The sequence below is a fragment of the Dermacentor silvarum genome, chromosome 4 (genome assembly GCF_013339745.2).
Source record: "Dermacentor silvarum isolate Dsil-2018 chromosome 4, BIME_Dsil_1.4, whole genome shotgun sequence".
Classification (NCBI taxonomy): Eukaryota; Metazoa; Arthropoda; class Arachnida; order Ixodida; family Ixodidae; genus Dermacentor; species Dermacentor silvarum.
In genome coordinates, this window is record NC_051157.2 from 111,917,775 (window position 1) to 111,989,863 (window position 72,089).

The window sequence follows — 72,089 nt, forward strand, 5'->3', positions numbered from 1 at the left end:
CACCGCCAACATAGACACCTAAGGTTGTTTTCGCCTTAATAGTTAGTCGTAGAGCAGGTACAGTATAATGGTACGGGCGTAATTAGCGCTAATATAGTCGTAAACGAACCACGTTTGCACTAGAGCCTTGTAAAGGGAGCACTGCCATAGATATAGGCATGTTGATGCAAAGCAGCCGTACGGTGCACTTTTGGGAAATGGAGCGAGTTAGCTAGGGCTAGCGCGAGAGAATGGTGTCTGGAAGGCGGCTTCGGTGGGGCCCACAAGAAGTGAGCATTAGTCGTAGAGTAAGTATAATTAACGGTGAGGGCGTAATTATTGCCAATATTGTCGAAAATTATCCTCATTGCGTCATAGACGGCACTATATCCGGGATCTGCCCAACTGGCATCTTGGTCAAAAAAAGGAAATGGACGACTACTAAGTTTGGACGCTAAAGAAGACAAGTTCGGCGTTCTTGCGCATGAAATGCAATGTGAATAAGATGCGATATTAGTAAATAATGAACATGAAAAAGAAAGAAAAGCAGAGATGTAATTAGCATTTAATCAACAAATAAATTGAACCACCATGTACGCCATCCTTGCCTTCTTTAGCCTTGACACTTCGTTGAGTTCTTTTTTTTTTTTTTCAGTAACGAAGGACAACATTTCAGTGCAAGGAAACGAAAAACTCAACCTAGAAAGTTTCGAGAGCTTCGTATGTTACCATTTACGCTGTCATAACTTTGAAACCTTATTCAGTTTCAGTTTCAGTTTATTATTCATTCAGGCTACATAGTTGGTTGTTAGTAGTATACAGGCGAGGGTCCCAAAGTCAAACGACTGCAGCGGGACTGTCACAGACCCCGGTGAACGAGGCGCAGACGCCGGACTAAATTCCAAAGCCGACTTATCAGCTTCCGAAAATAATCCCACGAAAGCAAGGACAATTAAGAGTGGGCCCTCTGGTGCGCCAGCGAACGCCGGTTGCTGTCCAAAGACCGAGTCAGAGCCCAGAGTTGTCAAAACACAACAAAATATATTCTTCACACAAGGCAGTTACACACACACTTGCACACTTAGGCTAGACACAACACAATACAAATCAGATGGGTATTAACAAACACAAGAAAATAACGACAAGCACTGAGAGTCCAACACGTAAAACACAAAATAAAAAGGAACACTAAGTGTCCAATCGTATTCACCGTACTGGTTGGTCTTGGAGTCAGACGATCTCGGCGTAACTTGGGGGCAAATCTCGAAGAAGGAACTTCTTCCGGAAATGCAGACGCTCGATGAACTCGTCGACTAGCTTGCCGGGGAATCCCCTTTTTCCGCAGACGCTTGGTCTTCACGTTACATCACTTCACGGTGCGGACTCAACTCCTGAATTCCTGAATTCCTGGATTCCTCCCTCTGATTCTCGCACGGCGGTTATATAGCTTCCACAGGCGTTCTCGAACTTTCCTATCGGTGTCGTGATCTCGTAGCATGGCCAAAGCTTGGGAAGCTTCTACTCTTTTCTCGTACCTTCGACCGCGGCTGTCGGAGCCTTCTCGAGGGGGGGTGATGACTCATCCTGTTGGTGTATGCTCACGCGGTAGTAATGTCTGTCGACTCGCCGGGTGAGAAGGTGTCTCGGCGCGCGCGTGTGCTCTCTCTCTCTCTCTCTGGTTAACGTCGCTCCGGTCGAGTCTCGTCCAGACGTTTCGGCGCCGTTGTTAGCGTTGTTGCTTGAGGCGTATGCGCTCTCCCCCTCTGTTGAAGTTGCCGCGGGAGCGGCGTGTTCTTTCGCTGGCTTGCGCGACACTCGGCGCGCGCTTTGATTACGCGCTCTTTTGTGACAGGGGTACCTTCGGTTAACAAGAAGATTGGTACAAAATGATTAATTGATAGATCAGTATAAAAATTATGCAATCTACAAGTAAATTAATAGTGGACATAGTAGTGGAAAGGAATACGCACGATTCTATAAAAAGAGTCATACATGTAACTAAGGAAATTACGCACATTATCAGTCTAAATTATACAAACCTCTATATATATTTAACAAATGAAGTACACTCTTTATATGCAAAGTAAATTAAACAGGGCAACTAGTTATACAAAATGAAAATTTTCAGTTCATACTTGTATGCGTGCAAGGTTGATGATGATTTAAGTGCATAGGGTAAGTTATTCCAAAATTTAATCACCGAGAAGTAGGATGTCATTTTGCCATTGTTCGTGTTACATTTAGGTAATAGAAAGTTGTGATTATGGGCAAACCTAGTGCTATTGGTATGTGTGAGCAACCTAGAGTCTATTAATTGAAACGCGAGCTGTTTGTTAAGTAACTTAAATAAAATAATAAGTAAATGAAATTCGAACAAACCAGATACAGGAAGAATGAAGTTAGCCTGAAGGAGTGGAGAAGCATTAGAGTAAAAATAACTCTTGGTAATAATGCGGATGGCCTGGTTCTGAATGTGCTGTATGGACCAAAGGTGACGGTTATATGTATTTCCCCACGAAGTAATGCCATATGTGATGTGACTATGTATGAAGGCAAAGTATAAAGACAACAAGGCGTGAACAGAAAAAAAAATGGACGAGATTTAATGAGAGCTCTTATACCAAAAGCAGTTTTTTTGTTTCACATAAGCAATATGATTATTGAACTTTAAGTGGGGGTCTAATTTTATGCCAAGGAAAGATACATATTCAGCCGCTGGGATTGAATGATGGTCTATCAATACTTGGGGTAGATAAGCGAGAACTTCTTGAGATGTTTTAAAAATCATGAACTGAGTTTTAAGTGGGTTTAAAATTAGGTGGTTTAAACGACACCATTGAACAACTTCGGTTAATTATATTGTTTAGCTTAGTGATTACCGTGGTTAACGATTTATGTGACAAGGAAATGGTGGTATCATCAGCGTAAAGGACACCTTTAGAAAGATTAATGCAATTAGGTAAATCATTAATGTAGATACAAAACAATAAAGGCACATGTATTGAGCCCTGCGGCACCCCTTGATTAATCACCTTAACGTTTGAATAAACGCCATCTATGCAGACCGATTGTTCGCGATCAAGCAAGTAATTTTTTATAAAAGTTAAAGGTGGATCAGTTATACCCAATGATTCTAGTTTAGTAAATAAAATGTCATGATTAACGGTGCCAAAGGCTTTAGTGAAATTAAGAAATACAGAACCAACAAAATTGCCGTTGTCAATGGAAGACTTTAAGAAAACGGTTAATGATAGTAAAGCTAAATTGGTTGAACTACCTGCACGGAAACCGAATTGGCAAGGCTTTAGTAACTTAAATTTGTTCGGAAAGGTACCACATTTAAAAATGAGATTAATTATATTGGTTAATGTTTCCGCAATATATGTAGCAGCGAGCTTCAAGTGATATGCACAAACATTATCTAGCCCGGTGCTAGAGGTTTTTTTTTTTTTTAGATTGTATATCTACAATCCTAAATTGTGTTGCCCCCCTATTGTCATGGGATAGCCAAGAATTCTCGTAAGGGGTTTTCATGACTGAGAGGGCTGTTGAAAACCTCTTTCTGCAGTCAAGTAATAAAAGTCTACTTAGAAAAAAAAGTATTCATTGTAGTTCAAACACACGCCGGCACAGGTGACTTTCACGCATTCGCAAAATTAGCATACGGCAATGTAAAAATACGCGCACGAGCCTACGACGTGTCGAGCACATTAAGCAATTCAGACTCGATACGCATTGTGCTCTACACACAGTCGAGTTTCGAGAACTTTGCAGCAGCCGAACCTATCCAAATGCAAGCAAGTACCTTGAAATCCGTGACGACAGAGGGACAAATCCGCACGGAGGCTTAGGCGTCAAAAATAAGAAAGGTTGGTCTTGATTTTGTGCAGAAATAATCCGACTTATTCTGCCACATAAACGCAAATGATATTTCCAAAGAATACTTCACCAGTTTAAGTTCATTAAAGTGTTGCTCTTGTGTCCCTTTAATGGGAACTGTCCATGAAACAAAGTAATACTCGTTCTTGTTGTCGATCACAATCAGTTCGATTCTTTTTTTTTACATTAAACGCACTATCAAAGACAACGAATAGCCTGTTCAACGTCCACTCTTAAAGATATATATTCCGGAAGTCGAACTATTGGTTAACATGGAACGGGCGGGTGTTTACTACTGAGAACTAATATAAATAAACGCAGAGACGTCGCCAACCAATCTAGCACATAAATTTAAGGTCTCGAATTAAAAGCAAACTTCCCAAGATGTTGGCTAAACCCCTAGTTTCCTATAACACATGCCTTTTCGTTAAGCAGTCACGCGCTCAGTAGCCGCTGGTGCAGATGGTTGTAGCATATGTCCGGTATACTTCGCGGTCATCTCGCAAGGTATGATCAAGAGTCTCGGCGTTGCTTCGAATTTTTTTCGAATTGTTCGAACGCACTATACTCATTCTCTGTCTTGTGCCACAAACCCGGGTAGCAGCCGCATCCGACCGCTTGGCCTCACACCGACCATGACGAACACACAGGCGTACAGTTATACCTGGGGGAGGGGGTCTTTTGTAAGAGTCCATCTAGTGGACTGTCCATTTCGGCTGTCACCGATTGACTCCAGCTGCGCGAGTGAGAAGGAGCCAGCTAGTCTCCTACTCGCTCTTGCAGCTGGAGTCCATCAGCGACAGCTGAAATGGACAGCCCACGAGATGGACTCTTACAGAATACCCCCCCCCCCCCCCCCCACTGTGCTGTACTGTGCCTGTACCTACCTGTACTGTACCTGTCAGTAGCGCACCCAGGATCTCGGCCAGGGGGGGGGTTGACAGTTTATCAATACCATCTAAACAGCACTAATTTCGATTTCTTCACGGGAAATTGTCAAAAAATGCGCTTTTTGCGAGTGTGCAGACGATTGCGCGTCTTACATCTTAGTTGCAGTACTCGAATGCGCAAGGAAAGAAAAGGGGTTAAACAAAAGGGGGGGGGGGGGGTTAGGTCGGCCTCAGGGGGGGGTTACAACCCCCGAATCCCCCCCCCCCCCCCCGTCGGTGCGCCACTGGTACCTGTACTGTACAGGTTATACCACGTGTGCTGAGACGCGCGTTAAGGGTGGAGAACCACTGCGATATGCGCATTATCGAAATCAGTTCAATATACCTTACATGACTGTCATTTACCTCAGAACGTGCGTATATAGCCTGAGCGCCATTGCATCACTCTCACTTTTGCCCTAAAGACGTTATACGGCTGTCCTCTGACTCGGGAAACGCGCGACAGCTCGGCGCGAAAGTGCGAGTTGTTCGCTTTGACTTTTTTTTTTTTTTTGCTTTCTGACGTCATCGTTACGCACGCGGCCGACGTCGGAAACGAGCCGACAAAAGGAGCACTCGCACAACTAATTCCCGCTCGCAGACGCCTAGCGTGTCGCTCCATTGTTCTCCAGGAAACAAAGATCCGGGGAGTGGAAGGGCCGGGTGACCCAAGCCCCCAACATGGCGTGGCTGTCTACAGAACCGCCCGCCACTGTGCACCTTGTATACACAGCAGCGCTTCCGTATAGCCTAATTCACAGCCACTATCCTTTGACCACCTAAACCAACCCGTTAACTACGTCTAAATGGCCGTAATAGTCAGTGATATACGCTTCTTCTTTCCAGCACTTGTCACTCCCCCCCCATTCTTTTTTTCTCGCTTTCTTTTTTGCTTTTAAACAACCGCGCGGTGCATTGTCAAAGGCGCTAAAAAAAAAGGGACAGGTAAGCGACATTGTCTTCCGCCAGACTCGGGCATCTGTGCTTGCACGTCTGCCGTGCCAGCCCTTGGTCGTGTACGTATACGTTGGACGTACGCCGCGTCCTCCACATTCCGTGCACAGCTGCGTGCACGACTTCTGTGCGCTGCTCTTCTCCGAGAGAGAGGGAGATATCCGCGCTAAGACACGGGAGAGTTGCGGCGTCGTTGCGGTTGGCGGCTGTGTGCGGGAGTCTGTCTTCCACCAAACTGGAGCAGAAAGGTCGGTATGCTTTACAGAGCGAGATGTGTCTTCTCTCCTTTGGTTTATGCTTTTTGCGATGTGCGATAGCGCGCCGAAGGAGCGGCTGCGTTGCATCGTATACATTGGGGGGAGGCCAGATTTGTTATTTTTTTTTCGCCATAATTGCTGTTGATGCATGTACGCGTTGGATAAGAGCGACTAAACGGCTCTACTGATCTGGGAGGTGTGATAGGAACCAGAGATGACGCGATAACGTGTTAATCTGTTTCTTTCCTTTGGCCCTCTCTCTAATTCTTTCACTCATCTAAAATTAAATTAAATTATTTAAATGTTGGGCTATGTTTTTCGCGCGAAAACAACCATCTGGTTATGAGGCATGCCCTATAGTGGGGGTCTCCGAATTAATGTTTATCCCTGGAGTTCTATGACAACGCGCATCTAAATACAAGTACACGAACGTCGTTGCATTTCGCTCACATCGATATGCAGCCTCCACTGCAGGGATTGAACCCGCGACCTCGAGCTAAGCAGCGTAACTCTCTCTTTTGAAAACGAAGCAGATCGATGGTGGGAATAACGAGCGCGCTATGGAATAAGTAAAGGGGGTGCTGTCACAAGATGTATAAATGGCAAAAAGAGATATCTTTCGATATCCGTCCGATGCCGCCGTTATCGTTACCTCATGAAAGAAAAATGTTGTGTGGTGTTGCTTTCGGCTTCCAGTCAAGTTGTATTATAGCACGGCTCGTCCGTAGAGTGCCTTCAGGCTTCGATGGTATCAGTAAGAGTCCCGTGTTTGTCGACCTTCTATTCTTTTGCCCTGATATCGTTCCGCGTTGTTACAGCTGGCCTACACGGAACGTAAAGCTCGTACGTCGCAATAAGAGCGAATAAAACCGCAGGCACACAGGAAATGCTGGTCACACCTCCTTTCTCACGCTGAGACAAAGAGTAACGATAATTGTGCGGGGAAGCGCGAATGTACGTTGCAATAATATCTCCTAGATGGGATTTGAGATACGAAATATAGCAGAGGACACATACCGCACTAATGCTGGCCTCATGTAGTTTTTGTTCTATCTTTTTTTTAACGCGCACCCGGTTCTACGTAGATTGACGTGTCCCCTTTCAGTAGCTCTCCGAATGTGCTGCAAATCAAGCCAAGGAAATCAAGGAGTTTTAAGTGCCAAAACTAGTTCTGATAATGAGGCACGCCATAGTGGAGGGCTCCGGATTAATTTTAACCACCTGGGGTTCTTTAACGTGCACTACTACGCAAGCACACGGGCGTTTTTGCATTCCGCCTCCATCGAAATGCGGCCGTCGCGGCCGGGATTCGATCCCGCGATCTCGTGCTCAGCAGCGCAACGCCTTAGCTGACTGAGCCACCCCGGCGGGTCGCAAATCAAGCCTTCCACCTCCTGCGTACCATATATCCACTGATGGTTGGATCTCTTACATATATATATATATATATATATATATATATATATATATATAAAGAAAGGAAGGACTCTCCTACGGCTCTCCTATAATCACTTATTGCTCTTTTCGTCTTACACCTTGTGCGGCGGACTGGAACTCGAACACACGACCTCGGGATCAGCAGTGAAGGTATCAGCCACTAGCCAATCTGGCGGGTCTTGACAGCACAGACACACTCGAGAAGCGAACAGCCCTTACGAAGGAAGAGTTTTCAGAAATACCCCTATACTGTTATCAACGGTCACGACCAAACGCGTAATTTGCGAGCATGTCTTGCCGCCTAAACGGGTGGCATCGGGGCAAACAATACCCGACGTTCTTATTTGTTAAAACACGCAGAACATTTATAATACCTACGAAAGCCAGGAGATTCTCGACGGGTATCCACAATGCGATAAATTGCGGGATTTCCATCGCAGTGAGTAGTGACGGAGGCGAACATAATCGCCTTCTTTTCCGTCTATCTCACTCTCATCATTTTCTTTTGCTTTACACATAGAAGTGGCTGTAACGTAGTTCACATGTTAAAAAAAATCGCATATCGATTTCGCAAGTATACATGTTCGATGTCTGTCACGCTAACGACCTCAATAACTCACGCACGTTCATGAACGGCGGTTGAAGCGTCATCGCGATGGCGACTCCGTATTGCATCAGTGAAAATTGTGTGTGTGTGTGTGTGGGGGGGGGGGGGGGGGGGGCGGGAATGATGCATCTGTGACAGATGCTGCGATGGCATGCTTCATTGTCGACAATGGTCGATCACGGCTGCTATCTGAAATACTGAAGACGTCCACGATAAGGCGGTTATCAAAAGCTGCTGACCTTGCGAGGTCACGTGCAGCGCGATGCCATCCGTAGGCGTGTGATCGTTCGGGTCTTTCTTACAGCTACATAGATAAAGCCGCTACAGAGACTTTCGAATCATTACGGGAGTGACGAAACTTTGTCAGAGACGCTGTTTTATTTTAAGTTTTCCCGGCTAGCTAAGTACAAATAAATTGCTTCGCGCGTCAGGATGGTTAGCTTGCACGTGGTCGTATTTCCCTGATTGAGGTATTTCCCCTTGTAATTAAGTCACAGATGATGTGTCATTTCCCAGGCTACGTAAGTACCGAGAAATACAGTAGCGGCCTTTAGAACGAAAATGATACGAGGATTGCTTTCGGCACTTGCTAATTGCTACTAAGAGATGGAAATATGGTCGCGCGCACTGGTTATAATATCGCATTCATTTTACTGCAGTGCTCACATTCTTTTCAATTTTTCAATCAGCTACTACCATGATTACAGTAGGTAATTGGACACGCTTGAAATCTATCAATTTTCTCCCTATGTTTTCGGTGTTTAGTATTACTCGTTTGGGCTAATAAGGGGGAACTGATAACCTTCCATTAATACGAGTGACCGGGAAGAAGTTATCAGAAGCCGCAAAACTGCGTTGTCATTGAAATAGTATCAATTCACACCTTCCGTATCGATAACTCCATGTATAGTTCAGCGGAAGCCGAGAAGACGTCGCAAGGATGTCGTCGCGGAACCTGGTACGTTGTTGTCGGCACACAGGAACTAAAATGGTGTCTCACACTGTTTCCCGTTGATTCTGTGGAGCGTAGCGCAAGTCCGCCAGGAACTATCAGGAAAGCGAAACAGGCGCTCCCCAAAAACTGTACCAGTCTTAAAAAGAGTGGGAGCAGTTCATGGCGGCGGCAATTATTATTATTAAATTTGTAAACATATACACAGGAAATATACAACTACCACAGGAAGGGGCACAACAACGCCTGCCTATATACTCTTCAGAAAATGCCTACTCTTTTTTTTCCCGTGCTCACGTTGGTTTCGACGGGAATTCAGGGCGCAGGCTATTTTCCCAAGCGTATCACCCCTGAAGGAAGCCGAACGCCAGGCCGGGGCACGCTTGTACCCATTTGAACCAGTGGGTGCCCGGCGGAGGTGGGAATCGAGTCCACAGCCTCCCGCAGCCGAGGCGGGCGTTCTACCACTAGGCCACTGCCTACGCTTCAGGAGACAAGCATAGAAACACACACACACACACACACACACACACACACACACACACACACACACACACACACACGCACACACACACACGCACACGCACACGCACACGCACACACACACACACACACACACACACACACACACACACACACGCACACACACGCACATGCACACACGCACACACACACACACGCACGCACACACACACGCGTACACACACACTCTCTCTCTCTAATTGAGAATGTTGTGCCCAATAGCAAGCATTTATTTTCTGCTTAGCTATCACTACTGAATTATCAGATTCTGCACATTGCGATGAAAAAGCAGCTCTAAATAAGCTCATAAAATTCATCTGCAACTATTATCTCAGATGTGTCCCGGGCTACAGCGAAAGCACGAAATGGGAAGCTCTGAGTTACAGGGCCGCTTAAAGAGCGAATTACTAGAAACATTTAATGAATGTGCCACGCAGGAACTATACAAACGCCTTTTCTCCGTTAAAACGTTGTCACCTTATGCCGCGAACGACGAAGACAAATAAAACTTGAACATTTCTAAAACCTGGTTAGCCGTTACACCGAGTTCATTTTGGAAGCCCGTAATTAAACTAGGGGGTTTTACGTGCCCAAACCACATCTGATTATGAGGCACGCCATAGTGGGGGGCTAAGGATTAATTTAGAACACCTGGGGTTCTTTAACGTGCACCTAACTCTAAGTACACGGGTGTTTTCTGCATTTCGCCTCCATCGAAACGCGGCCGCCGTGGCCGGGTTTAGATCCCGCGACCTCGTGCTCAAGTCTACTATGCCGTGGTTGTCAATGGCGTCTTCCACGTATTGAAGTAGTTCCTTACGTGGTAAAGACAAATCCTTAATATCTACAGAGAAGGCAGAAGAGCTTGCACGAGCGTTGTCTTTCAAAAATGAAATCACTTCGTTAGAGCTTCTGATCATAAAAGGAGCGTCGAGATGCTAGAATCTTGAGCTTGGTCTGTGAGATGCAAGTAACTGATTTGTCCAGCACACTTATATAATCACACAGAACGGGCACTCTCCTTTGCGCGTTCTCGCAGAAAAAGTCATTTGCGAACAGACTTCCTTACTCTGTTACGCATAGGGAAAGTAATGGAAAAGATTGTCCTTGCATGTCTATAGAGTGGTATCTTGAACGCCACAATGTGTTCTCTGACTCCATGACAGGCTTTCGGCGAGTCAGGTCATCGATAGACAATATTACTGATCTCACAGTGTTCATCCAGCACAAAAATGAATCAAGCGCATATCAGTGGCACTCTTTCCTGATATGAAAGGCAGGCACGTACGATAATGTCACACACGAACCAATCCTCGAGTCATTGGAGGCTGTTGGAACGGGTGGCGAAATGTTTCATTGTATCCATGACCATTTGAAGAGAAGGTCCTTTTTTTAATAAATGTATTTAAGGAGAGGTTAGTGCCTATATGTGGCGCCGGCTACTCCTCTGCTCTTGCATGGTAGTTGTCCTCGGAATGTTGTCGAATATCACCAAACTGGACTAATAACCACATGTACGAACATTCACGTACAAAGTCTTAGCTGAAATATAAATCAATGTTCGTGCTACACAAGAGTTCACATAACATAAATAATCACAGAACTGGAGTGTTCACACACAACACATGAGTTCACAAACCATAAATGTTCTCAAAACCAAGTTCACAAAGATGTTGGGCACTTGCGAATTAGGTCCCTCTTGAATGCTGTGCTCTAAATACAACAGTCTTGTGCGCATACACAAATGCCACATGAACACGAAGACACAGTAAACATGTAATCAAGAGTGCCTGTTAATAATAACAATGCCTGCAATAACTAATATATAACTTAGTATTCTTCTGATATTTTTGATTCCTCCAAAAATTGGACCAAGGCGCGTGCAGCGATGTTTTGTAGTTTTTTTGTCGGCCATGAACCCAAAATTTTTCCTATGGATAGTGGTCGTCTATCCAAGCCATGTAGTTTTTCTGAAAGCTTCTTACGGGGAGCATCATGTTTTTTACAGTGTAGAAGAAGGTGTTCTATGTCTTCTTCAGCCTCTCCACATGAGCATGTAGCACTATTAGTTTTTCTTATCCTATACAGGAAGCTTTTAGTATAGGCAGTGCCTAGCCGAAGCCTACGTACTGTTGTTTCAACCGATCGGTTAACTTTAAACGGAATATTGAATTCTATTCCAGGATCAATATTATATAATTGAGAGTTCTGCGCATCATTTACGAACCAAGTTTCCTTGGACAATTTACCGCATAGTTTGTTCAATAAACAACGCGCATCACTCGTTGCTAAAGGAACTAGTGATAATTCATTCTTTTGATGAGCTGCACGTGCCATTTGATCAGCCGTTACATTTCCTATGATTTCACAGTGACTTGGAATCGACTGGAAAGTTACGTCGTGTTGCAGATCTTTCGCTATGGCGTATGTCTTCTGTATTTCGTATGTCAATGTGCTGTTTGTTTTTCTTAAGCTGATTTCATTTAGGCTCAGCAATGAGGCTTGCGAATCACTCAGAACTACCCAGCGAAGAGGTCCTGAATGCTGACATATGTAACGTAACGCAGAAAGTATTGCGTAAAGTTCTGCCGTTGTGGACGTTGTAAATTGGCAAAGCTTATAAGATCTTTTCTCTTGGTATGCAGGTATATAAAACGCTGATGCAGAGCTTTGTTTCCAGCATGATCCATCGGTATATACGTGAATGCGATCTACGTAGTTATTGTAAAGATCTGATAAAGTTAATTGCTTTATCGCAATCCCGGGCATATCACATTTACGACCTACTCCACGAATTGAAGTTGCTACTTCTGGAATAGTAAGTCGCCAATGGGGGATGAGTTGCGCATGCAGGCCAGTATTCGTAAGCAGGTAGTTAGGTTTTGCACCGCCGTATTTCATCATGTATGCGTGCAGCGGTTCTACCTTGAAGGTCTTGGCATAATGGATGATTAGCGTGTTGTGTTGCCAGACGAAAAAAGTGACGACAAGTTTCCGTAAATCTTAGTGCATGAAAAGTTGGTTGGTGGGACTCAGCAATTACCAAAGCACTGGCAGATGCACGGGGAACGCCAAGACATACGCGAAGGCTTCTGGCCATTAATATTTGAATTGTTTCCTCTAGATTACGGGATATTCCATGTAGTACAGGAGCAGAGTATGCTATTCTTTGTCTAATGATCGCCGAGTGAATGCGTAATAAAGAAGAGGTTGAACTACCCCTCTCACTCCAACAAATCGACGAAGAATATTGATTAGGGAGTTGACTTTCTCCTCTAATGCTTTTGTTTGGGGAGCCCATGATAATCGTCTGTCTATAATAATACCCAAGAACTTGTGTTGTCGCACAAGTTGCAAACGCTGAGAGTCTAGTACGAGCTGGAATCTCTTGAGGCATTTCCTTGTAAAATTAAGTACAGCAGTTTTCTCAATTGAAATAATCATACCTTTACTTTTCGAAAAATCATTAATCACTGTTAGGCCAGCTTGTACCTTTTGCTGAACGGCTTGAGTACTCGTGTCAGATGCCCATATGCACAAGTCGTCTGCATATAGTGAATAATTCAAGGTATCAGGCAAGATATGGGGTAATTCAGCCATTACACAGTTAAATAAAAATGTACTGAGTACACTACCCAGCAACAAAAATGAATCAAGCGCATATCAGTGGCGCTCTTTCCAGATATGAAAGGCACGTACGATAATGTCACACACGAACCAATCCTCGAGTCATTGGAGGCTGTTGGAACGGGTGGCGAAAGATTCATTGAATCCATGACCATTTGAAGAGAAGGTCCTTCTTTGTGCAGACCGAACATTGCCCCACTGCCAACTATTATACGCCCGGTTGCGGCCCACAGGGCGGGATATTGAGTCCTATTCTCTTTAACCTATAACTATGGTCAGCCTTGCTGAAATGTTACCCAAGACAGTTCACTTATCAATATACGCTGACGATATTTGCCTTTAGTCTTTTATCTTCAAGTGCGCGCAAGGATTCAGCGGCCAGCCTCTCTAACTTGTTCATATCGCCGCAAACAAGGCCTTAATGCGTCCACCGAAAAGTGCGTGTTAGTCGGGTTTACGCGCAAACCCATGACACCGTACCATGCTTCTTTGCATGACTGGGCTATCGCATACCAGTAGTCCCATCGATTACTATGTGTGATTATTGACAGGGACATTTATGGAGAGATAGAAATGAAGGGGTAAAGGTAGGGAGGTTAACCAAGGACGTGCCCGGTTTGGCTACCCTACACTTGGGGAGGGGGAAAGGGGAAGAATACATAAGGAGAGAAAAGAAAAATAATGGAGCCTCCACTGCATCTACCTGAAGCAGAGACTAATTTCGATTGTTCATATAATGAAGTTCATGTGCGGCAAAATGATGGGCACATCGGTACAGTACATGCCGCAGCTGTACAGAACACTGTTTTGGGGCTTTTTTTTACGATACAGCGTGCCATTTTTGGCGAACACATGCAAAACAAATAATCGCACCCTCGAAAGTTGGCCAGGCCAGGCTCTACGCACGTGTGTTAGACTACCGCGGTGCGCCTCGACCCAGGTAAAGTCATTATTGATAGAGGCTACTTGATTCCAACATACATCACAGTTGACAACCTCAGAGCACACATTCGACAACTCTTTCGCGTGCCCAGTCACTAAACTGCTGTTTTGCCGCCGGAAAGACGTCATCCCCAATTTTTCAAAACTTGTTGCGAAACGTCAAGGCTGCCTTCCGTCGGGCTTTACACCAGCAGCAAGACCACTGCTACAAGCACACCTCACAATTCTGGGAATGTCGAAGAGGCTACAAGCACACATCACAATTCTGGGAATGTCGAAGAAGACCCGTCATTACACAATGGTTCTACGACAGTTGACATTGCCATTACTGAATGAATCATAGGAACAAAGAACAAGCATTTACACGGATGGATCTCTTTCAGCCATCAGCTGCACAGGCGCTGTTGTCATCACGGTCTTACAAGTCACAATCAAGTTCGAAGTGTCCCGCATAACGACAATCTACGGCAACAGAACTTGCCGCCCTACGTGCTGCTGGTAATTAGTACATCGCACAAGCAAAACCTCGAAAGTAAGTTGTTTTTTGTGACTCCAAGGCAGCCCTTCAGAATCTGGAGTCAGTCTTACAACGCAAGACCCATGAACAACTGGTGTTTGAGACTAGAGAAGTTCTGTATCAAACCTTCCTGAATGGACACGACATCATTTTCCAAAGGCTTCCGGCGCACTGTGGCATCGTCGGTAATGGCCTTGTTGATGATGCCGCTCGGCCAGTCCTTAAAGAAGCCCAGACAGTTCCCATACCCTTGCCAAGGACAGACGCTACGAGGGGTCTTCGTTTACTTGCTCAAACGAAGACTCAAGCTTCGTGGAACACCCCGATTGTCTCGAACTGTCGTCTCCACCGGCTTGATCCTAAATTGAAGCTGCAGATTCCATCGCACTTCTCCCGCCGTGATGCAACTTTACTGTGCCGCCTCTGGTTAGGGGTGGCTTTTACGAAAGCCTACTCATTCCTGATTGGAATATCAGAAACGCCTATCTGGGATCGATGCAGCTCTGAAAAGACGATCGAACAAGTGTTGTGTTTTTGTGATCGTTATGACATCGAACGCGACGTTCTTCGGAGTGCGGTAAACCGATTAGACAGCAGACCATTTTCAGAAACAAAGATTCTTGGACCATGGCCACACGCGTCTGCATGCTACAAATCGGCGTGAGCGTATACCTACGGTTCACGAAATCGACTGGCCTCAGTGATCGATTGTAAGCGTGAAGTGATGGACAACCGCACGTGTTCACATGATAGTATCTTCCTCCCTCCCTCTCGTTTTTCCCCTTCCTTAACCCCCTTTTCTCCGCATAAAGTAGCAAACCGGACGCGTGTCTGGTTGACCTCCCTACCTTTCCTTCCTTCTATTCCTCATGCTCCGACTAAGGGCTTTTAGATTAAAGCTCTTGCACAGTCTAGGCGCCTCTTTCTTAACTCTTTCAAGGCACACGTCATCCCGCTTAACAAACGAGGAGTTTATGGCTTCCAATGCCTTTTATTGTACACGCCATTTTTCAAGCACAGTGAAACCACCCTCTCTATCGGCCGGAACTAAGAATAACAAGTTGTTCTTGTTACCGTTTAGATCGTACCGTTTGTTACCGTTTAGATCGAATTTAAACCTTACCGTTTAGATCGTACGTACTGACATGTGCAGCAGTTCTTTCAAGCATGTCCACACCATCCGAGGTGCATCAGTCAGCGTCGCTGTCAGGAGCACTGCTGCCAATCATCCTCACCGTGGTGAGGAGTCATGGTGAGGTCCTTGGTTGAGAACCTTGCTAACGTCATCCGGAAGGTGGACTTTACACACACACGCGCACACAGGCGCATAGGCGCATAGGCGCAAACGCACGCACACGAGAACAAGCAAAAATGTCACAGTTTCGCCTTAACGGCGAAGCAATGAATGCGATAGCAACACAGCAATGTCATACGAAGTAAGGTGAGCGGCTTTGGTACCAATATGAATTGTAGTAAACATGAGCTGATTAAGTAAGCAGGTGTGCTGCGGCGTAAGTAGACCGACTTGAGAGACTCGACGACCACGAGAAGGCGCGTGTGTAACGGTGGTGTTGATGAGAAGCGCTTCCCGTGGGCAGCGCGTGCGAAGGGACACACCTGTAGCGCTGCACTGCCGATCCGGACAGCATTGCATGTGCAGCGTGCGTTGGAAAATGTGGCCCGACTATTACTAACTGAATGAACAAGCATGGTGTGAGCGCGCACAAACAAACATGAATAGATAACATTGAATGACTGCAGACAACGACTGTCAAAACGCTGGCAGCAAGCGCATACGCCGCAGCGGGCGAAGGTACGTGCGGTCTAACGCTTCAACGGAAATTGAGCGGCGAATGCACAGCGCATACAAAGGTCAGAGTCGTGTGGAGATAAGATACGGTGCGGGCGAGCGAGCGACGAGCGCGGTTGTTGGCAGAGTAGAAGTGCGCCCCCCCCCCCCCGCTCCCTCCGGCGCTCGCTTCCCGATTCCTTGCTTGCGCATGGGAGATTGAGTGCGTTCGCTCTCCGTGATAGCGCGCGTCCCCGCTCGCTTCCGCTCGGGCATACGGCGCACGGCGAAGATTTTATCTATACGGAACCTCACGGCGACGGCGACGACGATGACGACGGCGGCGCCGACGGCAGAAATCCGGTTGAAGTGTCCATATAATTGAATAAAATAACGTCCCGGTAAAGCAGAATCGTGAATGGGAGCTTACCACTGTTACAGTGTACTAGAAGTACGGGGTAGTGGGCTCAGGAGAGGGCGCGCGCCCTACGATGGCGTGAAGCGGCGAGTGTTGACAGGTCCCGGATGTATGAGGTGGCGCTGCGGTAGCGTGGGCTGTAAGCTCGGCATTCCCGGCATGGCGGCAGCGTGTTGCTTTTACTTTGTTTGCGTCGCTGTGCTGTGCTGCTGTGCTCTCTGACCTCGCTTGCCGAAAGAAGCAACCCACGTTTTCTTCACTGTAAAAGAGGTACGACAGATGCAATGCCTGGCCGCAGGCGTCAACGTCATTGCTTCGCTCCCGGGTGCAAGACAGGATACCAATGGACGAAAGGCTGACATTGATAACTGACATTGATAAACTCATCGAGTCAGGTAACCTGTCATTGGCAGAACGCAAGCTACATCGTATTTCTTTTGAACAGAGTGGCTACATCATAGAAAAGAGTGATGACTGGCTCATCCACTACATGGCAGGTTATGTAGCGCGCAAATTTATTGCTCGCAATGACTGTGTAGAATGCAAAAACTTGCTTCTGCAAGGACCAAATGAGATATCCGAAGACGATATGTTCACTGCTATTTGTGACAAAGGAGGGTTGCTTTACCCGTCACGCGTGCTTTTCTTAACAGTAAGAAAGTTGGAGAATGTGTTCACTACTTTCTTCAGCCAGGAAAAGCTGTGTAGCAACAGCATAGTAGATGTCATGCTGTTGGGCAAGTCTCAGATTTCATATGGTGTAGGGTGCAGCGAGCACTCCGAAGTGCTTACTGCCAGCATAGTGAAATTTTATGTCCTGACAAAGCTTCACTTCTATGTAAAAGGATTTAATGAGTCACGGGAAGCGCATAGGAAAAAACTTTCATGCAAAGATGAGTAAGTGCCCATAGTTGTTTCTCTAGCCTATGTTCAGTGCATGAATACCAGGAAGTGCTGTATAAACAGAATAGAATGATGTACATTTGAGAATTGGCAACACCTGTATAGCTTCAAATAAAGAATTGTTGTGTTCTCGAAAGTTTTCTCTTTTTTTTTGCATTCAGCCATGTTTAGAAAGCATGCAGACGCCCATTTTTTTCCACGCCAGCACTTTGGCTTCTTCTGAGGGCAGAGAAATTTGTTAAAGCCGTTAACAGCTCAATGCATCAAGGGAGTTCAATATAGATCTATGACGGCATGTGAACCTGGAGGCAACTACAAGGTCGCATCGCCAGGCCTTTGAGAACCTTGAAGAATCGTTAGTTACAGGGAATGATAAAAATGGTTTATTCAGAAAGAGAAACATAACGATGTAGCTTAACCTAATACTTCTCTTCGGTGGTTTCTAACAAATCCTGACCGCACCTTTCGACAAAATTACAGAACATCGTTGAAGCTTTAAAATTGTCGCGTTTGCGATAACAAGTTATCACGCACGGAACGTTATAAAACAAAACTGAAATAGGATCGTCTTGGTTTGTTCGTGGAACGCCCCAGTAATAAATTACATGTACAGACGCCGCTAGTCCGTGCTGGGCTGCATTCGAAAATCGACTGTTCCATTTTGGCCGCTTGGCAGTCTCAGCGTTTCCTGCGTTAGGTGGTGTTCGTTCAAAAGCCAGTAAGCCCGGCAATTCCTGTGGGCGGCGGCAATTACTTACGTGACATGCACTGAGATAAGAGCGAGGATTCCAGGCCGCGATGCAATGTGTACCGCGAGTTTCATACAGCCCATGCTCTGCTGGTGCCACCTCGCGCCGTCAATGTGAGAAGCCTTGCTTGCGGGCGTTCCCTGAACCCACTACCCCATACTTCTAGTACACTCTACCACTGTCGTTGAAAAGAAAAGTGTATAATCATTGCATTCTACCGGTGCTAATATATGGGGCAGAAACTTGGAGGTTAACAGAGAAGCTCGAGACCAAGTTAAGGACCGCACAAAGAGCGATGGAACGAAAAATGTTAGGCCTAACATTTCGTTGCGAGTCAGCGCCTGTCTGTTACCTTTGCCTTATTGTCCTCGTTTCTTGTGTGCGCGCTGCAGTTTCAAGAATGGTTAGGCCTAACGTTAAGAGACAGGCAGAGAGCGGTGTGGATCAGAGAGCAAACGGGGATAGCCTATATTCTAGCTGGGCAGGTCATGTAACGCGTAGGATGGATAACCGGTGAACCATTGGAGTTACAAAATGGATACCAAGAGAAGGGAAGCGCAGTCGAGTACGGCATAAAACTAGGGGGGGTGATGAGCTTAGGTAATTTGCAGGCGCAAGTTGGAATCCGCTAGCGCAAGACAAGGATAATTGGAGATCGAAGGGAGAGGCATTCGTCCTGCAGTGGACATAAATATAGGCTAATGATGATGATGATGAGACGAGAAACGAGAAAAGAAAGCAAAGACGGCACTGACCGTACCTACAAAGTTAAACTGAGAAAGAAAAATAAAGGCGCATACATAGCTTCCTCTCCCGTAGGAAATCAACTCCTTCCTTTGGAGCTAGCTCACGTAACCAAGCAGAAGTGACTGGCTGACCCCCAGCATGCAAAGCCCGAATTCGATCTTGCCATCGTCGTTCACAGTCGAGCTATTGAGTGGACCAGCTTCGCGCAAAATGATTAGTCTAGCTCTCATGCCATTCCTCAACAAAGTGCAACCGACCTTATATCGGAGTACCCTAGTCCTATTTGAACAGGAAACAAGAAATGAACCACCGGACGGTGCCCAGTAATCATATTAAATCACAGTCTGTCTTTCACTCCTCGTTCCTTTGTACGCGCTCTGTACATAGCCGCCTCCCTCTACACGCCGACCACTTCACCGTGACCTGACTTGTCTTTGAGTTGCCCCCACGGCTATTCTCTATCAAAGATAATTACTGGCCGTGGTGCTTTTCCTTTCTCAGAATTTCCGAGTGTTCAATGTATCTTTATCTCTCTCTCTCTCTCTCTCTCTCTCTCTCTCTCAGGGCGTCTGTGTAAGCACGCCCTTTCTTTTCCGTTTTACCGTATCTGTGTTGACAAAAACCTGTTTTGGGGGGCTGACTCATTCCGCGAGCAGTCGTTTGACTAAACGCAGACAAAACTAAAAGAAATGAAAGAAGAGTAACGAGAAGCGTTGAAGATATTATATTTGCAAATGAAATTAAGGCAAGGAGATCACATCGCAAAAAATAGGGGTGAACATTTTTTTTCTTCTTTTTTTTCAGAAGTATTTTATAAGCTGATGACGCGAGAATAATAAAACGCTTCTCTATTTCGAACGCAAAGTGTTCTTGATTATGAAAAAAATAAAAAAAGAACAGGCGGAAGTGTGTGTAACTGAGCTCTGTTTTACTTTGACAACTTAATGTCGATCTGCGAAATCTTTCCGAAGAATTCCGCGCAGCTCTCCTCATACGATCAAGATTGCAGAATACCGTATAGACTCGTGTAAGGGCCGCGCCCGTGTAGGGGCCGCAGCCGCTACTCGGCAGCTCAAAATCATCGGCGCACGAAAATGCGCCGATGCTCAAATCTCACGTGGCGTTGGGGCACCGAACTCGATTGCTTCTCCGTTGGAAATCATTTTCTTAAATTTCGAGAAAATGATTTCCAACGGAGAAGCAATCGAGTTCGGTGCCCCAACACCACACGAAATTTCAGCATCGGCACATTTTCGCGCGCTGCGTACTTCCGCATGTCGCTACTAGGTGGTGAGAGCTGGGGTGTGCGCAAGATCCGGGGTGTGCACAAGTTACGGGGCCTATGACCAAAGGGTTCAGTCCCGTTTAAGAGCCGCGCCTCGTCCAAATTGCGAAATAAAAGTGCTGTCTTTACACGAATCTATACGGTATAAAATCTATGTATTTCCGTTTTGTCTGAAAATGTAGTCCGTTCTATTCCGTCAGCGGCTGCATATGGCGCGGCCGCACAGGCTCTACCTTGAAAGCGATCTGCGATGCGGACAGAGAGAGCCGAGTGCTGATAGCTTCGTGTGCGCTGTGTTCTCGCCGCTTAGTTCACGTTGAAGCGAGAGGCAGCACGAAGGTCAATTCGCTCGCTGCTGCAGCCGCGCTGCCTCACGCCAGCGTTTTGACAGCGAGTGCCCGCGGTGAGCGAGTGAGTTGTGTTGATGTTTGCTTGTGCGCGCTTGACACCATGCTTTTTATATTTGTTAGTAAGCAAATGTTTACTAGTTTATACGGCCAATAAAACTACTATCCTTGCTTCGTATAGCTGTCTAATAATTTGTTATCGCCATCGATGCTTCGCGTTTCGGGCGAAACTGTGACTGTTTTTGTTGAAGTCATGTTTATTTAAGATCTTAAAGGGACAGACAACCGCTCACAACATGAATCGAGATAACCCCGCTCATGGAAAGATTGTCTATCGTAGCGGTTAAAACGAGCCATGTCTTGCTCATTAAATATGAATTTATATGTTTAATTCCTCACTAAATGTTGCGAAAAATGACCTTTGGAGCCCCATGCGGCAAGAACATGAAGATGCATGTGAGGTCTGCCACGTGACCTTCTATTAGTGTACGCGGTTCCTGATCTTTTTATTAGTATTCAAACGCAGTACACCTTTCTCTGTTATAAGTTTTTTCTAACCTACAATGTGCAGATAGGCACATTGTAGGTGTAGTCTTGTCGGTGCAGCCGAACGTGTGTTACCTCATAATTGAGAAATACTTTAATGAACCCTCGAGATTAACCAAGTGATAAACACCGGGGCCACACGTTTCAGTTTCACTGGTTAACCATCTTCACGGAGTGGAAGGGCCGACGAATTTTTAAGTGCAAAGCACTTTAAACTGTCGGCCTGGACTGTCGGCGTGTAATGTGACCTCATATCGTCGTGGTCACGCGCAAAGATAGGGTCAAAAAAGTGCAGAATTGATCAAAGCCGGTTCAAAATAAACTAACGTGATTCAGAATAATGTAAATGATATGAATAATCAAGCATTAAGCGCATTAATTAGCAGAAACCCGTGAAAATTGGAAAATCTTGTAATGTGATCTGTCGTCGTGGTCACGCGCAGCAAAGGCTTTGGCTCCATGTGCGTGTTAGTTTGGCTACATGTGCGTGGTAGTTTCCCACCAGTTGTGCATTAGCACAGGTGTCACAACGAATGATGGATTGCTAAACCCAAGATAAACACACGATAAAACAAGATAAACACAATCAAAACACAAGGGAAACACCGGCGAATCACTGCTTCGCACTTCCCCAGCTTTCACGCTGAGTGGAACTGCATTACCGCCGAGTTTACCAAGGCCACTGCCCCAGACCGGTACCCAGTTTCGTTAACTTAAGTACCAAAATTGGCATAGTATGACAACAGTGTATCACGAACATAAATGATAGGTTATGACATGAATGACATGCCTGTCATGTAGGTCATGAAACAGCCGCCTACGTCTTGGTGCTCTCATGGTCGTTTCGTTAACTTGGTAGGTACCAAAATTGGTATAATATGGCAAGAGTGTATGACGAACATAGGTCATAATCATGATCATGGTCATAGATCATGACATGAATGTCGTGACATGCGTGTCATGTATGCCATGAAAGAGCCGCCTAAAATGATAATGACACAGCGATCGAAAGAAGAATAACACTAAAAACCACTGAAATGGGTTCGGACGTGGGTGCTAAGTGAAGGAAACACTAAATGATGGTGGTAGAAGTCATAGTCGTGACCATGACTCAGCAAAAATGACAATGACTCAGCGAAAAAAGATTAATACTCAAAACCCACTGAAATGGGTTTGGTCGTGGACACTAAGTGAAGGAAACACTATAGGATGGTGGTAGAAGTCATAGTCATGACCATGACGCAACAAAAATGACAATTACTCAGCGAAAAAGATTAACACTCAAAAGTCACTGAAATAGGTTCGGACATGGGTACTAAGTGAAGGAAACACTAAAGGATTGTGGTAGAAGTCATAGTCGGGACCATGACTCAGCAAATACGTCAATGACTCGGCAAAAAAGAATAACCACTGAAATGGGTTCGCCACTGAAATGCCACTGAAATGGGTTCGGACGTGGGTACTAAGTGAAGGAAACACTAAAGGATGACGGTAGAAGTAATAGTCATGAGCATGACTCAGCAAAAATGACAATGCCTCAGAGAAAAAAGATTAACACTCAAAAACCACGGAAATGGGTTCGGACGTGGGCACTAAGTGAAGGAAACACTAAAGGATAGTGGTAGAAGTCATAATCATGACCATGACGCAACAAAAATGACAATTACTCAGCGAAAAAGATTAACACTCAAAAACAATGGAATGATTTCGGATGTTACGCTAAGTGAAGGAAAAGGCTAAATGTTGATGGTCGAAGTCATAGCCATGAGCATGACTAAGGCTTTCGCCTTAGTCATGCATGTCATGTAGGTCATGAAACAGCCGCCTACTTCTTGGAGTTCTCATGGTCATTTCGTTAACTTGGCAGCCTCCCCACATACTGCTTCGCATAGCATCGATTCCCACAGGGCGTTGGATCTGCCAGCTTTTTTTTTTTTCATGTTGTTCTACAATTTTCTCATTGACACTTTTGATCTAACTATAATATTTGAGCAGTCGATTAATTGATTAAGACTAATTATGTATGCGTGACCGCTTGAACATCCTCGACAGACGTCCGATCAGTCAGCAAAGTGCTTGGACCGCGGTCATTCCCTGATAAGTAGAAGTTCGCCGTGAGCGTCTTTCGCGATATTTTTAGTGGACCGCATGTATTAAGGGATATTGCGGGTTTTTTTTATTCTCTAGATTGTGCTTCTCTTTTAGCGGGCTGAATGTCGTGGTCATATTCTTATGTAATGTATGTGTGAAGACACTTGTATGGACTCTTTCACTCTCAGGTGCCTCTGTGCGCTTGTGTTCGTATCGGTATACTTCTCGGTATACGCCTTTGCTACAAGCTACCACAAAATACAGAAAATTTGCATTCCAAGCTTTATGCGCAGCAAGAACAAATCTATCGCCGCAGAGCACACCCATGAGTGATTAGGCTGAAAATAAACAATCAGATAGTGGCCGCACGAGGAACTTTACTGAGTCAGAAACATGACAAGCCGCTGCTTCAAAATGTTTGACCAATGAGGTAGAGCACACTAATCCTGGTTTAATTCATCAGCGTAAAGTTTGGACAGCTTGGAATACATTTCTATCCCCGCTTTTAGTACAAGCACTGTATATGCTGCTCGCGCCGTTTGGACAGCGCCGTAATGAGCTCTGAAAGTACTTACATATGTCCTCTAAAGCTGTGGCCAAAGCTTCGTGTCGTCCACACAGTCACCGTCTACGATGTCCGTCGAAACGGATGTTCGCTGCGCCGCACCGGCGTCACGCGCTTGCATTGTAAACACGGAGGCAACGGAGGCGGCTGAGGCAAGCAATGGATGCGTAACCACGTGATAAAACATGGCAGCGCCCACGGGAGCGCCGGGCTAAAGGGTCAATATCTTCCTGGTGACGTCACGGCCAAGCTGCGCCTCCACACTTGCCGGTGCGTGGCTGGTCGAAACCTGCCAAGCCACCGCCAGAGGCGCCGGCAGCAGTCCCGGACTAAAACGCCTCTATATTGACCCTTTTCGCGGAGCAGTTTGTATTAGAGAAACGAGATGGCGCTCACGGCGGCGCGCCATACCTCTCCTCAGCGACCGCGCACGAATACGAAACCATTACCGCTTCTACCTTGCTTCTGTGCGATCAGATGTCGGAAATGCAACTGGTTTTCGTTAGCACACTGTGCTCCAGTCATGCTAGATTGAATCATGTGGACTGAAGACGTGTGCAGTATTGGCTGTAAAAATAGTGACTGGAATGAATCCGTGTGGCGAACCAAGTTCGCGAACCGCTGCTGAAACTGTCCGAACGTGTTACCGGCACTTCCAAGATGTACGGCTTTCCTCGAGGATACAGAAATTTGCTCATCCGCCAGCCTTGTATCGCTAACCTTCAAAGAAAGGGTTTCATCCCCAGAACGTCGGCAAGAGTGAGTACCACTCGTTAAACAATGACAAAGGGAGTAGCGCCTCTTCCTGTCACAGTAAGTTTCGCGCAAGTTTGTCCCAAATGGCAGGAAAACTTACGCCCACTCTATCGCCGACGTATCAAGAATAAGTGAATGGGCACAAACTTGAAACTTGAACGGACGAAGCTGAATGTTTCGTGACGGTCCACAAGAGTAAGTAAGTTTCTAGCTGTAATATATATTTGCTACAAGGTCTTACAATGTACAAAACAGCTACGTTTCAAGCCTTGTGCGCAGCAAGAGCAAATCTATAGGAACTGAGCACACCAGCAAGAGATTAGTCAGAAAATAATCAGATAGTGGACGCACCGAGAAGCTTCACTGAGCCAGAAACTGACAAGCCACCGCTTCAAAATATTTGCCGAATAAAGAACAAAGAGCAAAACACATTAATCTTGACTGAATTCATGATCGGAATGTTTGGATGTCTTGGAATACATACTTAGCCCCGCTTTTAGAACAAGTACCATATACGCTGCTTGCGCCGTTTGGACATAGCTTAATCAGCTCCGAAAGCGCTTTTGCAAGTTCTCTGAAGCTGTGATCAAAGCTTCGTGTCGTCCACCGGCTACGATATTTCCGAAAACAGAGATTTCCTAAGCCGCGCCGGCGTCATACACTTCCATTGTAAACAAGGAGGCAACGGAGGCAGTTGAGGCAAGCAATGGACGCGTCACCACGTGATCAAATATGGCAGCGCCCACGGGATCGCCGCGAAAAGGGTCAATATTTTATGTCCACTGCAGGACGAAGGCCTCTCCCTGCGACCTCCAATTACCCCTGTTTTTCGCTAGCGTATTCCGGCTTGCGCCTGCACATTTCCTAACTTCATCATCCCATCTGGTTTTCTGCCAACCTCGACTGCGCTTCCCTTCTCTTGGTATCCATTCTGTAACCCTATAATGGTCCACCGGTTATCCATCCTACGCATTACATGGCCTGTCCAGCTCCATTTCTTCCGTTTAATGTCAACTAGAATATCGGCTATCCCCGTTTGTTCTCTGATCCGCACCGCTCTCTTCCTGTCTCTTAACGTTAGTCCTAAGATTTTTCGTTCCATCGCTCTTTGTGCGGTCCTTAACTTGTTCTCGAGCTTCTTTGTTAACCTCCAGCTTTCTGCCCCATATGTTAGCACCGGTAGAATGCAATGATTGCACACTTTTCTTTTCAGCGACAGTGGTAAGCTCCCAGTCAGGATTTGGCAATGCCTGCCGTATGCACTCCAACCGAATTTTATTCTTCTGTAAATTTCTTTCTCGTGATCAGGGTCCCCTGTGAGTAATTGACCTAGATAAACGTACTCCTTTACAGACTCTAGAGGCTGACTGACGATCCTGAATTCTTGTTCCCTTGCCAGGCTATTGAACATTATCTTTGCCTTCTGCATATTCATCTTCAACCCAATTCTTACACTTTCTTGGTTAAGGTCCTGAATCATTTGCTGTAGTTCGTCTCCATTGTAGCTGAATAGCACAATGTCATCTGCAAAGCGAAGGTTGCTGAGATATTCGCCGTTGATCCTCACTCCTAAGCCTTCCCAGTCTAAAAGCTTGAATATGCTTCTTCTAATCATGCAGTGAATAGCATTGGAGAGATTGTGTCTCCTTGCCTGAGCCCTTTCTTGGTAGGTAACTTTCTACTTTTCTTGTGGAGAACCAAGGTAGCTGTGGAATCCTTGTAGATGTTTGCTAATATATTCACGTATGCCTCCTGTCCTCCTTGATTACGCAATGCCTCTATGACTGCCGGTATCTCTACTGAATCAAATGCCTTTTCATAATCTATGAAAGCCATAGAGAGAAGTTGATTGTACTCCTCAGATTGATGACATGGATATGATCCATCGTAGAATATCCCTTCTTGAAGCCACCCTGTTCTCTTGGTTGGCTGAAGTGAAGTGTTCCCCTGATTCTATTGGAAATTATCTTGGTGGAGGAGGAGGAGGAGGAGAGAAAGAGAAGGCAGGGATGTTAACCAGAAATGCGTCTGGTTGGCTACCCTACTCTCGGGGACGGGAAAGAGGGAATAGAAAGATGAGGTAGAGAGAGGAGGGGGGGAGGAAGGACACGGTGAGCTCGCGCACGCTCTTGGTGAATATTTTATACAATACTGAAAGCAAGCTAATGGGTCTCTAATTCTTCAATTCTTTAACGTCTCCCTTCTTATGGATTAGTATAATGTTGGCCTTCTTCCAGCTCTCTGGTACACTTGAAGTTGTGAGGCATTGCGTATAAAGGGCCGCAAGCTTTTCAAGCATGATATCTCCTCCATCTTTGATTAAATCTACTGTTATTCCATCTTCTCCAATAGCTTTTCTCCTGTTCATGTCTATCAAGGCCATTCTAACTTCATCGCTAGTTATAGAAGGAGCCTCTGTATCCAGTTCATCACTATTTTGAATGAAAGTAGCTTGGTTGTTTTGGGCACTGTACAGGTCAGTATAGAATTCTTCCGCTGCTTTTACTATGTCATCGAAATTGCTGATGATATTACCATGCTTATCTTTCAGTGCATACATCTTGGCTGGTCCTATGCCAAGCTTTCTTCTTACTGATTTAATGCTGCGTTCATATTTTACGGCTTCCTCAATCGTTTCCATGTTTTAATTTCGAATATCCCTTACTTTCTTCTTGTTGATCAGTTTTGAAAGTTCAGCGATTTCTATCTGATCTCTTCAGTTGGACATTTTCATGTTTTTGTCGTTTCTTTATTAGGTCATTTGTTTCTTGGGAGAGCTTACCTACTGGTTGCCTTGGTGCCTTACCTCCCACTTCTATTGCTGCTTCTGAGGTCAACCTAGTTACGGTTTCATTCATTACCTCTATTTTCCTGTAGGTTCCTATAAACAATGTAAATTAATGGCTTCGAAAAGAAAATTTGATACATTTGGGTCTGGGTGAGAATCGAACCCGGACCTCGGGGGTGGGACGAGCACGCTTCCCCGACACCAAGGAGGTTCCACGGTTCTGGCTGACCTTTAGGCAGCCAGAGCCGTGGAACTGACGTGACCTGCCTTTAATCAGTCCCGTCACGTCCCGTCGCATCTGGCTGCGACGTTAGAGTGGATTAAGGTGGATTAAGGTTGGCACAAATTAGAGAAAAAGGGATTAATGTGTATTAAGGTATGTACAAATTAGAACAATATGGATTAAGGTGGATTAAGATTGGTACAAATTAGAGCAGGGTAGATTAGAGTGGATTACGGTGGATTGACGGTGCTACAAATTATAGCAAGGTGGATTAAGGTAGAGTTGTGAAGGTCACGTGATAATGTATGATGTCACGTGTCATGAACGTGACCAATTAATGAGAGAAGTCATAATGATTTCGCATTCAAATCCCGTAAGGATACTTACGTGACTGTCATTTTTTTTATCGTGTTACTAAAAAAAGCTACAGCGAGTACCTAAATATCTGGTACACGAAATGAAAGGAACTGTAAAGTCCAATAAACACGGAACCATTCAGCACCCAAAGTTTGTAGATATGCGGCAGGTTTTAAACGGGTAAAACAATAGCGGTAAATCGGGCGTTTAACAGACTCGCCATACGACGTTCATCCTAAGCGCTCGAAGATATATATATCCGCAGGTGGCTTTCATACAATATTACAAAGCTACACGAAATGCTTTGAAAAGCTGTTGTCGCTACCATTTGTCACCGCGAGAATTCAAGGAGCCCGTTTTAGGGGCGAAGCTCCTTAAAGCGGCACCCGTTCGTCCCTCGTCGTAGTCGTAGTGCGTAACCAGTCTTACGCTTTGACCTGCAAGGTGGTGCCGGTGGGAGATTTCTCCTGTGCGTTGTTGAACAATAAAAAATTCGCAGCGTGCGCGTTAACTAAAAGCCGAATTCTTCTGTCTCTCATTCCCCATTAGCAGCCATTGGCATGTTCCAGTAGGAAACGTTAGTAGAAGTAGAAGTGTAAGTGTTAGCTAAAAGCCGACTTCTGCTGTCTCTCATTCCCAGTAGCAGCCATTGTTTACCTCCAAGGTAGTGCCTGGTGAGATTTTATGAATTGCTTAATAGATGGCGTTGTGTGTCCGTATATGTATGTATACCCATATATACATATATATGTATACGTATAGTATAACCGGAAGCCGACTTCCGCTTCCGTTTCCACTTCCGGTTCCGCTTCCGGTTCCGGAAGCCAGCTTCCGGCTTCCGGAGAACGCTTCCGGCGTTTTATGAAAAAAAAATGTGGTTGATCCCTCTTATATAGGAATCGGTATAGAACACGAAAGTGAAACGTGTCTTCACAGAAGTAGTGTAATGTTTATTGCACATTGATATATAATGTCTATTGGTGTTTTGTGGCTAAAGCGCCCTTAGGCGTTGATGCACCCACGCTGACGCCTGGTGGCACGTCTCCTCCATCACGACTACCAACGTCGATGACCATGAGCAACCGTCGTGCATATGGAAGCTGCACTACGCTGCACACGCTAGCACAACGCGAAAGACGAAGCACGTAACTGACACACTAATGCAACGCGCAAGACAAAGCACGTAACTGAATCGTCACCGAGTCAAATCAGCGCGTACAGCGCGTCGTAATTGCAGCCTCCGCGATCAACTTCAGAAACATTTTCAGAGCTAATTGCGGAGGCCACGCTCCGCTGTGCTGAGTACGGTGAACGCCACCTATAGGTGGCGTTGGTAGTGCTTCTTGATGCCAGCGTCCCTTCGAATGCTGGCATCGAGGCGTCGTAGTGCTGAGACCACCGAAGCGTTCACTGTCGGTGTGCGTTAGTGTCATAATGCAGTACTTCTCCTTTCTGCTCGTAGGCGGCGGCACCGCCCCGAGCAAGAGCGCGGGTACACGGAGGAGTGTTAGATATATAAGGCGCGTCTGTGTAGCTCTCTGCAAATGCGTTTGTGGCGCAATGGGTTAAACGCTCGGTGATCTATCGTCGCGGACCGAGAGGTCGTGGGTTCGATTTCCAAATTTTGCATGTTTGTGGAACTTTTTCTTCTGGTTTCTTCCTTTGTATTATGTTGTATGACGTATTTCCGTGACGGAAATACGTCAGTGAAGTCTTGGTGGACCCCGGCATAAAACACTTTCGTGTTAAAAAAAATTCCGAAAGTTGTGTCCGTAGCGCGGAATCAAACCAGGGACCCCTCGCTTCCGAACGCGCGGCGCTAACCACTACGCCACGAAGCGCACATAGACACACGCACCACGATGGCAATAAATACCCAACATTAACGAAAGGCCGCGTTTCTAGCGCGTTTCTAACTTGTTTGTGCTAGCGCGTTACGGCCCGTGTAAGAAGCTGGTGTAAGACGCTGTGGCCTCTCCGCCTTACCTTCAACGCGTTTCGAACGCGCTGCCCAAGGCGGTGGCAAGTCAAGTTCAAGTCGAGGAGCGTTTATGAATACGGGGGGTATACTCTCTCAGCAGTCATGTGATGGCGTCGGCAAACGCGGTGCACGTTCCGGCATGTGTAAATGGCTGCGTAAGACGCTGTGGCCGCTCCCCCTTACTAGAGAGTACTGCACGTTTCTAACGCGTTTGTGCTAGCGTCCCCTTAAGCGGGAGATCCGATGATTCCCTCCGGAGCTTCGCCCACTCATCATCATTCACCCCGTGGATACGCTGTGATTTTTCTGTACGCGTTCACTGCTGTCCATCTCGAGCGCAAGGCAAGTTTTACGTTATTTCTTTGTGAGCGTTATGCCCACGTCGACTCATTCCGTTTGTAAGAAGCATTAATAATTTTGGGGTACGACGGCGAGGTATTACCTTATCCAGGAGTTACATGGCATATATCATGGGGCGTAGCATGGCTAGGGCTGATGTCACATATAGTGTGCTGAAATTTAATGCGATCGCGCGTCTTCTGCTATACAGAGTGCTTCCTAACAGGATAGTACACGGGGTAGGGTTCACAATTTGCAAGGGCTTAAACTGTATACCGATTTAGGTTCCTAAAGGGTGCAAATTAGTTATACACAGAGAGCACTCTTAAGGATGTAAATGGGCTTACAGTGTAGCTTGGGGAACGTCAACGAATTCTGCAGGATTGAAGAAAGGGATAGAATTCGCTGTATTAAATTTTAAACAAGTTTCCGGATTTATAACGTCCCACAACTGCATGGTTGCTCACAAGGGATGCCGTAGGGGAGTGTTCTCGAATTAATTTCCACCACCTGGGTTTCTTTATTGTGTACATAAGTGGCACGAGCGCTTTTGCATTTCGGCCCTGTCGAAGTGTGGCCGCCGTGGCTGTGAATCGAATCAACGACCTAGTGTCCAACAGCGCAACGCCTTAGTCACTGAGCTACCGCGGCGTTGTATGTTTCTTTCTTTTTTTTTTTAATTGTTACGAAAGATGTTTATTTACAGAGTGAAACGAGGTACGGGACAAAGCGGTACGAGAATTGCGTGACAGTTTATATAACAGTGTGCACGATGGACAAATTACGTGGCGTAAAGCGTCAAAGCTTTCAGCGGGAACTGGAACTGGTAGATATATTTGTAGATGTTCTCGGTCAATTGAACATCAACAACCACATGGGCCCGTATTTACGAACATCTTACTGAATTATGTGCGGTCCAATTGGTCATCGCTGCGGCGTCCATGAAAGCGTATCAAAGATATTCGTATCAAAGTATTCGTCGCACATCTCCCGCCCCACTCTTTCCCATGTAGGACGAATCAGCTTATCTCTATAGCCACCTATACTATATACCGCTACAGATGTGCTGATTAACGGCTCTGTCTTCTACAGAACAGCACACACTGAAAGAACAAACGCTACCTAAACATCCGCACTGCAACAAATGCACACGTTCAAGAACGTCATCCCTTTTGTAAAGCGAATAGATATCTAAAAGCGTTCGGATATATTTGCTTACTTTGACAATCATAGTCGACGGTTCGTGCACAATCTTTTTAAACCTTTAGTGCTGTTGCTCATGTTCAAATTTACTTCATTCTGGCGAATATCCAGGTTGTATTTTGTGATTTTCATCCCATACTGTTGCTGACTTCTGCCACGTATACTGTAGCTGTCGGCGGGCTTGTCAATTTGTTCATGCAGCTTTTTTTTTTCCTAGCCCTCCCAAAGTGATGTTGGGAAATAAAGTCAATTCAATTCAAATCATTTCCGCACGCCGGCTGACTGTCATATCGTGAGTGAGTGGCCCTAACGGCGGCCATTTAGGAAACACTACATGTTAGAGGAGCTTCGCAAATTGGGCGCGGCTATATATACTATATTGGAATTATTATGACCACACTGAAGGAACGACTGGAGACATTTAGTTAGAAATATTGAAGATGTTTTAAGTAAACGGCACCCAGTGTAGTAATCCCCCACCTTTTTTTTTATTTTTCATTTCTTGGCATAAAGTGTAATAACAGAATCGAGTCAATAAGAAGCATAATTGCCCGTCAACCTATCCCAAGACCTCCTTTTCGAAAGAAAAAGGGAAAAAGGAAGCGCAAGAAAAAAGGAACTTTAGGAACAAAAACATCTTGGTAGTCACTTTGCGGAAACGTTTCTGAACACTTTGAAGCTCAAATTTCTAAGACGACGGCCATTTAACGTTTGCTTCTTTCTGAAGAAAACTGTCTTCCAATACCGCCGCAGCCGTCAACTTGCTTACCAAATTTTTGGAATAATCTGGCATCGGTTCTCAGAAGGACGTCATGGAGAAAACTTGTGTACCATTCGATAGGCAGCATGGCACGCAAGCTCCGAGTTCACAGCGTCTTATCGTTTCTTCTAACATTCGATATCGAGTCGTCTATCGGTATCGTTCGCTGCGGAAAGAAGCACGAACTGTCGTTGAACGCAGCACTGGACTCTATAGAGCTTCTTGTCTTGTTCATTTTTCTTTCTTTTGGAATTAGCTTTTTCTTTTTCAACTTACAGTGTGTAATAGGCGAATTAAGAGCAGTAACCTAATTAAAAAGTTCATCAGTTGTTTCAGGGTGCATGCTGTATTCGCAGAATTGCAGTCGCGGTTGCTGTTCCGAGCACTTCCTTTTGCGAGGAGCCCTGGAGTTGTCAACACCGGTACCCAAAATATGCACCAAGCAATAGACGGGCACGATATGTCGTATTATTTTTTCGAAATTACCTTCGATAAACATTCAAAGACAGAACTATACGTGAAACGTCAATGGGGAACGTACCATGGTTGCAAGGATCGAAAATGACGCCATCTTCAGAATGTCCTACGGGATTTCAGCACTGGCCAGCTTCAATTCCACATTTGAAAGACGTGGCCTAAAGTAATGAAGTTAAACCTTGACTTAATGTAGCCGGTGGGTCCGGATAATTACCTCGTTAAATCAAAAACTTGGCCAAATCGAAAACATTTAAGACACACAGACCAATAATGATATACTTATTTAAAAGCAAAGAGAAAAAAAAGAAAGTAATGTTTTTGCGTGTGTACGCACTTATCAATACAGCGAGCCCGTTGAGCTCGTATTTTGTTTGTCCATGGTAGCGACAAACAATCTTAACAGGTCAATGGCATCGGTCGATCGTTTGAACAGAATTTCGGCGTACCCATATTTTACGTTTTCCCCGATACTTCGTTCATTGGGACCTGGCATTGATTGCACGTCGTTGCTTCGACGTTTTTAACGCAATAGAGGCTATGGATATGTTTGGGGAAATCAAAATCACTTGGCTAAATCGAAAATTTCGTAATATTGGTCTTCGTCAAATCGAAATTTGGCTGCAATTCGAAATGTAATGCCTATAGTACCTAGCTAATTGTGTGATTGCACATTTGGAAAACTGACCTACGCCTAAGTTTCCCGTTCAATTAACAGACATGAGCGATCTGCAAAGGCAATTTTCTTTCAAAGATGTATTCGAACTTAAGAAAAAAACTGAAATCGTCTAACGTCGCGAATGAAAAAAACTGAAAAAAAAAAAAAAGGTTTATGCAGTAATAGCAACGTTAAATTTTGGCACACGCTATAATTTCACTAGTATGACTGCGAAAGCTAAAGTTGCAAATCGTCCAATCTGTAGTATCGATATGGTTTCAATACTCAGCTTATCATTTAGCTGTCTTTAGAATTAACTTATAAGGAGTTTGTTCCCTTCTTTTAGTTTGTAGCGCGGCATTACTGGATTGCTTGCATTATACTGTTTCTTTATTTTCCCCTCCGAGGCGCTGCTCGAGCGCGAAACAGCGTTACCTTTGTGTTCCTTTACCTTTGAGGCGCGGTCGAGGGTGGGATTCCGAAGACGCGGCTTTCGCAATCCGCTGGGATCTGAATGCAATAAGCTGTCGTTCACTGAGATCTCGATGCTGCTTAGACAACTCCAGAAAGTTGAATTAACCCGGAGTCTTTTATTACTGGAACACAATTCACACCTTAATATCCTCGGATTCCTTTATTATATTTTTTCTGGTATAGCACCTTCCCTACATCAAACCTAATCGAGCAACCATTTACGGAGGGGGGAGGACGCGCAACTAGAATCAACAGGCTTGGTACCATCGTACTCCGTTAAACTGCGAGGCTGCATCTGTGTACTGAGGCATGTGCAACGTTTCAACTCTCGTCATCTCGTGAAGCACATGACGAATATGAAAGAATCCCCATACCATTGTCAAGAACAGACGCAGCGCGGCACCTCAGCAGTCTTGCCCATACTATAACTCTAAGAAAATGGCATACACCAGAGTTTACCAACCGGCGCCTATATGCCATGGACCCACAGATGCAATTACGACTTTTACCCGGTTTTAAACGACGTGAAGAAACCTTACTGTGCCGCCTGCGATTAGGAGTTTCTTTTACGAACTCCTATTCATTCCTAATTGGAATGGCGGACAGTGCGAACTGCAGCACATGTGGTGTTCAGGAAACCACCAGACATCTCTTATGTGACTGCCCTAGATACGAAGAAGAGAGGATTGCCCTTCGGACTGCTTTGGGGCACTTAGACGACAGGCCTTTTACGGAGGAGAAGATCTTGGGCCCGTGGCCTCGTGCGTCTTCTATGTACAGGGCTACAAAGGCGCTGCTGCGCTTTTTGAAGTGCACAAGCCTACATGACCGCCTGTGATGAAACTTAGCCATGAACGCTTGACTGTAAATGTGTGAGGTGTGAACTGTGAACTTCTCTCTTCCTTCTCCTCTTTCAATCCCTTCTCCCCCTTACCCAGTGCAGGGCAGCCTACCGGGCTCAGCCTGGTTAACCTCCCTGCCTTTCCCTTATGACTTCTCTCTCTCTCTCTCTCAACTCTCGTCAAATCACGGATCAAGAAAAGAACTATCGCGCAGTTTCGCTCAAAGTGCAATTGAAGCAGCGAAAGAGATAGATATCACAGTATTGCGTGCTGTAAAAGCAGCGTCTCGCGCAGTACCAACACACTAACAACACACTAACACTAACAGTCCACTAACGACACAGTTTGCCGTATACTACTTGCTTTGATTTTTTAATTACTTTGGAGTCGAGCAGCCAAGCGAAATTTCCTCCGCTCAACCGCCCAGTATTTCTCTTGTCCTGCATTTGCTTGCGTTGGGTTGCAGTTCACTTCGCCAACAAGGATTCTCTAGAAAGTTGCACTGTTGTGTAAGCTAAAACCACTTGCACAAAAGTAGAACAACCGTAGCTCACATTACAGCTGCATACCTAAACAGTTGCTCACGACGCATGCACAGAAAGTGGTGCTACGGTGCTCTGGATGATGGGCTTGACGAGTTAGGAAGTGCTCCAGATCTGCAGCAGTTCTTTTCGCTTCGCTCTGCCAACCGTGCCACTATGCTTTCTAATTTTCATAATGCGGGATTTGATAGTCTTCCTGAGGCAAGGAAATTAAGCCCAGTTTTCTCGACCTACGACCACAGATACTTATTGGCTTCTTGAAAATGGACGCATGCTTATATCCTCACGTGCACATTTCTATTTCCCGTCTCCTATTCTCCTATGACCAGTATCAGGCACGAGAAGTTCCAACGTTGAAGATATCAAAATGCTGTCGTTTTATGTATTACTATATATATATATATATATATATATATATATATATATATATATATATATATATATATATATATATATATATATTACAACTGTGCATACTTCGTTTTGTGTGTGCAAAGGAACCTGAGAGCTGTGAAAAACTGCAGAATTTACTCTGGTTAGCAGTAAATTAAAAATAGAGATCCCAGAGGAAAGAAGTTCGTCGAGTTGTCATTGTTAAGAGCCACCAAAGGGGAACTGAGATTCTGGACTAATCGGAACCTGTTTTACGTAGCGGAAATAGGGTGTTACGGGAAGAAGATGTTCGGCTACCTTATAACAAGAGGCATAATCTTCACACAAGGGATAGTTTCTGCACCTTTTTCGTATTGTGAGGTAATAAACTTTGCTATCTTTCTTTTCTTTTTGTGCAGCCGTGCTATCAAACTAGCTACTTGTAGCATTCATGACGGTTGGGCAGTACTTTAGACAATATCAAGCTTGTGTGCACCTGGCGTATGCACTTAGCCATTCTTCGATATTTTCATGAATCACTGTTTTCCTTGTGCTCTTGCAATGGCAATAAAGTAGCAACAGGCAAAAATTAAGACATGTCATTAGCAAACGCATCAGACGCGCTTTGGCGCGCAAACACCGAAACCGAAATTTTCAGTCTAAGTGGCTACGGCTTGGCTTCTAGGTTGGGCTCTGGCTTGGCGGGCAACGGTTGTTTATGGTTGTTTGTGCGTTAGTTTACGCTTGTGCACAGGTAGCGCAGGGTAACTGGGAAAGGCGCTTTTGGTTAGTTGGTTGGTGTGCGGCAACTTTTTTTTTCCGCCGTGTTGATTATGATGGTTGCTCTTTTGAGCTAAAGCATAACACAAGTGTGACAGGTTAAATGTGCTTGTATTGTTGTACGCGCATCTGCGTGACAAGACTGCTGCGCAGGAGCGTCGTGGCGCCAGAAATTAAGCCGTCCGCGCAGTCTCCCGGTCGCTCGGCGCGGGCATACTCAATGCTATCTCTTTGACAGGCCATACTGCGCACGGGTGCGTCAGCAGCATCAACGCAAACAAACGCGATTTCTGGCTGTCTGGGGAGAGAGTGAAGGATTCCCGCCCCTTCGCCGATGGCTCCGATAAGTCAGCGACGTTCGAGCCGAGCATCCACAACCCGGCTTTCCAATCGAACATGCCGCTCGTGCTATCCAACCAGCAAGGGACCCTCGACCGGCGAGGAAAGCGTGAACGCCGATCAAGTTGGATGCTGCACCGAGAAAACATGGGCGTGAAACTTCAGACGGCGTACGTACTGGTGCTGATGAAGCCAACTGTTGCGTTTGTCCCGGGCAATGTGGGAGCAACCGCAAGTTGGTTACGGAATTCCCCGTGTGTTGGCAATTGTCTTTTTTTCTGCGCAGTGACCTGAAAGTGATTATTCTGGGAGACTCGAATGTCGGCAAAACGTCCCTTCTCGTTCGCTACATCGAGAGGCGGTTTGAAGATTATCCTAAAGTAAGTACGGCTATTGTACTTTTTTGCACAAGCAATTCATCTTGTTGAGCTTATACATTTTGTAACCACATGCCACTTTTTGGCTTTTCTTCCTGCTCAGCTGTGCTAACTATAAATTATTGTAGTACGTGCCTTCGCTGAGCGCTTGTAATTACGAAGATGATATATGCATGTCGTGGCCGATTAAATTGCTGTCTCATCTTCGGCTTTGCTGTCGTTAAACGTAAGCTCTAAAGCAAACTCTGGTTTAAGGATGCACAGCCTGGCAACGTCTGCTTGATACTAGCGCATGTGTCCTGGCGTTGATCAAGCTTTAATGGGGGGCGTACCCTTTTGGGCACGCCAGCGCCGCTCTTTTGTCAAAAATACACGTTCTTGGTGTTATATTTAGTCTTGTATATTTTAGCCGTTATATTAAATAGAAAATACTTATTGGACATGTCAACATCTAAAAATGCGTATATTATGAATATCTGCAACTGTAACTTTTATTCAGGTTATGTTTTGGAGCCAGGACAATACACTGCAATTTGTGGAAGCTAGATGTTGGCACCCGCCAGAATTTCATTTCGTTACCCGCGGGGTTTCTAGCATTACAGAAGGGAGGGGAGGGTATTGATGTAGCGCAAACATTAAAAAGCTAGAAACTATGTTTGTTTGGAATGAAGCTTTGCCGTAGACGAGAAATTCACCTTGGCTCGGGAGTTGAACCCTGGACCACTGCTAGACCTAAACAGTCACTGTATTATCTAAGCTAACTAGGAGGCCAGCAGCTGACAGTATGCGATTCATAATTGCCTTAAAATGCATAACATTCGGTTAATCGATGCAATTCATGCAGATTCAATTGCCGTGTGCGGGGTCCGACCTTGCCTGTCATGTTAATTGTTTGAATACTCGTGTATTTCACAGGCAACTCTCGGTGCATCATTCACATTGAAAATGAGAGGGAAACACAATATTGCAATATGGGTAAGCTTTGTCTTTTGCTCTTGTAGTTATATACTGTCTCTTCTGCATTATTTCATTGCATTTGTCTCTGCATTCCAAATCGTGGCCGGTATTGAAATCTGATAGAAAACACACCTGAAGCTCTGGCAAGTTATTGTGGAAATGTCAATTTTCTGGCAATCTAATAAGAATTTTTTTTTTCGCCTTTGACAGGAAATATAAGGCAGCGGAAATTATATTTGAACAATGTATAGCATGAGATAAGAACTGTGCTGGTTTATACGAAGTTAGGTGCACTTATGCACCATGCTTAGCCCAGTTAGCCCTCCAAATTTATGCATATTCTGTTCTCATATAATACTAACTTGCCTTCGTTTTCTTCTTACCCAGGACACAGCAGGACAAGAACGCTATGTTGGCTTGAGCATGTTCTACTGCAGAAATGCTGACGTTGCAATCATGGCCTTTGACGTTACGAGCCGAGAAAGCTTTAAGGCATTAATGTAAGTGCCATGCAGTGGAGCTTTTCCCTCACTTTGGGAATGTGGTTAACCTGAGATGGGTCAACTTAAAGTGTTTTGTTTTCTGAACTAGCAAATAGAGGAAACTACTTTTGTCTAAACAGATGTTATGCCACAAATGATGGGGCAGTTGAAAATGCAGTGTTCAAATTTCTGGAGCACCAAGCTTTGCAATAGAACAGCAGCTATTGGCCATTGCTGGTAACTGTTCAAGCCTCTGTTCAACCATATATCCAGGCATGTGAAAAAAAAAAAAAAAACTGGGCCAGCTTATTGAATGTTCAAATTAAAAACTATGTTCAGAATGCACACTATTTGCTGCGAGGACTGAAAAGCTGGATTAGAAAACAGGCCCAAATATTATATGTCAATATAATAGAAGTTCGCTGTTTTACAAAAAAGATTGCATTGAATTCTGATACTAGGAAAGATTAAACATTGGGACATTTGTACTTTCTTAAGCTTAAAGATGACAATCATAAAATACCAGGTCTCTTGTATCACAATGCCAAAGCTACCACTACATGGCAGGAGAGTTATTTAAAGAACGTTGCCATTCAATAAGTTTATCCGGCTAAAAAAAAATGCCATTATAGTTCCAGAGGACTAATCTAGTTTCAACAACTCTTCTGTAGAGAGGTTGATGTGCATTCTTGCAGTGACTCGGGAGCTCTAATTATCTAAGCGACACTAATGCCTAGCATTGAATTAATACAGATTATTGTATTACCCTTCCAAAATTTTATGCTAAGAGCTGGCTTAGTCGCTGAGAAATTTGTGACCTGCAGGCACTTATTGTTCTGTATTTCAAATTGCCCGTACCAAACAATGTCTCCTGCATAGTTTAGCAATTCAAGGTTATGCTATACTGTGGGCTATTGCTTACTTCGAGTCGGAAGCTTGCAGAGAAAGGGTGCCACATTCCTTTGAAAGGCGCTGGCAAGAGTGGCTTGAATAGACAGCACCAGTGAGTTCTCTGGAAAAAATACAATAAAATTGTCCAAATTACAATTTCTTTCATGTTGCCAATCGGCATGAGCAAAATTTTATCAGTTGATCGAATTACCAAAGCAAGCAGAGCATGAGATCTGGTACGCAATGGATCAGGTACTTTATTTTCACAATGGTGACGTCACTCCTGTCATTTTCTGGCTTGAAAAACCTCACTTCATAGTAAAAGTGGTGCATTCCATTGGGTACACTGAAAACACTGATCTTTATTAATTTACCTTTCATGGCCCTATGATAGTACTTTCCGCAATGTTTGCTCTGTGTACAGGCTGGTGTGGAAAAGTACTCTGCACCTGGTGCAGAGTACTTTTGAGAGTACAAGGGGGCTTTACCCTCCTTAACTTGCCTGAAGAGTGACTTCCTTACAGTCAGTAAATGTTACTCAAGTCATAAGTACACTGCTTTGCATGCCTTGAACCTGTCGGAACACATGCACAGTGCAAAAGACAGACAAGATGCGCACGCAGCTCCGTGTGTGTCTTATCCCAGTCTTTTGTGCTGTGCTTGTGTTTGAGCGGAAAAAATGGAGCTGGGCAGGCCATGTAATGCGTAGGATGGATAACCGGTGGACCATTAGGGTTACAGAATGGATACCAAGAGAAGGGAAGCACAGTCGAGGTCGGCAGAAAACCAGATGGGATAACGAAGTTAGGAAATTTGCAGGCGCAAGTTGGAATACGCTAGCGCAAGACAGGGGTAATTGGAGATCGCAGGGAGATGCCTTCGTCCTGCAGTGGACATAAAATATAGGCTGATGATGATGATGATGTGTTTGAATAAATTACCACCACACCCAAGCCTCTACCCGTGTCTAACCATGTGTGCGAAATGGCATACATGTATTTTTCTAAATATAGCACCAATTCGGTAGCCCCATAATTCGTTATGTTTCGTTGCACAAAGTACAACACGCAGTCAGAAGCAAGTATGGTCGTGGATAGCCTGGTAGTAACCGTTACTGCATTAGCACTGTGCGAGTCTCTTTCACATTTTGCGCATGGTACACTTCTGTTACGTTAATTTGACATGAATGCATAGTGCAGCACCAGTGTTGAATGTGATCACTAGTCGAGCATCTTTTTTAAGTGTGGGGCTTTGTTTTGGTGCACAAGGTTTTAAGATTTTAATGTGAGCATTTGAAATGCATGGGCCTTACAACTTGCTAAGACATGTGAAAGAATTACTTGATGAATATAGCCTTAAAAAGTCCTTAGGGTTGTGCTTCTTAATGTTATGCTTTCAAATTCTAGTTTTCAGCCAACATGGTCAATCAGCAGTTATATTTTACGGCTGAATATGAAGTAAATTAGATTCCCAGCCAAGGTGTCCATATTTTGAAAGGATCCAAACACAAACGCTGATCTGCTTAGATTTAGGGAACCGCTTACTAAATTCTTAGATCTCAATGTAAAAACTTTGCAGCTTGTGCTGGGGGACAGTAGTACATTAGTTTCATATACTGCAGCATTAAGAACTCTCCAATTATGCTATCTGCTGCTTACAGGCAAAGCTCTCAATGGTGCTGTTTTCATTTTTTTACCCTTTTCTGGGTAGGTTTTCTTGAGATATGCTGCGGTATGTGCACATGGTCTTATGTAGTGCATCTGGCTCTCAGCCAGCATGTAACATGTTATGTACTTCATGAATGCTGTATTATACTAGATGACATTCTGACCGTGATCATTCTACTTTTGCTTGGCATCAAGCCATGTACAGGTTTCTTTAACAAATTTGCAGAACACGCTGTTTACGATGACTGCCTGATTTGAGAACTTTTACAACACGCACAGCTTCAGACACCGCTTCTGAAACAGCTGTTAGTCTAAAGCGATGCTCTTCACACTGGCCCATGGCGACCAAGTGGTCTTTGGGTCATTGAAGTAAGTTGCCGTAAGGAATACTCACTACAATTTCTCAGACTGAGCAAATGCTCGATTCATAGTAGAGCACTCTAAGAACAGTGACAGCTGATAGTTAAAACAAGTTGGCACGTCTTCAATTGCTGAGGATTGCACCTCACTACAAATGCATTGTATTTGCGACAGAACGCTTGCCAAGCTGTTGAAAGTGTGAAAGCTCTATAGCTGTCACGTAAGTGCATCATTACGCATCAGTGCATCTTCAACCAAAGCTTTCTTTGCTTCTTCCTCGCTTTGCGGGTGCTGGCTGCTGCTGCCTTGGCGAGTAGACGACTTGATCCACTGGGCATGTGCCCGAATAGACGAGCAGAACAAGAGACAAAACAAAGTTGGTAACAGAAAAGTGGAAGTCAGCTTCAGAGAAATTAAGTCTGCAGCAGAAGCAGTCCAGTGTGGAGGAAAGAGGGAACAAAATGGGACCAAAGCGTGCATCGAATGTGGGAGAGATGGAGGCCCAATATAAGCATTGAGCGGAACAAGGTCATCTTCCTTTAAACTGCGAAGCGTGGTGCAGAATCTGAGAATTGGCTGGCTTGAAAATGCAAAGTGGAATGACGACGCTTTGCAGCCATGAGCAGCGGGGTGTGTGGCGAAAATTAAACCTGCAAGTGGGATGCAGAATGATTATGCCTGGCAACCTTCAGCAGTGAGGAACATGGTGATAGAATACGAAAGCTTGAGAGATCGAGACATTGAATGTTTTTTGTTGCATTTCGTGCTTATTGATGCATGCACCGCACCAGTTCGCGCCATTGGGTTAAGTACACAGCATCAACAAGAACTGCCTTGAGATGTGAGGCATGAGTTCGTTTGGTGCATCAACTACATTCATTGCACGACACCCAAATAACCGTGTGAAATCGCCCTAGTTGAAGTTGCATTGTTGATTGTGAACACTTGCATTAACTATGTGTAACATAAACTGTCTTATCAGTCACGGAAGTGACGTGCAGCGCAATATGACCCACACGTGTCATATCGAATGAATTTAATGTGCATTCGTGGCGCATCTATATGGACACCATCCCTGCATGGAACGTTTCCACGATTGCATTACATTTGCTTAAACATTAAACTTCATTTGTCTCATTAGCTTTACATTTGTGTAAAATTGTATTGAAAGTGCATCATTTTGCATAAACATTTGCATCTTTAATAATGTTTGCATAACATTTCCTTTTTAAACATCAAAAGGCTTCGCTTGTCACCAATTCCCACGTATGTGTAGAATGCATGGGAATTAGCACTAAGAGCTTACAAGTAATAGGAGAAATCAAAGTGTCTGAATGACTATGGTGGCTGTGCTAATCTGGGGCTGTATTTAATTCATGATCAATTTGTCAAGTTCCGAAGCCACTTAGCGAGTGATGATCGTGCCGGTCCTTCAGCTCTTGTAATATGCCTAGCACTCTAGGTCTCGCAATGAGGAACACTCTCCCTTTTAATCATTGACTTTGTAGTAATAGAAATTGCACAAAAAAACACCTCAGATTGATGGCAGGTCAGGTGACACATACAGTAACTCGGAAGCTTTTCTAAATGCTTTATTTGTTAAGTATCGCCATGGAGCATCAGTTCTCCATTCTACAAACTTTCTGTCAGTTTGAAATAGTATTGCTAATTTGATAATCAATCTATTTTTTGTGTATCCTGGTCATCTTGCCCTCATAAATGCTGTTTCTGTAGTTCGTGCTAGTGTGCCGTATCCTTTGCATCATATTTTTATTCAAGGCTTATTGCACAGTACTTTACCAAATTGTCTGAGCTATAATGTGTTACAAAATAGAGAAAAAAAAATGTGCCGACTAATTCTGCATGTGTTTCAACCTCTACTCTAAGTATTGTCATTGGCATTCTCATGAGAGGTGGGTGCACTAGAAAAGGCAATATTGTCATGTATGTTCGAATTGTTGACTTATTAACCATTTCCACAGAGAAAGTGAGCGCACCTCGTTCAAATTAGATTAGTGTGGCAAGTCCTAAATGAATGCCAAGCTTGCTGGTTACTCTGTGCTGTAGGGGTTATGCACTGTCATCAACACCACCATTGTAGTACAGCCAACACGATGAAAATATTGATCTGCTTATCTGGTGCACCAGTGTGCAAACTGTGCACCAAATAAGCACCAGAAATAAATGCTGTATGTGATGTCATGGGAGTATTCTCTATTGGAAACAATATTGCATAGCACAATAAATGTGCATGAGTGACAATTTTAGGTGATCTCGAAAGCTTTAGCTGACTGCTACACTTGAAAATGGTAGCCTGTGTGCAAGGAGTGGACACTTTGAAGAATGGCACTACAGTCGCACCCCAACTGTGGCGCAGCCTTGTGCATAATTTTGGGATTTTGTATGTGTGCAGTGAAGCACACCTTTGTATATTTCATGGAATTATTGTATTAGTTTTAGATTATGAGGTGTAATTGTGTTGCATATGTTGTTTTCAAGACCCTCCTGTGACACGAGCGCATTGCATTAACAAGTGGTACGCAAGCTGTTTCTGTTACCTAATCCAGAACTGTTATTAACTATGATCTGAACTACAAACTGCCACAGCTATCCCCCCCCTCCTTTTTCACCTTAAACATGTTGCACTGATGCTTTTTCTTACTGTTTTTGTTTGCAGGACAAGGTATGTCCAGTTATTGAGTGTGGTGGATGACTTTGCATTGAAGGTGGTTGTAGGGACCAAGAATGACCTGCTAAGCACAAAGAAACGACAGGTGAGGAGAGTGTGATTGCTTTATAACTGTTGTTCATTCTTGGACAAAATTATACAGTAATGGTTGGGCAACATTCTTAGTTTCATGAAAATGGTACGTTGCTGATATTGAATTGAGAAATAAGACTTGAGGGCAGAAATGTTCGGGAAAGGTTTCCTACCTGCAAAAGAATGCATGTTGCATGCAGCCACTTAACTTACAGAAGATTGTATGAAGGCTTTACAAATGAAGACTGTATTTTCTGTTATAAATCTGTCTGCTCTATGAAAACAAGATATCAGATGTCTATGAATAAAGCAAAATCAAAGCCCCTTAAAAAAATGGTTGAACATGAAGCTTTCTCCCATGCAAACTGAATCAGTCAATCGAAAGCCAACCACCACACAACGAACCCAAGAAATGTTCAGCTACCCGATGCAATGCATATCTGATTTGATTGCTTGTTTAGGATTGTATTTTTTGAACATTCAAGTTGAATGAAGACACATTTCGTTAAGCTGCATAGCCTTTAATTTAGGTCATGTAGCTGTTGATTACACATACACTCGCACTTTCATGGACGAATCTACACTTGCACAGTATTGCCTTGTGATCGCTGTGGTAGATGGTCATAGACTCTGCTGTTGCCGATACACAGGATCGGCCTTACGGGCACGATAACGCTTGCGCTGCACCCGCGGCATGCCCATGGTGACGGTCAGAAATGCATTGTCTGACGCGCATAATGCAATGCAATGCAGATACATACAGTTCGTTTGGGTATCGTTGCAGTTCCCATTGTTCTTATCGGTACAACTGTAAATGTAAACTGTAGTGTTCTACGATACGTATGTCGTGCGCCGTTGTTTTATTGTGTGTGCAGATGCGTAGATAGTTTCATTGTGTAAGTTGACTTTCCTGCAGCGTGTTTTCGGCGCTCACGGATGAATCAGTGAGACAGAAAGCTTCGCTTTAAAATGCAGCATTTAACTATTCCTCCAGTTTTGAATTCGTTGACTGTGGCAGCAGCAGGTTCTTGCAGCGGGTGCTGTCATTTTGCTTGCACCTTAAATGTGCTAGTATCTCCTTAACCCTTGACCTCCTGTAGATGAGCTAGGTGCATCCATGCATTCCGCACACCGGCTACTGTGGGTGAGCAAGGCTAGTCCACGGCAAGCTCAACATATCCACGTGTGTAGTTCTGTTTTTCGGTCACAGATGGCGCTGCAGAAAACTTGAAATCGTGGTGGAAGCGTTTTTAAGGTTGGCAACTAGAATACTGGTGTTGGTGTCAGGCGGAACACTAAGTGAGCCAACACTAAGTGAGGGCTTCTCCATGACTAAATGTGATCCCACGTAGCATTCAACTGGATCAACATTCTCAGTCGTGTTTGGGACGTTCATTATTTTTTTTTGAAACTTTATTGGGGCTGAAAAAGCCAACTTCAAGGAGTGCAGTGAAGCCAACCTTTTTGTCATTAAAATTTTTTTTGTTCTCCAATTGAGGATATCGCTTTGAATGTATTTCTTGCATCTATTTAATGTGCAGATTTCATGGAAAATTATGAAAAAAAATTGCATTTTGAGTCTTTTCGGAAATAATTTGTGACTCGCAAAATGTCATATTTGTCGACAACAGTGTTGCTTGCTGTGCACTTAAATACATGCACAGATGCCAACATTCTCAGGATCTCCCTGGTGCATAAAACCCCACGCAAGTTTCTTAGTGCGAATACTGCACGGTGCTTAATGGTTAGTGCATCGGGCTCCCAACTGCCCATTGCCGCAGAGCGCGGGTTCAATCCTCAGACATTGGTGGCTAAAGTCTTGTTCTTCAGCCATAAGGTGAAGCTGGACATAGTCGTCTGAACAATGATGTGACGACATTACGGCAATGGCATAATAGAAGCGATACAAATACAGACATAGCAAACTTAGTTTTGATCTTTTAGCCATTGGTTACCATATACGCGTGCCATGTGACCCTCCGTCTGTATTACTTTTGCCTCGTACATGCTACCGAAACTTCCATTGTTTTGTTACATGATGCTGTATGGTAATAATCACTTTAAAAAAAAAGGCAGAAGAGTTTTATTTACAATCTATATTAAGCAGCACTTTTCACTTCAGACGCCGAACTACCAGTCAGATTCATTTTGCGTGCAGAAAACTGGAAACACTTTTGCACATGGAGAGCAGCATTGCACTTCCACTTGCTTTCGCTTTTTTCTTTTTACACTGCACACTTTTCACTGCCATGATGATTTTGGTGTCTAGGGACTGGCAGAATCTGATGGGATAAATGCACCCAGTGCACTGATTCAAGGTGCATAGGTGTCGGAATGTGCATGCCAAGGTTCTACAAATATCAACTTAAAGGGATACGGACACGAAATTTACGAAAATGCTGAAAATGAATCCTCGGTGTGTGATTACACCGAAAAGAAGTAGTCACTTAGCTCATTTTTGAGCCGATGGCTTTATTTTTGGCGTTTTTGTGAGTGCGTGCCTTGCCGCCCAACCCACGGGAGTTGGAAGGCATGATGTCACGACACCCTCGTCGGATAGCCAGCCAGCCGGCCGCGGTCATTCAAAGCTCGCCGATGCCACCATCGGGAGCATAGATTCGAGTTCTGGTGCCTCTACCAGCGATGAGTACACGTCTGAATACGAGGACCATTCCAACTTGGCAAGAAATATTACCGCTTACGGTTACGAGCCTTCTGCGTCAAGCGACGAAGAGCAGGTGGCCGTGGTGGAAGTGCCGGTCAGGTTTTCGCAAACTGTAGCACGAAGATTTCGCTCTGCACCAGACACTTGTGCAAGAATTGTCATTTCCTCTGTAAACTTGCTTTTTCAAGAGCGCACGCAGGTGAGGCAGCTGCGGGGTACTTCAGCACTGCGTGGATGACTGAATAGTAGTTTATGCCGTCGGCATGAGCAACTGCTGTGAGGTATCAGTACCACCGATACCCTCGCGTCCACTTCGCCAGCCGACCAACATATGGCAGCACCTGTCTGGCGTTCTGCCCAGTTTTTTTCTGCTTTTAGCCTGTGGAGAAGCAAAGCTGTATGTCTGATCTCGTGAGTCGCGCTCGCTAGCCTTGTATTGTTTTACCATGCTTTGCCAACATTTTTAAAGACATCACTGCCTCCGTGCCCAGCTTCGGGCATCTCGCCCCAGCCTCGCCCTCGCACTGCTCAAGAAGGCTGCAAGTGAACGAAAACAGTTCCAACATCTTTTCGCCTCATCTTTTCCAACGTGCCTCTGATCATTTCTGCCTTGCGTTTTCGGGAGAAGACTGATGGCACAGTGTCGGGCTTTAAGCATTGCCTTTTGAGCGGCATGCGGAGGCTTTTCAGCACAGCCAGGCTGGTCACATAATCATCGTCGACGAAGTGGTCCGCACAATTGAAGTCATTTTTTTAGGTCTCCAGGCTGTGCGTGATGGCTGACAGGCAGGTATCCAAAGTTTACACACCTTCTCGTCTCTGGGAAACGTGTGCGACGGCGTGTCACGACCGACGATGCTGTTATAACAGCAGTGTCTGGGCATTTCCTTCCGCCACGACGAACACGTCAATACCGAGCGACGACTGCGGGAAGGCGCATGTTAGACGCACCACCTGCGTGGAGCGCTGATGGGATAATGTTTCGGACGGACCACGTGCGAAGATCGCCGAAAGGGGTTAAACAAACACGGCAAGCAACGCAAACACTGTGACGGCTGTGGCCGACCTTGGCCGCACGCGTGCGGGTGTTAATACGTCAAATTTCAGCGTCTGCCGGCGGCCACTTGGAAGCAAAGTGCAACAGAAAATCTAAAAAAAAGATGTTTCTCGTTTTTTTTTTTCAGAGCAGCTTGTTGTATTCGTCATTTTCAACAGTTAAACTTTTGTTCCGACACAAAAAACCACCTGCCAACTTTTGTGTCCGTATCCCTTTAAACGAAAAAAAAAATAAAACTGACCATCCCTGAAGTCGATGCCTAGTGCAAACTAGTGGCATTTCTTAACTTGTTCAGCATAATTGGCTGTTACATTATCTACTAATAGCTTTTTGAACCAGCAAATTATTGGCTCTGGCAATATGGCCCCCATTTCTTGGGGGCCCTGAGGTTCGCTGGCTTTGGTAGCCTGTGGGTTAACTGCTGTCACAGTAAAAGGAGGAAATTTGACTCATCTGAACAAAATGCAGTGCTAATGAAATGTGGGAAAGAAAGATGGGACAAGATCCTGTCTGCATCACATTTGTACTTTGTTTTATTCAGCTATGAAGCAACTAAAGAAGGTTATTTCCTTACTACTTCCATTTCTGCACATGCCCTCACATTATCTGAATGATGCTAGCTTCCTTCATACGTTGTATATCAACAAATACCTTAAGCATTCAGGAGAGCACACCATCCTGAAAGCAGTTGAAGTAGTTTTAACTGACGTAGATTCCTTGCCTCTTTTTTTATAAACTGTTAATGAAGGCTTGTTGCCTAGTTCAAAAGGCTTTATTGAACTTTCGTGTGGCGTTATGTGAATTATAAGACATTGAGATTGCAAAGAGCCTTCGGGCATAAGTAATTCTGCTCAGTGTAATTTATCAAGCATCACTTGTGCCTGGATATAGGGCAGTAGAAAGATCTCGCGAGATTATTCTGGGCATTTCTGGCAACATGTTGGCGCTTAGGTGTGCTTCCGGTTATACCGTATTTACTACTTGTGAATCTAGGCCGACTCCGATTCTAAGCCGATTCCCAAAGTCCGAAGCCAGAAAAAAAAACTTGCCTCGAATGTTGGCCGAACAAAAAAAGCGAGGACAGGGTTCACAAAATGCAAACGGCATTTATTAAATATGAACATGCCGAGCTCATTCTACGTCATTATCGCTGCTAGCCTTGTCGCTATCTTGCTTATCGCTGCCATTTTCAAACAGTGCACTATAGTCAGTACCATTAAGCGCATTACAGATGCTGCACTTTTTGGAGCGCGCAATCAAAGTTTCTGGGTAAATGTCATCCTCCTTGCGGTGCATGCAAAAAGCATCTCCCGTTGCCCCTCCAATGACGGATATTTTTCTCGTCGATTCCGAAGTCCCATCTGGCTTGAACGTTTGACGATGCCTCTGTGGCTAACACTACTGTTCGTTAGAAAGCTGTACTATAGTGACATCGCCTGTTTGGTGCCCTTACGATAATGCCACGCCGCGCACCAATGCTACACCATACCGATACTACCGATAAGACACAGGCCAAAATGGTGACGTCATTCGTGTACTTCAGTTAGCTACTGGCATGGCTAGTAGCAGCTGCGATACTGACTTTTCTAGATGGCGCTAACTATGCACAATATTTATCAGTTTCAGTTAAAAACTGGCGAGTTTTTCAAAATCCTCGAATCTATGCCGACCCTAGTTTCGTATATGATTATTTGAAAAAACTATCGGCCTAGATTTGAATAATTATGGTACTTGTTCTTTTTGTCCTCGGAGCATTATTTTATCTTCGTAAACTAGGAAGACATTATCATAGTTGGATTATTCTAAAACTTGTGAGAATAAATTGTTGAAGACCTTCTTTTGTTGGAGCCTGTACGAGAATTGCAGCATCAAACTAGTTTTTCCCTTTTGCACTGTTTAGATATGTATGGCAGGATTCTCAAACTTCTGCATTAGGTATATTTACAGCGACCAGTTACTCATCTTAGAAAAGATGAGATGTGGAAGGACCTAAACACATATTGTCTCCTGTACATACATCATTATGGAAAGGTCAGCAAAAAAGTGCAAAATTTTTGTGTGGCACTTGCCTCAGTCTTATTCCCACATCTGATCAAGAAACTCGTCAACATTAGGGGTATGCAGGCTTTTGTAGGGCACTCCACGCATTTTTAAATTTTTTTGCAATACTCTTGATTCTTTCTTGAGAGAGAACAGGGAGACTTACAGCAGTGTCCAGTTGACTCTTACATGAGTCTTGCACATTTGCTACTGCTGTCACAAGTATGGAATTTTTCATTTGCAGGTTTCTGTTGCTGAGGCGGAAACCTTTGCAAGGAGCCTAAATCCTGGCTGGACAACGGACAAGGCACCCTACTTTGAGACGTCAAGTGCAACAGGCGAAAATATCGAGCAGGTCTTCGAATACATTTTTGAATATTGCACCCGTGAACACGGTATGCTTTCTTGTTGCCTTAACAATGCTCGCGAAAAAGACCTAAAGACTGTCACTCTCACCCCAAGAACACTAAGGATAGCCAAGAGTGTAACAAATTGTTGCATTTAACATTAGCTAACGTGTTGAATGCACCAGTCCTCACATTGCAAGCCATTGACTTGCTGAAATGCATTTATGTAAATATCTTGTCTGACTTCAGGAGAGCATTGTTATGCTCCGCAATTGTTGTAACCAAGTATGTATGTGACTGCTGACATTGTGCCTAGAAGGCATTCCTTCTTGCTGTCTTGACACTGCACATGCTGTGATATATAGCAATGCACTCTTACTTTTGACTCTCCTGGTCAAGTGACCAGCTGTTCTTCATTGTATACACATCATACTAAGTGCATATGTAATACTTGGTGCAGGCACCACGTCTGTATATTTTAATCTGTATATACTCTGTTTATACAAAATGGTACTCACTGACAACTGAGAATGCATGAGGCAATAAAGCGAATGTGGCATGTGTATGCATGGTCTGATGTCTCTTCAATTTCTTTTTTCATGATTTTGCTTTCTTCTAGGCATTGCTCACTTGACACAGAAAACGGTCTTTCTGCTTTAATCTAGGAAGTGTTCAAAACGTCCTTATCTCGCGGACCTTGGTGGGAGGGGGGTTTAGTGGCAGACAAATATTGTTATCTTGGCGACGGCAAGCACTCCAGAGGTGGTTTATTTTCAAGCCAGCCATTGTTTTTGCTGTCTTGTTTTGCTGAAATCTGGTCACATTGTCCTTTTGTTATTGCTTCAGGGAGCTGAAAGTGCTAGACTTATTTTGAACGTTTGATGAAGGAGCTTTGCCTTCCATTGTTTGTGTATGCAGAGGTTATCAGCAAGAACTGGGGGTTTCAGAGTTATCTTTGCACTTGTACTTTTAAGTTCTTGCTTCCTTTTTTTAACCTTGGGCTCCTGCTATTTAGTCCTGAGAGTGAAAATAGTCCAGATAGTCTATCTTGTTGCTTTGGACTTGCCAGGGTATAATCTTTTGATTTTATACTGCTGAAAATGTTGACGTTAAATTGTAAGGTTCTGGCAATGAATGTTTGCATTTTTTATTATACAAAATGTAACATTTTCAAGCACAAACGTAGTTATTACTGTTAGTTAGCAGGGGATGAAGCGATGGGCTGAGGATAAAATGGTGAAAGTTCTCATTCTGTTTCAGCATTGACAATTAATAGTAACACCTTGTTCTTAAGCTTGTCTTGCCTTTCATTCTCATCTTAAATATTGGCTTTTTGAATTATCTAGGGTATCAGTTCAAAGGCAACACAGAAAAAGGAAGCACACCTGCATTGCATATTTGTTGCCTGCTCCAGCAGATGTATACTTTTGTCAGAGCTGACCAATCAGCATTAACATGCAAATGAGCAATACTTTACTATGAAAGCTTTGTTTGAAATCGGAGTTTGCTAATAAGAACTGAATTGAAGTGTACCTGTGACCCTGCCATAGTTGCATGTGTGCATCAGCTATTCAATTTTATTCTGAAGTTGTCAGATGAACATCTGCTATTTTTACCTACCCATTGTAATCGTCAAATCGATGAGTAGGATGTAATCTACCCTTCCCCTTTGTGCCTTTTGCCTGGCAGGCATAAGGGGGCTGCAATAATTTTTTAAGAGAAACATTGGACAAGGAAGTTTTGCTGCTAGCAAAACATATTTAAAGATTGACCGTCTCATTCAAAGCAAAAAAAATTGGCCGCCATCCCGCCCTGCAAACGTGAGTGTCCAGCGAAGCTGTATCAAACACCACACATGGTCGAGCATTTTATTGGCACTGTTCTTCTGGTGTCTTAATTTCCGTGGTCTACCCATGGCAGTCTTAGAATGAACTGAATGATTTGCTGGGCAGGTCTCCCTTTTATATATAATAGCGTGGTGAGGCGACTAAGTATATATATATATATATATATAACCATGTTCACAAGCCTCCGGATCTTCGTTTCTTCGCCTATGCGAATTCTCGGCTTCCCTCCATCTAAACTCGGGATGTTCTTGTTTGCGACGCTTGGTTTCAGCTTCCCTAGCTCTTGCTTCAGTCTTTCGGAAGCAACTAGGTAGTGTCCAGTTCTCTGGTCGAAACCTGCCGCGCCGCCGCCAGAGGCATCTGCTGCAGTCACGGACACCAGGTGCGTTCGGCGTGAACGCGGGGAAACGTAATTGGCATCGGCAGCAGCTCTACACGTCCCACTGCCACATGCCTCACTCCTTTCCACCTCGCATCCGCTACGCTGGGCAATGCTATTTTTATACTCTGCTTTCACTCTCTCTCAGCTCTCTCCCCCAGCTTGGGGAAGCTATCGCCCAACTGGTGTGGGGTATGGTGTTTTGTAGCGTTAGCTACACTGGCCTAGCCAAGCCTGTTTCGCGCGGCACATCAAGAGCCGTGCTGCGCATGCGCAAGGATCAGTGATGTCGCACGGCTTGCGCACCGGAGCCACCGGAGCCGGCACCTCTCGCGCACTCCGCCGCCACCGCTGCCGCGCGCGACTCACCGCTGCCGGTCTGCGCATTCCAGAGGAGTGACGTCGTAGCTGTGGTAGACGCACTGGCGCCGGCGCGCGTTCGCTGTGCAGTCGCCGTCTGACACTGCGCTGGAGCCACTGCGCTTCTGACTGGCGTTTGCCAGTGTGGTATAGCCATGGAGAAGGAGAGCGCAAATGCTGCTCAACAGCGCAGAAGAACGGAGAAGCTTGACTCATCGGATCCCGAAGTAGTTGCCTGGCAATTAGCGGTTGAGCGTAGGAGACAACCAGGAAAGCTAAGAATAATCAGCTGAACCTTTGCTAACGCTATGTATATCCTGGTATAGCCGAGCTAAGTCACTGCAACTTTTTTTTGTTTGTGCCACGAAATTTTCTGACCAATGAGAGATATACAGCTTTGCTGTAAAACATTGAAAGTGATAGCAAAGTTTAGCGTTGCATTCCAGCTCCTCGCACGGTGTATTAACAATATGCACAGGTGAAATGGCGTGACACAGCATGCGAGACGTCTCAACTGCTACGTAGCAGCAAGAGCGCCCCGATATATACCAGATGTGTCGCAAAGCTGATGCAATAAGGGATCCCAGCGACATTACACACATCACACCACGGTGCACGAGATGAGACAGACTAAAAACTATTGGCAGTTGTCGGTGCCTAACGAAAGGATTAGATACTAGTATTAGCTTGACGTTTGCCATCCTTTCCACTCGAACCAGTGGGCCAGTTTAGGCACCAAGGCGTGCACATGCACACAGCTGCTCTGCAGGAGTGCTGATGTGTGCGCGCACAATGCTCAAGTGAGCCGCGGAAGCCACTGCCCTGACTCTGGCATAGCCATAGTGTGACGGTGCGTCCGCTTGCCTTTGTCGTTTTTGCAGCCAAATGCACTGCACATCTTTGGAGGCCTTCCGACTCTCCACACTTCGAGTGTCCCTTCAATTACTATCGTGATAAAAATTAAATAGGCTTCAGAGAGCCTTGACACTTTCGCCAAGTGCTAAACATTGTTTTTCAACCCATCCAATCTCGTCTCCCTTGTGTTATCATGTGTGCACCACTTGTGTTCTTAAGCCAGCATTTACGTCAGCATTTAGGCTTCAGAGAGCCTTGACACTTTCGCCAAGTGCTAAACATTGTTTTTCAACCCACGCAATCTCGTCTCCCTTGTGTTATCATGTGTGCACCACTTGTGTTCTTAAGCCAGCATTTACGTAAGCAGTGACGACATTTCAGGCCTTGTCTACTTGTCTCGGGCTTTGTTGACTTATTGTGGCACTGCTGGACTGGACTGCACTCTGCAAGCATCTGTAGCACACTTCATCTACTATGTGACTTTGCATTCTTTTAGTATTTTGACTGTTTGCAGTTCATGAAGAGAGAACCTAAAAAACATGGAGCCTACATGCTTCTGTAGCTATAAAACTGGTGCCCAGATTGGCTTACGAGTGAGGTAGGATGCTTGTGTCTACCAGCAGCTTTCACTGTGCCTGAGCACACTTGTAGTGGATTGAAGCAACATAAAGTAATGTGGCATTCACAGAAAGGACAGAAATAGACCTTTGTTAATTTATATAGACAGGTCACACTGCCACTCTCCAAACTTCAACAAGAAAGCAGCTCACTTCAGCGATTCCTTTGGCCCTGAACGCATTCACCCAGCAGCATTCTCTCACTGTGAAAAACACCATCTTATTTTTGCTTGCCAGTTTTAGCTTAAATAATTGCTCTTGCCCACTACGAGGGTATGGGTATGGACAGAAATTTAAAGTGGTTACAGGCTTTCTGGTCGGGATGGGGCATGGGTGCAGTCATATAATAATGAAATAATTTTGATATAAGATTTCAAGAAAATGAAATATTTGTTTAAATGATAATTCTGATCTTGGAGAAAGAAAAATCTTGTTCAAATTATGTAGTAAGTTGCTACACTGTTCTTTGTATACAACTTCATTTCTTTATGGCACCGAATGCATTTTGTGGAATTAGAAATACATAGACAGACTTAAGTACTACTCTGATGTACGACTGTCAAATTTGGTTTCCTTAGAGCAAATCCACAGGTTTATAGAACCTTATGTTCGCAGCTGTTTGGCGAAATGCTTATGCTAATAGTCTTTTGTTCGATGCAGTCCTACAATTTGCTGTTTGACTATGTTTGATTGAGACAATCTCGATGCTTCATGTCTAATTTCTTTTATTTTGTGTTATCATGGTGGGGGTACATTGTGGTCAGTGTAACATATTTTCGCTTTCCATCATTCAGTAGGGTGTCCAAGCGTCCTACCTGCCTTACCTGTCAGCAGCGTGGCATGGCACCTTTAAAATGGAAGTTTCCTGAAATTTTTTGAAGATCAATTTTTATTTAAATCAATGTTGAAACTGCAGGTGATGAGGCAGTTTGATGTGTTAAAGGTTTCTCTTTTTAGGCATAGTCATTTCTTTTGAAGGCACTGGCTGGGGATACCATACTCTGAGTTCAAAACCTGTAACGAATGTCACAAGGGAAGTGTGCCATTGAGATTTTAACAAGTCTTTTTTACCCTGTATACTTGTGATGCCGCAAAACTGGACACTTGGCAACTGTGGATCCTGTGAGCTACTGTGTAACAAACTATGTGGCATAACCGTTGCAACATTTTTGTTGATAGTGACAACATGACAACAGTGACAACAACTTCATTGTTTTCCACAACTGCCTGGTTCTGAGCGCATGCTACAGTTTGAGTATGTGCTATGGTTTAGGCTGATCATCAATCATTGTCATTATGTTCACCACCTTTGTGCCATCGACGGCGTTCGATGCACAAAGAAGACTGATCCGTGTTTACAACTTTAACTCTGGAATAAAGAAAACATCTTTAATTGTGTAAACACATTTGCACCTATTGGAACATCTACAGTGGTCAAAATTGATATTATGCATCTCTTAAGTATACCACTAATTAGAGAATAGTACTTTTGCGAAGCCCTCGTAAGCATTCTAACAATTTCACGTTAGAATACTTAATTACATTCACCACATTTGTCCGTTATAGATGCTCCTATATGTGCAATTTATGGAACTGCAATATATTTTTGGTACACAGCTATAAAAAATAACAAAGCTTGAACCTAACTCTCCAATAGATGAAAATTTTTACTACGAAATTGGTAGACTCAAATCAAACTTTCGCTTCCTAGAGTCTGTAGAAGTTGACTTTCTAGCACAAAATTTTATTCAGATCAGTTCAAAAGTTTCCTAATATTCTACAATTATAGGAATGGGGAAGTTGGCTCCGAGGTAAAGCTTCCACTTGACCATTTCACATCTTTGCATTTGGCGTAGCAAAGCAATTAATAGTTTTTTTTTTGTTTTTTTTTTAATGGACTCTGCATGTTCCCTTGAAAGTGGCATTGCATTGCCCCTGAGAGAAACGACACATCGGATGTCAAAGAAGGTTTTATGAACCGGACCAAAGATTCGCATCATTTAGACTCCAACAAGTGCATTGTGTCAGTATATATTTTCTCAATGGGAAACCACGGGTAGGAACCATATTTCTCCCCAAGCGCTGCTCTTACATACATCACCGAATTTCTTGCAGAAGCTACGCCTGCTTCACTCTACACATTTTACAGCAAAACTGTGTACAACGGTTTATGTGCAGTGACAGCATTCAGCAGCATGTTCAGTATCAGATGTCAAAGAACACCCAGCAACCTGTATCGGAAGTCCTGAATTTTTCTTTCGAAATGCATAATTATCAATGTTGGCATCTATGCAAAGCAATGCAGTAATTAAACGCTGTACAGCTATCGGAAATGCGTATAATTTGGTGATTACAGATGTATGCACACAAAAGTACGACCCATAAAGCAACATTTGGGGATTCTGTACCTCTTGTGTCACAGTAGGACATACTCATTCTGGAGAATTGGCCAAGAACGGCCATACCCCCAGTGGTACATGCCAAATGGCTAAATCAAAGTAAAGCAAACCAATTAATTTGTGAAATATAATTTGCCATTAACAGATCGGTGTGCTTTAGAGATACCTGTGAGCTGACATATCTTCATGTTTTATGTAGGAATTGTGTGTAGTGGGACATGCCCATTCTGGAGGAGTGGCCAAGAACCAGTATTGTACACGTTCCTCTAAAACAGGAATGAAAGCTCATCCCTCGTTCCTTCCCAATATTGAAACGAGTTCCCGTTACAAGTTCTTTTAATGCGAAAGGAACGCGTTCCAGTTACACTTCGAACACTGGAGCGTGTCGTTACATTAACGTTACATTTTATAATTCTTTAATTAAAATATAGTGTCGGATAAACCTGAGGCGAAATAAAATGAGCAATTTAAAACTCGCATCGAACTACGTATATTATACGAATTTGAACATCGCCGGCAGAAGATTATCTCGAAATAAAAAGAATCCGAAGAAGGCGCTCCTATAAGAATTTTTTCAGGGAGCACCGAACATATTCCAGAGATGTAACTGCAACTTTGGTGCTCATCTGTTACAAGTGCAACACATACGGCACTTTCCACCTCGGTCTTCAAATGCGCAGTCGGGATACTGCACTTGAGATGTGCAAATAGAAAGTTACTCACATACACCAATATAATTAAATTTGTTGCACAAGAAACTATATAGAAAGTTACAATACATGGGCGTTTAATGAATACTAATTCAATATTGCAGTATGAGTGGGAAAAGAAAATGTCCAGAATGCATATTCGCAACTTATTTAAGTCCCTTGTTTGAACTCGGCAAGAGTTGCATCTCGATGTTAGTGTCTGACAGACGAACCTGTTTTTCAAGAGAAGCCTGTATTGCCTCAAGTGTTGGCGGTAGTGGTGGTGTCACGCTAAAACTCTATCGAAAACGTGTCGAAAACTCGCGTCTCGTTCATTTGCTATAAATAAGCAGTGATTTTTAAATGCGCTCCAAATTTTCGCGATCGTCTAAGCGGAACGCAAAAATGTCCGGGGAAACGGCGCGTGCACTTCGGGAGATCGCAGATATCGCGATTCCGTTGCCTCTGCGGCTGTTCTTATCGATACATCGAATAGCAGCGAGTCATAGGACGTTTACTTTTCGTCGGACTTTGAGTCTGAAAGCGACGACGATGCAAACCAGTCCGGAACATCAGCGGCCGCAGCCTGGCACGCCCAACTGTAGCGCTTGCAGTTAAATTTTTGTAGCAGAATACCTGTTCAATGAAAAATTTTTATTTTTTCGGATATGGTGCCTAATAGATGGCAATACATTTCGTATATCTAATAATTTTCGTAATTTTTTTTTTTGGTAGATACAAGGGTGTTTTTTCGAACTTTGTTCAATTTTATCACACAATCTTGATTTTAACAATTTATATCTTTTTTATTATATATATCTCGTTAATAAAACTTTTATGCATGAAAAGTGCATTCGTTTTGCTTTCTGTTAATGTATTGCATTAAATATTGAGTGCAGTCGTTCCTTCAGAAAAAAAAAGACATCTGCTGTAACATACAAAAAACACCTATTTTCTCCATGGTAGGGAATGAGGGCACACTTCAGCTTCTCGAGTATGTGTAGATATTGCGAAAGGCCAACCTGGCGAAGATCAGCTTGAAAAAAGTCGCAAAAATGGAGGGCGTTCGCCTCTCAAAGCTTACCACCAGATGCGAGAGACTTCGGGTAGCTGTGTGTTTGCCAGTTTCTGCCTACGCGTGACCGCCTCGCGACGTGGCGTGTGGTTCTTTCTGCATCTTGTACGCGGTGCAGAAACGTTAGAACTGGCAATATTGAGTTTTGTAGTCGCGTTAGGAGGTTTATTGCGTCTTCTGAGCCGTGTGTTCTCAGGGCGTCCTAATGAACGTAGCAGAGCACCGAATCAGTTTATTGTTTAACACACAAGGTGTAAACACACCTTGTGTGTTTAGGCATTTGTGATCTGGAAAAAGCTTAGTTCTGCAGTTTTATGTGGACGGCCACAAAGGGCCGTGTACCCCTTCCTGTTGCAGCTACGTGCAAGTGTCACTAATTATTTGAATAGTGAACTTGTGGTTCTTGGTGGAAAATAGTTTCTTCAACGTTGGTCAACATGCACCCTTTGTGATAATTATAGGACGAATTGTGTGTCGTTGCCCATGCTGAAATAAGTAAGCCCGTTAATTCGACTCTGGCTAATTAGATTTTTCAGTTAATTCGATCCCGACCGAAGGTTCCGGCTGGCGTTCATGCCCGAATATTAAGGGCCCGAACTTTAGCTAATTCAATCCTAAAATTGGGTTTCGACTAATAATTCGAACTTGACAAGTCAGCACGCACACACCTGATCCCTATGGTGACTCCAATATCGACCCCTTTAGTGGAAGAGCTTTCTCGGCGGGGCTTCCGTCAAAAATGCAGATTTTTGGCCTATCCTAGGACAATTTTCAAGCAATAAGCGTAGATTGCAATGTCTGATTATGGCATTTACCCGATTCGAACACGCTCTTCTTTTTTCCTTCATTTCATTTTTTTTTCAAGGAAATTGGGCCGAAAATAGCCTGTGCGGTGCAATCGGATACAAAACCAGAACGGCCTTCTCAGCGTTTGTATGCTTTGGGGCATAACACTAAATTAACGTGGCAAAGCTGACTAAAAAACCGTACGGCGAAGCTGACTTTAGGAAATCGCCCGACATTGTGCGACACATTAGAAAGACGCTTGCCCATTTTTCTTGCTGAAAAATCGGGTGTGCCTTTGAGTTCTACTTTCTTGAGGAGCTTTAATATTACTTATATGTTAGTTTTCTACTTTGGGTGCATAGAAAGTGGGCGCGCGTTTGATTAGGGGGTGTGTTAGAAGGGGGGAAAATACTGCCAAATGAATCTACGATGTGCTCAGGCGTTTTATATAGCGAAGCTGTTAAGGGCTGCGTTCCCCAGGATCGTGTCCGCTTGTAGAAAAAAAACTATCATCATTACCATTGGCTCGAACGTTGTCGTATTATTCCGCAGCTGTCTCGTTGGCGGCCCTCGGTTCGCGCTCGTGCCGTTGGATGCCGTGCCGAGCACGCACAGATCGCGACCGTAGACCGACTGGCGTGTACAACAATTCCGGCTCCATGTGCGTGGCGTTTCCCCGCCAGTTGTGCCTTAGCAAAGGTGTCAAAACGGATGACTAACAGGACTGATAGGTCATGACATCAATAACATCACATGCTCATCAGTTACGTCACGATTAACGATAATAAAATCACGTGTGGCGCATACCCGCATTGGATATGCGGGTATGAGCCAGGGATATGCGTGTATGAGCCAGGGACAAGACGAAAGGAAAGAAATAAAGAAAGAGAAAAAGAAAGAAGGAAGGAAGGTAAGAAAGAAATCACGTGTGGCTCATACCCGCGTTGGATATGTGGGTATGAGCCGCAGGAGCGGCCGGGAGAGATCTCACAGGATCCTGACGCTGCCGTGCAGTGTGCCGCGGCTATGACAACTGTGGTTACACGCTCTAATCTATGACGATGGGGTGGACTTGGCGCAGCATATGCACTACTTGGCCATAGCGCCAGATGAAAACAATTGTTTCACCCACCGGAAATTGTCTTAAGACGCCGGTGTTCTTGCTCTTTGAAGAACATGCCGAAGACGCTCGATCAATATAATAAATAATGATAAATTAAATTCACTACAGCAGACCCACCACAGTCACAGCTTCGCTGGATTCTGTCTTCACAGTAGTGGAAGGGCTCTGAATTTTTTTTTTTCATCTTTTTTAACTCGACCCGTCGGATAACTCGATCAATTTCCTTGCTCCCGCAAGGGTAGAATCAACGGACGTCGACTTATTAGTGGAACCTGTGTATTGTATACCACCTTTTGTGTTCGCGACCGTCTCCTTTTATTGACTGCCCTTGAAACTTCTGTTTGTGCCCGTGGACATTTTATTCCTGGTCTATTCTTGAGACTTTTGCTTGTGTGCAATAGACTTTTTGTAATATGTTAATTTTTATTAGTAGCTTTTGAGAACTGCCACTTTTCATGTCTTTTGTCACGTCACTGTCGCGAATGGCTGGCCTCTGTGAATTTGCCCTGCTAAATCTATTAAACTTAATTTGTCACCGACCCAACAAGAGCCAGCTAGGCTGCCACGCCAAAACCGGGAAAAAAGGCAAAGAATGCTTCAACTTAATAAACGTTACCTTGCGTATATCTCGCTCGAATAGACGAATAGTTTGCGCAGTTTTTTCAACCAGTGATCTGTATTTTTAAATGCATAAGCATTTCTATGGTTAGCCAACGAGAAAACAGTCCGTCCGCCCGTCCTTCCCGTAACACGATCGCTTTCAAGATGGAGCCAGCAGCAGCGAGAGTCTTTACCTTCGTACTGCCTGTCGCTGCGCCGCGAACGAAGCGGCGATAACACAGCGCTCACGAATATCTCACCTTTGATAACGGTTCAGAATGGTTCGACACGGGTACCCTGTCCTTTACGCAGATCACTTTCAAGATATGGGCCCTCGCGTCTCTCTTCAACGCGAAGCGGCGGAAGCACAGCGCATGGAGCTATCAGCAGTCAGCACTCTCTGTCCGCTTCGCGGATCACTTTCAAGAGACGGTCCGCGCGGCCGTGCCAGAGTACGTTTGATCGGTCCGTGCAGCCGCCGGATTCCTTTGATCACGGTTCAGAATGGCTCGGCACGGGTGGACAAGGCGATAAAGAGGGATCGGCTTATGATGATCGGAACGTCATCAGCGCACCTGGCGCCTCCACCTGCAGTAATTTGCTTGCGTTATCAATGCTCCTTGCGCCGCCGTCCGCACCAGTTCGTGTCGCCGCAGCGCTGTCGTTTATGCTGGTCAGATCTAGTTTCATAACATTGATAACGACACCGTGCTGCGTGGAGATGAGCAAGTGGCACAATGCTTACGCATACTTAGAGGAGTTTCTGCTTGATTTCTTTTGTTTTTCAACATATACAAGATAGCGCCAATTCTGCACATGGTCTGGGAATGAAAAAAAAAAAAAAAAACGCAGACAACGCCCATCCAAGCACCAACAGAAATCCATTAGAAGGTCCACCTTCGCCGATGCGCGTGCGCATCGGCGCGGCTGGCACGTTGGGGGTGCGGCCCTTACATGAGTCTATACGGTATTTGCGAAGGCTTTTTATTTGATCGGCTGTATGTCCCAAATAATTAATATAAGTGGTTGCATTTGTGGTCAGTAATCTTATACTGCTCAATATGTCTTTAGATTTCGTATTTTCTGCAGGCTGCGACAGTAATTACGGTGTTCTTTAAACAATTATAAGCTAAGTTATAGTTGATGCCATTGGCTTAGCTTGGTTTCCGTGCATGGTCGATGTTGCTGATGCTGTTTATTGGGTACGCTAAGGTCTCTTTAGCACAAGCAACTTGCATCTGCGACCGAAATTGTTGTTGTTGGTATTATTATTATTATTATTATTATTATTATTATTATTATTATTATTATTATTATTATTATTATTATTATTATTATATGCATTCAGTTGAGCTTTTCAAAGAATTGATTACGAAAGCACACGGGAGGAGGGTAAATGGCTGACGTGAGCTGTCATAAAAAATGTAAGCAGAAAAGAAATACAATAGAATGCGTGGGTTAGATCGAAGAGTAATTTTGCGCGCATTTTGTGCGAATAGTGCTATAGATGACGACTGCCAGCAAGAGGTTACTGTGTTATTTGTTAAATTCTTTGCGAATGCCCCAGAATATAGTTGCGTTGGTGCCAGGGGCGTAGCGAGAAATTTTTTTCGGGGGGGGGGGGGGGGGGGGTTCACCGGCCCGACCGGGGGGGGGGGGGGGGGGGGGTTAGTTTAAGCAGACTCTATACATGTATATCAAAGACATGGGACCGCCCCCCACCCCCCTCGCGTGTGCGTGTGCTTGTGAAGAAATTAAGTAAAAGGTAAAGTAAGCTCAGTAAATACAGTAAGTACGACAGGTACAGTGGGCGTTTGGAGCAACGGTCTCTCATCGCGCCGCTGAATGGACCAGTCTTCGAAAACGCATCATTGAGACGACCCGTGCGATCGGAGAAGACATCATTAATTGTTAATTTCCGTTAAGCGTAGATGGTGTCGTCCTCGTCGGGGCGAAGTGCGTTTCACAAGTCAAAGACGCGGCTATACGCGTGAAAATGCACGTGTGACCAGGCTATACCTACTCCCATAGCAATAGCTTGTTCGCTGCGTCTTTGCGCTAGAAAACTTAAATACGCGCAAAAACGCGTAAGGCTTTTTTTTTTTTTCGAAGCTTTCGTCGCCCTGCTCCCTTCATACGAGAGGGTTGCATTTCCTGCGGCAAGTGCATGGGCCGCTGTGTCTTCCGCTGTGTGCGAGCGTGCAGCCATCATTTGCCTTTACGTCAACAGATTCAGAATTGTACAGAATATTTCACCGCACAGCATAAATATGGCAAGTGTACGCATTTTAAGTAGTGCGTGCAACTCATTTCTGCTTCACTTACGCCGGTGCAAACAGGAAGCGGCCTTGTACCTCACAGAGAGAGAGAGAGAGAGAGAGAGTAAAAGGTAAAGGAAAGACAGGGAGGTTAACCAGAGGTTATCTCCGGTTGGCTACCCTGTACCGGGGGAGAGGTAAAGGGATGCGAAAGGAGAGGGAGAGAAAAATATGTAAAAATAAAGAATAAAAAAAAGGAAGGAAAGAAAAGAAATTGTGTGTGCGTGGGTTGTACCTCACAGAATCTCGACTGATTGATGTACTAGTGATGCAGGAATGAACTCCGGTCTTGTTCAGTGCATAGTGCACATAATCAATTTCTCAGGACGCGTGAACTCCGACGAGAACTGTCAGCGCCTACAACAAGAGTTTACTTACGCTGTACTGCGCACAGCAGTAATTCATGCTTGTCGGCTGTCTGTTTCGTGTATTCTGTTGCGAGTCGGTGGAATTTCACTGCTGTCATCAACCCCTTCGTGTGTACATTGCTGGTTTGGGATTCCACAACAAAACAGCAACTACCAGCCTTCCGCAATTGCTGGTTTTGGATTCAACAACACAACAGTAATTACCAGCCTTCCGTAGGGGCGCAATCACAAACAAGAGACGTTTCTCGCGCAGACTAAAAGATCCTGCGCGAGCGCGGCCTAACCGGCACCTGAAGGGAAGCGGCGGAAATGTATACCGTAGATTTCGACCACCTGGGGTCTTTAACGTGCACCTAAATCTAAGCAAACGGGCCTCGAGTGTTTTCGCCATCATCTAAAATGCGGCTGCCGCATTTGTTGCTTCATTTCAGGGGGGGGGGGGGGAGTTCAACGCCCCCCCCCCCCCCCCCCTCCTTGGCTACGCCCCTGGTTGGTGCAGTATGTGATGAAATGTGTGCTATACATGGTCGCTTAGAGCAATCACTAGGCTTGGTTATAGAGTTACTGTATATGCCATAGAGTAATCATAATGATGATGATTTATATTCGTAACTGTACATTTTATGGCATCCCCTTCTAAATGGCGCGGCGAAAAACACTCACCTAGCCTGCTTGACCTAATCAGGCTTTATACATCTATTGCAGTGTATCATTCTGACTATCTTTGATTTATATTTTCTCTTCGTTAAAACCCCTGTCTGTATATTGTGCAGTTAACGTTACCTATGCCTGTAACGACCCCAGGTCTATTTAACATTTCCGTCAGGGGCGGCATTATCAGGCGATCGATTTCGGAGATAGCTTCACTTTCGCGAGACTCGGCACCGGACGTTTTCTGACGCTGTGCCAAGAGCGCTGTCGGCCATATAGTTGGACGCGTCCAGTGCGGAATCTCGCAAAATCTCGTGAAATTGAATATCTCCGAGAGTGATCGTCCGAGAATACTGTCCCAGCTGGGAAAATAGAATCCCAGCTCTTCTCGAAGATGGACGTTTCCCACGGCCCCTTTCATACACTTGATCCACTTGTATCCCCTTTTCAAACACTTCATTCAGCAACAGACCACCGCACAGCCCGAGCATCTACATAAAACAGCTACACCTATGTGCCCCCTATTAGTTACATCAGAAGAAAACGAGCACTAACGGATGAGAAATTTCACTAAAGGCCCAAACACAAGGAACAAGTTTCCGACGGCGTCGGCCGACGTCAGCCAGCTGCCATGCTTGCTTAGCTAGCCATTTTGGACGTCGGCGCTGTGATCTGGCATGGCTTAAAATCACTGGAACCCGGAAAGTACCGCAACCTTTTTCTCTTCGCAACCGCGCCGCCGATTGGCCAGTCGTCATTACGGGATCAATTACCGCCATAAATGGTCCACGCCTCGGCGGAGTGGCCGCGCAGATGACGCAATCAGTCGCAATCGTCGCGTTTTTGCCAGTGGTCAATCTGGATGAATATTATATTGTGTGTTGTTTAGGACATTGCAGATTCTTTAAGATAAAAAAATGCCAGGCCTGCGCGGCACACGCAGCACAGTCACAGCGTAAGCTAGACGAGCGTTTCGACAGTACTACCTACTAATTTGAGTGAATGCATCAGGAACGCGCTTGGGACGCCGTCGCGCGTGCAAGCCGACGCGTTCCATCGTCGATGGCTAGCGCCGTTCGGCCCAGCCAAGCGGCCAACAATGCAACTAAGGCTGTCACATTCGCTCCCATTGCAACGAGCCCGACGCGGCCTGCTTGGGACGCCGTCGCGCGTGCAAGCCGACGCGTTCCATCGCCGATGGCTAGCGCCGTTCGGCCCAGTCAAGCAGCCGACAATGCAACTACGGCTGTCACATTCGCTCCCATTTAACGCGCCCAATCTAGCGCAATCAACGTGATCCCAAGCGTCCGTTTAGGGTTCCTCGATGCGCCCCCCCCCCCCTCCGCCGCCGTGGAGGGTGGAGTCATTCTGTGAAGGGGTGAATGCCGCCTTTCGAGTGGCGGCCGCCATTGCGCTCCCCACGCATCGTCGCGGCTGGTTGAGTGAGACACGTGTGCGGCGTCTTCTAGGGCAAAATGCCCGGGTGTTGCGTGCCACAGTGCACAAACCATTCGCGAAATGGCTGGAAGATGTTCCGAAAGATCCGAAGAGGCGACTCCTGTGGCTGGTAAAGATCAGGCGCGACAAGTGGCAACCCACGGACCGTTCCTGTTTGTGCAGCGTATACGTTATTGCCTTTCTGTGTTTGGGGAGTTAAAGCTGTGTGACACTGGCACTTTTGATCGCGATCGAGCCTTATCCGGATCGAATTTCTCGATCGTGATCAGTTCCCTTGCGCAAGCTGCAGAAGGAACCCAATCATTGTTGAGAAATCAGATCCCGATCGGGATTAATCGTAATCACCAGTGCACCGTGTGCAATAGTTCATTTGCACGCTATTTCCCGTAGCGTTTGTCCGTCTTGTAGTCTTGATATCTGGCATGTAAACGTGCGTGTTTAACTCGTTCGTTTCTGGATAGCACAAAATGCGTTGTTCTTAAACGCTTGTTGTGCATGAGCTGCAAGTGCGTAAAGTTCTGCGCCTACGTTGTGCGCTTTTAAATGCGAAGCATTTCTTAGATCTATCTATCTATCTATCTATCTATCTATCTATCTATCTATCTATCTATCTATCTATCTATCTATCTATCTATCTATCTATCTATCTATCTAGCCGCCTATGACTTTGTGCTCTCCTGGCCGTTTCGTTAATGGGATGTATACGAAAATTGGTATGCCACAACATGACTGCATGACGAACATAAGTGACAGGTCATAACATGAAAATCATGACATGTATGTCATGAGCGGCATGATTTACGTGCGACGGTCTTGGTGCTCTCTTAGTCCTTTCGTTAATGGGATGTATACGAAAATTGGTATGCCACAACATGACTGCATGACGAACATAAATGACAGGTCATAAGATAAAATCAAAGCATGAATGTCATGAGCGGCATGATTTACGTGCGACGGTCTTGGTGCTCTCTTAGTCCTTTCGTTAATGCGATGTATGCTAAAACTGGTATGGCACAACATGACTGCATGACGAACATAAATGACAGGTCATAAGATAAAATCAAAGCATGAATGTCATGAGCGGCATGATTTACGTGCCACGGTCTTGTACTCTTGCGGACGTTTCGCTAACTTGATATATACCAAATTGGTATGGCGAGACAACAATGTCTGACGACCATGGGTGACATGTTCTAAGAACATGAAAATCGTGACATGCATTTCGCGCCAGGTCGAAGCCGCGAGAATCAGTGGGAGTGGAAGCAAGACATGCGCTGCAGTTAATTTGCAGTGAGTTGTAGCGCTTGTTCTTGAAAAAGTTCTGAACCAAATAAACAATCTACGGCATGAGAAATCGCTATGTATTGAATGCATTTTGTTTCCTCTACGTTGAGAAGCCGTGTGGCCGCTTTATTTTAAAGATATCGATGACCGGCCGCTTTATAACAATCACTGGTTTACGCAATATTGCTGCGGAAAACATGCTCAACAAGGTTTCATAGTCAATGTCTGCATGAGAGTCATGATTTAGTGCCACAAAAGCCATATGTAGAGCACCAAATCATCTGACATGTATTCAACAATTTCTACCCATCTGCACATTTACAGGACGGTAAACGAAATAAAAAAATTCAGAATACCCTGCGTTGCAGTATGCAGTCCGTAAATGGGGTAGCTGATGACTGATTCGAAAACACGAATGTTTTTTTACAATTTTGTTTGTTGAAGGCACAAAACACAGAAACAACGAAATGCGATGGGACTCGTGTGTGTGTGTGTGTGTGTGTGTGTGTGTGTGTGTGTGTGTGTGTGTGTGTGTGTGTGTGCGTGTGCGTGTGTGTGTGCGTGTGTGTGTGTGTGTGTGTGTGTGTGTGTGTGTGTGTGTGTGTGTTTCGCACGTTTAACCAATATATAGCCCAACAAGACGCTATCTTAAGGTGTTTGCGCAGCTGGCTTGGATGGTAGCCTTCCGCTGCCAGCGAGACCGGCTGCACATTCCGCTCTAAAAATAAAGATTACAGAACGTAAATCGGGGACCTTCACGCTGCCGATGCGAAAACTTTGTGTTCTCGTCATATCGTTAAGGTACCACACGTTTTACATAACGAACTCTACGTGCAGCTGCACAAAGTACCGCTTGTTGCCTATTCTGGCTATAGGCTGCCTGCGGAGAGGGCATCGTAATGGCGGACGCCGTAGCAGACGACGCGGTTGTCTCCACCCTCCACGGCGGCGCAGGGGGGCGCACGCATCGAGGAACCCTACGTCCGTTTAGGGTGCCTCGATGCCCAGCGCCGCCGTCCAGGGTGGAGACAACCCCGCTGGCGCCGCCATATTGTGTCACACGAGCTGAGACTCAGCTACGCTTGCGTTCATAAAGTGTTACTCGCGGCGCGCTTCCAAGTGCTTTGCCTTGATGAGGATTTTTTTATCGGTGTCCCATCTGCATATCTTTATAACCAATAGCCGTTAACTCGTCGAATGTCGAAGACGTAAATGTATGGCGCCGGGAACATGCCCCAAGTTGCCTAATTCAATCACATTTAATATGCCGTGTGTATGTTTAAAATACGCACTATTTTTTTGCGCTTCGGTACTTGGTATATAAGGTTTGCGACCCCCTGTGTGTGGAAGTTTTTCTTTTTCGCTGTTGTATTTTGGTTTACACGTCACGCCTCCTTTACCGTAGCCAGCCACTCGCGCACGGCGGTTAGTTTCCCTTGCGTTGCGCGTGCTCTTCGCGTTCGTCGCAATTATTTGACGATATCTACGCGCAATTTTTGCTTTTTTTGCCCACAAAACTGTGTGCTGACAGGATTAAGCTGGTGTAAAAATAACTGCGATGTGGAAATAAGGTTTAGTTAGTGCTGTGGAGAAACATGTAACGTAACTTGTCTGTGTCAATCTTGCGTAGTACACACAAGAAACCAAACGATGCACAAAATACATTTACCTAGTAATATCTAGTACAGTCAATCATGAAAGAGATATGTACATGAAAAATTATATGTACTGTGGCGCCTGAAGGTTATGTTGAAAGACGAGATAAAAAAAAATTCGCAAGGTAGGCTCGACACACACAATGCGGGATAGGGAGAGTTTTTTTTTTAATTTATTCATTACGTGGGGGGATTTCAAGTGAGTACATCAACCTTATTACACACAATATAAATCGAAAACAAGAATACAAACAAGAAAACGCAACCGTGGGTAATATTAATCAAGATATCCAGCCAGAATACATCAGCTACCATCGAATACGTCGCATCAGCCAAACACATCGATGGCGAGTACAGAACATTTCATAAATAACCATTAGAACACTGATAACTACATTGAAAAAATAAACAACACTGCATACATATCACGTACAAAAACCGTAAATGAAACAAAGACAGTCAAATACAGATTAGCAATGTTTTTCACTTCGAAAATATAGTCCATGATGATGTAGGGCTGTTGACTTTAACAGACGGCGCCCATCCTGTCGATTTCCCTCGTACTGGTCCTCTTCAAAGTGTTTCTAAGTACAAGTAAAACAACAAAAGTGATTATTAATATGAAAAGTTGCCTTGTAAATACAGAGAACCCATTACAGTGCTTAAAAATAAATTTTAGCAGAAGCAATGCTGTATTACCTCGCTTCACACGTTTCGAAGAAATGCACAGGCTACAACAGACACCATGCCAGAAAGCGCCGAAACAATTTGGTCCCATGATGCCCCTTAACTCTACTACACCTGGGCATACCGTGCACAGGCATTTAAAGACCGTCACAGTACCCACTACGATCGGGAATGAGCACGAATGACCATCGGCTTACGATCACCACGCTACAAATATGTACAAGTCTAAAAAATCAGCTATGTAACGTAACACCCTGAGGTCCGCAAGATATCTCCTGAGAAATCAGAGAAAATCACAATGTTTCGCTTACCACGTACAAAACAGCCGCTCTCCCCAGACGAAGCACTGCGTTCTTTAGTCCCAAATAACCAGTACCGAAAAAAAAGAAAGAAAGAAACAAGAGACACACACGATGTGTGCTTCCCGTGAAAAAGGAAAATAGGTGGCTTACGTGACGATTCGTAGCTAATGTAAGACTATTTCGCGGCTAAGCATCTTCGTCAGTCCTTAAAATAAGGGTACATACTGCGCCCATCAAAAGGAAAAAAGCCTATGCGACGCGCGCTCGCAAACGATACGCTACTCAGACAGCATCGGTGCAGTGCTTACTTAGTTCGTGAGCGAACGTAGGTACGTGAGCGAGGATCAGAGAATACTTTCTTATTTAAATGAAAAACACGGTGCGGTAGTCTAAACATTCTTGACACTTACCTCGCAAATGCAGGAGTTATCCGTTGCCTTCCAGTGATCGCGCTTTACTTGGGCTTCCCATCCCTTCCGTCGCTCTGGGTCCCGGGGGAAGCGAAAACAACGCAGTCCTTTACGCGTCGATCCGGCGCACTTGGGAACACAACAGCCCGTCATATCGACACGATGCACTTGATAGCTTGTCAGTCATGCGGCTGAACACTGTCTAGCAAGTAGAAGCGTCCGCGAAGCATCCGCGCGCACTGTGCCTCGAACTCAGCACCGGCACCAAGCAATCGCAACGGCTCGCTGTGACACAATATGGCGTCGCAGCGAGAAAGCGGCGGCGCGGGGGCGGTCAAAGGTTGGCACCACCCTGAACGGCGGCGCTGGTATCGAGGCACCCTACGTCCGTTAGTATGTTAGCGCCATCTAGTTAAGGCGGCAGCAAAATTTGCAGTGTCTGAAAGGTTGCGTTTGCCGGCGCCTTAACTAGATGGAGCCACCATACCGGTGGAGGCTTGGGACCGCGTTGTTTGCGTTCCGCGTCTGAATCGCATCTGTCTGCGCCTGCGCGCCTGCATAGGGTATGTTTATAGTACATTTTCCCGCTCTCGGATAGGACGCGCTTGCGTGCCTCAGTCGTAAAGTATCCTCTTCCCACGCAGCGGGCCTGGGTTCGATCCCAGCGGAGAGCGGGTACTTTTTTTTCGCATGCGGTAGCGGCTACGTACGGGGCGGCGGCGGCGGCATCATCGCGACCCGAAACGGCTATTGGAATGAGCCCATAACAGCTTACGCTGCAAAAAGCAAATAGACGGCTAATTGCTTTCGGCTACGGCGACAGCCAGGAGTCCCGGAATGTGCTTGTTGGGATACTACCGCGCTCAATTTCTGCTTTGCTGAGAAACTTTTTGCAATATATACTATATACCAAACGGTAAGAACGACAGCAAACGCCATGATATTTGGTTGCAGTGGATAAAGCATGGGAAATTCACTCACCAGTGGCACTTGTCTATGATAAGCAAGCGTTTCCAGAGACAAACGTTTGAAAGAAGCGTCGCGTTAGAGGTTGTCTACCGCTGAATTGGAATGCTTGCGTCATTCACCGAAATCACAGCTTTAATGTGATTTTTTTTTTTACAACGCGAGCTTCGTGGTGTTGTTTTGTTTTTACCCTGATTTAAAACAAAGGGGAACGTTGCCCCTATGGCTCTCATTACGCATTCGTTTTCTGTACTACAGCCACACGGGCTATTTCAAGCCTCGTTGACATTGATCGGTATGAAGCGTTTCGAGCGCGACTAAGGTATAATCAAAGCCACGGTTTAAAACGTCGCGCTGCAGCGCTTGATTCCTATTCAGCTAAAAGAGCCTGTGTGACACGGCTATCGTCTTCGGTTTCGTGTGCGAATTTTATAGCGCTAAGGGCGACCGTTATTATTTATTCTTCGCCGCCGCAAGTATACGCGTATATAGAAACGCGAGGACCTCTTCGCGCTTCCCGCAGCGCGTCGACTCTATACGAGTAAACAACGAGTGAGGGCGGTGTCACATGCCGCGACTGAAGCGAAATAAATCTGTGTAATCGCGCGCGTCGCAATGCGATTTTTAGAGGTCAATTTTTTGACGAGCGCGCTATGCGCGTCGACCGGCGACGTATAACTGCTTCAAACAGTAACAATGCTTCTTATTTAAGCACAGTGTATAGAA

General features: G+C 44.9%; 1 protein-coding gene across 3 annotated transcripts; it reads left to right on the forward strand.

Moving 5' to 3' along the window:
• The first annotated feature begins 5,878 nt into the window (after positions 1-5,878).
• On the forward strand, positions 5,879-51,099 carry LOC119450502 (ras-related protein Rab-7a-like). Of its 3 annotated transcripts, none has more exons than XM_049665928.1 (7): positions 5,879-5,989; positions 36,830-37,100; positions 37,217-37,310; positions 38,223-38,282; positions 38,652-38,764; positions 44,342-44,438; positions 50,432-51,099. In XM_049665928.1, the coding sequence occupies exons 2-7, from the start codon at positions 36,988-36,990 to the stop codon at positions 50,690-50,692; spliced, it is 738 nt and encodes a 245-aa protein (XP_049521885.1). In that variant the 5' UTR covers positions 5,879-5,989; positions 36,830-36,987; the 3' UTR covers positions 50,693-51,099. The 3 variants fall into 3 exon arrangements, with proteins under 3 accessions (XP_049521885.1, XP_049521884.1, XP_037569905.1); XM_049665927.1 differs by lacking the exon at positions 5,879-5,989 and adding an exon at positions 36,572-36,696; XM_037713977.2 differs by lacking the exon at positions 5,879-5,989 and adding an exon at positions 36,583-36,597.
• Positions 51,100-72,089: the final 20,990 nt, after the last annotated feature.

Coding starts and splice junctions, on each gene's coding strand:
- LOC119450502 (XM_049665928.1), top strand. CDS start 36,988: ATGCCGCTCGTGCTATCCAACCAGCAAGGGACCCTCGACCGGCGAGGA. Junction 38,283..38,651: donor AACACAATATTGCAATATGG/GTAAGCTTTGTC, acceptor CTTCTTACCCAG/GACACAGCAGGACAAGAACG. Junction 38,765..44,341: donor GAAAGCTTTAAGGCATTAAT/GTAAGTGCCATG, acceptor TTTTGTTTGCAG/GACAAGGTATGTCCAGTTAT.